The following is a 72,089-nucleotide window of genomic DNA, read 5'->3' on the forward strand; positions in this document are numbered from 1 at the left end:
CATAAGTTGCCTCACTGACCTGGACCCTATATTCTCCTAACTCCCGGGCAGCCACGCTGGCCTCCACCCTCTCCCTTGCATGGTCTAAGCATGCTCTGGCGCAGGGCATTCTTGCTTGATGTCCTCTCTGCTTAGAAAACGCTGTCTCCCTCCATCCACAAAGGTCATTTCCTCTCTACCTCTCCTGACCCCTCATCTAAAATTATAGCTCCCCCCCCCCACCTCCCAGTTACTTTCTATCCTTTTCTGAGCTTTATTTTCCTGCACAGCACTTTTCACCACCTCCCAGGATATCCGGCTACTCTTTTGTGTATTCCATTGCCACTCTAGACTCTAAGCTCTTTGAAGGCAGGGACTTTGTTTTGGCCTCTCCTGTACCCTCAGCACCTGGAACAGTGCCTGGTGCACAGTAGGAGCTCACTAAATATTTGTTGAGTGAATAAATAAGCAAACATGTAGAACAAATGGCAGGCTACAAAAGTATGTGTGGATGACAAGAAGATTGGCTTGGTTAGGTGGAAGTAACAAATGATGCTTGGCCATAAATTAAAATTCAATACATCAGACAATGGGAGATTTCATGGGAGCCTATAGGTATGGTGTCAGCTGGGGTGTCTGAGGGGCAATCTAGGAAGGTGATGAAGGATTCATGAGAAAAATGAGGCAGGTTGGGTCTGAAACACTTCCCCAAGAATTAGTAAGAAGAGCCTCTGGAAGGACAGGGGCGGCCGTCATCCCGTAGCTGGCTGATGTACACTCCATGGAGAGTGGAACAGCACAGGCTTTTTCTGACCCACACAGTTACTTTACTAGCACCTGAAAGTGTGGTGGCAGGTACCTCACCATGTGCAAAAAGTGACCATCTCCCACTCAAGAGCATTCACAAAACTGAGCTGGAGCTTAGCATTAGCCCTCGAGCTGGCATTCTGAACACGGACCTTTTTTTTTAAGAATGAATGACATTTTTTCATTCTAGGTCCACAGTCTCTGCGTGACCCTTCTACTCTTAATAGTTGTCCCTACAAGAATTCCACCTGCCGACACCTGGTTGAAAGGTAGGGCTAAAGCAGATGTTATCACACACCAACTCTGAGCTCAGCAGAGCACCTGACACTTAGTAGGTGCCCAATCCATGTTTGGGGAATTAAATGGAAGGGAGCTATTTCTGCAAACAATGACACTGGTGCCACCTGGTATGGGGATGAAGCCCATTCAGGCACAGGGAATTGAAAAACTGAGTTCCTCTTTCCCACTAGAGGCTAGTCCAGAGCATACTCTAGACTCACACACACTTCTCTGTTTGGGAAAGTTGTCCTTACCTTTCCCCTTCATAAAAAATCTTTCTCTCTCTCTGTTTCCTTATTGTCTCTCTCTCTGTCTCCCTCCCCTATCCCTAACTCTCAAAAAGAGTACTTGTACCTGAATTTCAGTCTTCACAGAGAGAGAGAAATCAGTAACAGCCTCCCTGTGATGAATCTCCTGGAGAGACTCAACAGACTTTTGAGGGGAAAAGAGCTGTAATTTCCCTCCAAGTAATTCGGACTATCAGGCCCTCACCACAGCTTGTTCAGAAAGAGAGCACGGAGCAGGCAGCTCGCTGGGGCTGCTATAATTGTAGAGCCTGATCAAAGACAAGACAGAGGGAAGGAGAGCGAAGCAGGGAATCATGGGGCTTGTGTGAACCCCACCCGCTCAGAAGGGGGCTTCTCCAGAAGAAAGGAAATTGGCAGCATCCACTGTGAAAAGGGCAATGCTTGCTTTCGGTTGGTGGTAAATGACAAGTGATATTTGCACTCTTTTTTAAAAATTATTATTTTCCTAGAGCTTTGGGGCCTGATGCATGAGGGCTAGAGGGCAGATGAACTGTCCCTGTGGGTCTAAAAATGAGATGTAAGCAAGCTTGTGGTTAAAAAAAAAACCTAAAAAACTTATCTTGTTCAAAAGCCAGATTATCCAACAAAACTTGTTTTCTTCACTTGCAGTGATGTTAGTTTGATAAAGCTGTGGACTTTCAGTCAGAGTTTAGAATTTTACAACTTTACAATAAAAAAAAAATAGGTCAACCCTAAATGTCAAAATATAGTCTAAATCGTCTTAGCTGCCCTGAATTTTGTAATTACTGTGGGTGAGTGAAGCATTTTCCATGCCTATATATATATTTAGTTAGTTATATATTAAATATATATATTAGGACGATTAAATATATAACCCAATAACCCTAGGAGGTAGGTATTATTGCTATCTCCTATTTTAAAGATGAGTACACTGAGATTTAGGAAGGTGAAATAATTTCCAGGGTCAAAGGTTGATCTTCTCTGAAGCCCAGATTCTTCTCCCCTCTGCTCTTTGCAATGTGGCAAGCATGCCTATGCATATGAATAACTCCAAATGCTTCTTTAAAATGCAGATTCTGGGGCACCCATCTCAGAGATTCTGATCCAATGCGTTTGTTCGTATTGCTGGGAATCTGCATTTATGACAACATGCAGAGGTTATTCTGAAACAGATGCTACAGTACCTCACTTTGAGAATAGGTGCTCCAGGGGCTATTAAATATTCAGCATCCTCCTAGTCAAGTCCTTTTATTACAAGAGTGAGGCGCTGACCCCCAGAGGTTAAACAACTTCCTGGAGGCCAGTCCACTACCGAGCCAGCTGGCCCAGCATTCTTTCCACCACATTCCAGTGGAGAAAAAATTCAAGTCTCTTAGAGAGCTTTGTTCTCCCCCTAGTCTTTCAGTTCTGCAAGCAGCCAAACTCCCCTAGAGTATCAAACAATATGTTCAAGGCCAGAGCGGAAAAATCACACCACTCATTCTAAAAGGCTCAGTGCTGCGTGCCCACGTACTGCCAAAATTAGAAGCGGTGAAAATCACTTAAATATTACTTTTCTTTAATTGTGAGAATATCAGTGTGTGAAAATTGCCATGTGTAACCTTAAGAGTTGTTACAGCTTTCTAAAAAGCGAGTTTGCCTTTCACAGCCATTCAGCGAGGACTGGTCCCCCTCTTACACACCCCCGTTAAGCCCTCAGCACAGTCTTAGACACACATAAGACCTAAAGGTGGCTCAGAACTGGTTCTTAAGGGTAGATGTAAATGGGAGGCTTATAATTCTATGAGATTATCATGGCTACACTTCCTGTGAAGCTGCCATTCACTGAGGTATTCCTCTGAGATTGGCATTTTCTCTCTGTATTTACCCAGTTTGTGTTGAATGAGCCAACATCCAGATTGGTGGCTTAACGCCAAGGTTTGGTAAACAATTGTTCCCCTGTTTGTGGGCTTATTCATTTATTTCTGGGTGTTCCCTGCCAGGATCTGTCCTATCAAGTCCCTTAGAGGGAGGCCTAAAATACGCTTGCACTCTGCATTTTAGGCAACTCCATTAATTCATCGCTGGTGTCACGGCAAGCTTTCGCACAGGGGTTGCAAAAATCTTGATTATGCAAATGTGTTGTTGTGTTTTTCTTAACAATACGCTGGTGCAACTTGCCTTGACTCATAGTAGTTTTATCACACAACCGCTCAGATCCATGAGGTTTCTAAGTGTGCTTGGTTCTGTTACTGCGGCAACCTGTGCCAGTGGATTCCTCAGCTATAAACTTCACATCTGAGCGACACAATGTGTGCGTGAAGGGGAGGACTGTTTTCCAGAAATACAATGTTTGGGTTGAAGCGTCTGACAAAGGCACGTGAAGAACCAGAACAATATGGGGTTTTTAAATTAGGTCTTTAAATTCAAGATGACACTTGAAATACCACCCTCTTTCTTACAATCTGGTGCTCTTTTTTCTTTTTCCAGAAACGACAAGCGTCCCTGCGCTAAGTCTCAGGATGCAAAACAGCTGAGCGGCACAGGGAAGTTTTGTTCGCTACTCCATAGCCATCCTGTTGAACAGGGCACTCGATCGAAGCAGGGGAGGGTTTTAGCAGTTGAATGAAGCCACTTAACAAAATGTTTCATGGGCCTGGGAGTTGTTAGTTAATGAGATAAACTTCCCTCGTATGGCAGCTCTTTCCTGGGAGTTTTTGGCTCTTCTGGAAGCAGTACAAATTCTTTCAGGCCGTTGAGGTTCCGCAGAATTATTTCATGCCCTTGTGGGAATTACTTTATCATTTTAAATCAGAGATCAGCAAACATTTTCCATAAAAGGCCAGATAATAAATATCTTCAGCTACGTAAGCCATATGGTCTCTGTCACAACTATTCAACCCTGCCATTGTAGCAAAAATTAGAGATAATATGTAAACGAATGGGAGTGTCTCTGTTCCAATAAAACTTTATTTACAGACAATGGAACTAGGATGCCATGTAATTTTCAGGAATTACTAATTAATGTTCTTTTTTTCCTATATTTTTTCAACCATTTAAAATCTATTCTTAGCTCATGTGTCAGATAAAGACAGGCAGTGGGCCATAGTTTTCCCATCCTTGCTTTAAGCCAATTGACTGATAAAATAGAAATACCAACATAGTCATCAGCTTCCCTCATTTACCTAATCCTTAGCAAGCCCTCAAAAATGTCAGCTATTTCTGAAATAATTAGTCAGTTGGGACATGTTTGGGAATGAAGGTCAGCACGTAATTTTTCTATGCGTAGGAAGAACGCTGGTAAACTCAGTGGATTTGGTGGTGGGATCAGAATTGATTTCTCTGACGTCCCACTTCCTAGAAAAGCTTAGGGTCTGAACTAAAATTGTAGAGCTTTCAATGTGAACTCTGAAACCCCTTGGCGGCGTGGTACCAACCGCTGCCCCCGCCAACCCCCGCCGCCCTGATATACTAACCTTCCCAGTGCTGCAGGGAGACACGTCTGCTCTCTGGTTTGCCCGTCATCCCTGGAAGGGTAACTTTCAGAACAGACAGAAGAGGAAAAGCTACCTCCAGAGCTTGGGTGATGGCAAGTAAGGATTTTCTTTTCTTCTTCACTCTGATCCACTAACTTGCAAAGATCCTTTCTCTACCAGGGAAGAGGATGAGAAGCTGGTGTGGCACTCAGGCTCCTAGTTGTAATTTTATGTGATAAAGGTGCTTCCTAGACAGAGGATACCTTGATAAAATGAGGCCAGGGTTTCTTTTCCTCTATGCTTGATTGTCTAATAAACTTCATTTTATTCTTCCCTGTCATTTTCCTCCTCTATTCTTTCTCCTTCCTCCCATTTTTCCTTTCTCCTTTCTGCCTTTTGAAGTCATGATTTGATATTCTGATGAGTTCTGCACCCTTCCCACTCCAAGTGTGACCCTGTGCAAAAAGCGACAGAAGCACTGGGAGCTTTTCAGAAATGTGGGATTTGGGGCCGCACCCTAAACCCACTGAATCATAATCTGCATTTTAACAAGATCTCCAGGGTGTGCACTGTAAAGTGTGAGAGGCCCAAGTCCTTACAATACCCTCATCGCTCCAGAGGGAAAAAAAGCTCAAGACAAACCTCAGGCTTAAATAGATTCCGGAGGGAAGTAAAAACTTGACCTTCCAGAGATTATTCATATCTGAGGAGAAAAATGGAGAGTAGTAGTCAAACTTTAAAGGGAGCAAGTGACAGCCCTGCTTGGGTGAGCCTCGAAGGATTTTTCCCTCTAGCAGTCATCCAGGTGGAAACAGGTTATCCAAGACCAGAATAGGATAGTTAAGGACACAGAGCCTGGAGCCTTAGAATAGCGCCCCAGCTCCAGTGAAGGGAGATGTGGAAATGATACCAGCACACATTCTGTGGCTTAGGCTGCGGGTAACAGAGGCTGCTTCACTGCAGAGAGAGGTCAGAGGACGGTGTAGAGGGCAGAGGCATGCCTTGGCATTCTGGAATAAACAGTCAGTGGTGTGCTCTCTGGGGGAGGGGGAGGGGGAGGGGGAGGAGGGCTGGGGAGAAAGCCTTTGATTTGGAGCATTTACCAGTTTTCATGGTGTACATAGTCCTACCTTGGCTGATTTTAAACTATCAACGTGATATCACTGAAGGTGGAGTTGGGAAGAGACACACAGTAGCACACCATACAGATACAAGAGACGTCAATAAACTCAAACGTAGTAAGTTGTAATAATTAGAAACTGATTAAAATAATTTCCTCTTCTTCAATTAGAAACTGAGTTGTACTTATTACCTTTGTTTTTAATATAACTAATTTAACTGTGAGTTTATATAATTTAATTTTTAGTAATGGCTGTGTTGAACAACTAGGTCCAGATATTCCCGAGAATTGTCTCTCATGAGACAGTACAAGCAGGCTCCAGCACATACCTTTAAAAAGGGCATTTTTCTACCTAGAGGGGTGGGATAGGGAGGGTGGGAGGGAGACGCAAGAGGGAGGAGATATGGGGATCTATGTATATGTATAGCTGATTCACTTTTTTATAAAGCAGAAACTAACATACCATTGTAAAGCAATTATACTCCAATAAAGATGTTAAAAAAAACCGGGCATTTTCCACAACTTTGGACTGTAAATGATAGGATGCCTCAGAAGATAGCTGCACAATACATTTGGGTATCATTCATTCACACTGATGTCCTAGCAAGCCTCTGTTCACAGATGGCCTTCAAAGGAAAAAAAAAAAAAAGATCTGTAGTATTTCACTCTTACAGTTCATCCTACAAACTTCCGTTAAACTTTCTCAAGAACGTTTTGTAGGTGTCCTCTGTATTGAGTTCTAGTTGAGAATTTTTCAGTTTCCAATTGGAACATTTCATGTGACTTATTACACCCATGAGTTAACACAGAGAAGTTCCCAAAACACCATTTTAGCCTGGCTTCAACTCTTCATTCACAAATTTTTAATGCCTGTCGCTCAACAATCATAATGCCTTGGCTTGAGTTTCATCTCATCTTTCCTCTTCTTCAATTTTAGCCAAAGGAAAATTGACAGGCAGCACCCTCACAGCAGTAAGGAGAGTGAAATGAGCTTAAATGGTATAAAGCAAATAATCAGCTTCCTATAACACAGCTGACCATTAATTTCCTTAGCAGGATCCAGAACTTGTACGACATTTCCAAGAATCCTTTCTCGTATTTGCCTGGTGTTACGGATACACGGGACAGAGTGAGGCCACCTGGTGCCTCATTCCAGCTCCCTCATTAACTGCCCCCCCCACCCCCCCCCACCCCCGTCTACGTCACTCAACCTCACTGAGCCTAAGTTTGCAGCCTGTAAAATAAGGGGCTGGTAGATAACGTCTAGATCCCTTTCAACTCTTTTAAAAATAATTTATTCTGGAAAACAAAAATTAATTGGAAATAGGATAAAAAGAAAAAAAAATCCAGGAAGGAACAACTTATTGCTCATTTGGGCAGTCCACCTGGTCTGCCTTTCTTTGATGGATGCCACCATTTTAATTCTCTGAGAGAAATATGCACACCCATCCACCCTCTTTCCTTACAAGGTAACAGCTCATAAAATGCACCTTCCATAAAAATGATTTGCATGACCCATTTCGCGGCTGCTGAGCTGTTTATGATCCTAAAAGTCTGGTTTTCTTCACTGAGTGGGCTTCTGTTTGCGTGCCCGTCCCCTCCAGGGTCTCCCTGCGCCACTGCAGTCTGCTGCCAGCCGGGCCGCCTCCACCGTCCACCTGTCCTCAAGCGCTGCTTCCGCCGGCGGGACTCCTACGGTCGCCTTCCTCGCAACCTCCTTCTACACAGTCCCCACGGGTTCTGTAGCCCCAAAGCCAACAGCTTGAGCGCCCGGCTGAGGCAGCAGGGGTGGGGACGTGCCCCACGATGCCTTGGAAAGGAAAAAAAAAGAGGTCCCCGCAGGATGCTGGCGCCTAGGGTACTTTTAAAACCAGCGTGGCCAGGCAGCAGTCTCCCCTCACTAGGCTCGGGAGAGGGCAACCCAGGTGTCCTTTAAACGCCTCCGATCTTGCAGGTCCCGGTTACAAAAGTCCCATTGCCGCCCAGGTCCTAGGTCCGCGTGATGGGGTTTACTGTGGCGACGGTTCCGGGCCACGGCCCTGGTGTCGAGCGCCTCCTGCCGAGCCTTTAAGTGCGCGAGGCGGGAGAGGCTGGAGTCACTGAGGGCGGCGGGGGGAGGCGCAGCGCGCAGGGCCGAAACGCACGTGCGCAAAGGGCGCGGCGAGGAGCGCTCGAGGGCGCGCAGGAGGCGGCCCGGCCCGAGGAGCGGCGCGCGGCGCGCACCGTGGGCTGCGGACCTTCCTAGGCCGCTGCAGAACAGAGACGTGTGCCCGCGCCTCAGAAGGGCTGGAAAGAGGGATTCAAGGTAAAAACAAAGAGACAAACGGGAACAAAGTGTTTTACCCGGCAGGCCTGGCGATTCCCACGCTTGGAGGCGGCTTGGACGACGGGCAGTGGGTGGGCGGGGAGGAAGCGGCTTTCTTCTGAGGCCGCTTAACTGCTGTCTTAACCAGGTCTCGTGCTGCTACAGGACTAGCTTTTGTGTTTCAAGAGGCCGCGAAGGTGGTCGCACCCCAGGGCAGAGGTAGGAATAACGGGATAAGCGGGGCGTTCGGCACAGAGCTGGTTTGGTGGTGATTCGCAGGGGAAACTGAGAGTTCCTGGGAGCCGCCATATAGGCTTCCGGAAAGTGGGCCCCTTGGGAGTTCCTTAGCGCTGGAAGAGATCTTAGCAGCCGTCTGGCTGAGCCCTCGTGCTGCTCACAAGAGGATCTAGAAGCCCAGAGAGGTGGACAACTTGCCCGAGGCTCCACAGCTCGTTTGGGGGCAGAGCTGGAGATAGAACCAGTTGTCAAGAGTCTCGTCCTAGGACTCTGCCCACTCTCCCTCAAGGTTTCATCTCCCGTAATTCTTCTGGAGAAAAGAATAGGCGCTTTTTTCTAGGGTAGTGTTTGGAGGGATGGGCTGAGGGAGGCGGAAATGCGGTCCATGATTCTTTACATCCTCACCACCGGGGCGAGATTCCACAAACAGAACTAGGAACCCACAAAGGTTCCTTCCGGAGCGGTTACCCAAAGACAGTGTTACCATATAATTTATCATTAAAAGCAGAATACTCTTAAGAATGGAAGGGAGCCCTATTAATAACTTTGCCCAGACAGTCTGATATAAGCCCATACTGCCTGCCGCAAACCAAGACTTAAGGTCACCCCTCCTGAAGCGCATTTTTGGAACTACAGTTTAAAGAGCACACACTTTCTCTCAGCAGGTGATGGGCAAGACATTCTTCAGTATCAGTTACAGCACCTACTGTGTGTGCGTCCATCAAAAACAAACCAGAGGCAGCTAAAGGCTGGGACTCAGGCTTAGTCCCTGGTGCCCTGGGGGATGCCTGTCCCCAGATGCCCACCCATCTCAACATTGTTTTCTGCTTTCCATCCCAACTGCCACTGTCTGCCTTTAGGGCCCCATTACCTATTATTGGGTCTTTCTGCCTCTCCCATCACCACCCTAACCAGGCTATCTTGCTAAGAAAAAAATTCCCTGCAGTGTGCAGAAGTTTACATTTGGTCCTACTGGTCTGTCTAATGTCATCCTCTGCTCCCCAGACGCTCTCATTCGTGGACCCTCAGGTCTGCCAAGCCAAGAACCTGCAGTGCTCAGTTCCTCCAGGCTTCCTCACCCTCTGTGCCTTTCCCCATGCCATTCCCTCTTCCTGGAATGCCTCCCTGGGCCCCATTGCCCGTCTGCCTCGTGAAATCCTACTTCTCCTGTCTGCGCTGAGCCCGAGCACCACTGCCCAAATACTCTGGTGCTCCCTTATCACGTGGTAACTGTTTGTTTAAAGCTGCTTCTCCCTAATAGATTTATGGGCTTCTTGGGAGCAATTTGGTCATCTTTGTTATTATTCATCACTGCTGTGGAGTGACATTAAGAATGCTGTTTTTCCCTCTCCTTTTCCAGAAAATAATGTGATTTTAAAGTACTAATCCATTTTGCTTTTCCTTGTTTGTGCAAAAATCTTTTAAAATTTATTTTACTGGCATGATTACATATAAGACTTCAGTAGAAGAAAATTTTCACTATTTGAGTTTGTTTTCTGGCCATTTATCATTTGTCCCATTTCATGGTTATTACTGAAAATAATTTTGTTGTATAGAGAAGGAGTGCTGAAAAGCAATCCTCTCCAAGTGTCAAATGCACTAGGTCCCTTTGGGCCAAGCATCTCAAGGCCTGGGAGGGGTTTGGGTTTCTTCCTGAATTTCCTTGCTTGGATTTTGGTACAAGGCTCCTCATTAGTCTTCCTGGGTGCTTCCTTCATGACCAGCCTCCACCTGCCCTGCAGCTCCAATCTTCCACATGACCTCCAGAGGGATCGTTCTAAAATAAAATCTGATTATGTCAGTTCTCTGCTGAAATAAAGTCAGTGACCCACTAGGTAGACACACCAACCAATGGTCAAGAATGTGACTACCTAGGTTTGATTTCTGGATTCACCACTTGTTAGTTGTGTGATTTTGGTTAAGTCATTTGACCTCTCTGTGCCCTGGCTTCCTTATCTGTAAAATGAGGGTAATAATAGTTATTTTATAGAGTTGTGAGGATGAAATGAATTGAGTTCACATTAAGTGCTCATACCAAAGCTTGGCACAGAATAAGCACTTGATATTAATTATTACAATCACTATTATTACCATTATTTATGTGAGATAAAATCCTAAGTTCTTAGTGTGCCTTACTAGTGACTCTCGAGCTGACGCCTGTCAAATTCTCCAGTTTCATCTCTCCTTTCCCTCCGATTCTGGTCAGACCTCACCACGTGTTCCGCAACCCCATTCTGTTCCTACCTCTGTGCCTTTGCACCTGTTCTCTTTCCTTCAGACCTTTCCTTCTTTGTCTTCCTGGACCACAGGCAAATATGCCCCCAGGTTTCAATATGACTCAAGACCACTCTTTGTAGTCCCCCTGCCCCTGCCCCCGTGCTGGTGGAGTGGACCTTACACCTTCTCCTATCATATTTCAGAATTTTTCATTGTACTTATTTGTTTCCAATGCTTGCCTCCAATCCTAAGCTATTACTGAGGAAAAGAACTGCTTTTTTTTTTTTTTGCGGTACGCGGGCCTCTCACTGTTGTGGCCTCTCCCGTTGCGGAGCACAGGCTTCGGACGCGCAGGCTCAGCGGCCATGGCTCACGGGCCCAGCCGCTCCGCGGCATGGGGGATCTTCCCGGACCGGGGCACGAACCTGTGTCCCCTGCATCGGCAGGCGGACTCTCAACCACTGTGCCACCAGGGAAGCCCAAGAACTGCTCTTTGTCTTTGTGTCTCCAGTGCTCGCTACAGTGCTTGGTGCAGAGCAGCCATTAACGAATGTTTCTTGGGTGACTGCATGTCCCTCCCAGCTCCTGCAATTCCTTAGCATCTTCCTGTTTCCTAGTAGCATAACTAGACTAATGACACTCAGCAAGGAGGAAATTTAATATTAAAATAACCTGAAAATAGACTCAGAGTTGACTCACGTCTGTACCTCTCTTTCCCTACCCCAAGCATTTGACTTTGGAAATCTGATCTGGGAAAAGTATGATTATTAATTAAACACTCTCAGGCTGTCAGAACAGTACTTTTTGCTACCTTCATAAATGCGTAAGGCTGAGAGTTTACTAGTTCGGCAGTGTCTTTTAAATGAGATGAACATGTTTGCTTGCATGAAATATTTATGTTTCTTAGCGGCACGACTTCAAAATATTCTGAATCAAACTTCTTGAGATCTGCCTGCAGAGTTTCTGTTCACTCTCCCTTAAAGTGGAAAGAGGACATGGTAATAAAATAATGCATAAGAAGGAAAGCATGGGAAACTTTTTTATTTAGAGAAATGCTCTTCTTCTATGTGATTAACTCAAAGTTTCTTGCTTAATATAAAAGGGGAGAGACTAGATTGGAATAGATGATCTCTAAGTATCCTTCACAGTTTTCCCCTAAACTTTGACAAGAAAATTCTTGTTTGTCGTCAGTAAAAGGAGCTAACTTTTAAAGTGCAATTAAAAATATATATTTATATATACATTGTATAGCAATCATACTCCAATAAAGATGTTAAAATATGAATATATATATTTCTGTTTGGTTTTTGGAGGGTTGCTATTTATTATTACATTTATTTGAAGTACACTAGAAAAAAATCAAAATTTCATGAGAAAATTCTTCCTATATGTCTACAGACAAATATATTTATAAAATGCATCTGCCAATAATTTGATTTCAGAAGGTTTCAGCTCCAGGGAGCCTTGACAAATGACTCCCTCCCTCCAAGCTGTTTGGCAAATTTGTTTCCCCAAAGCTTTAGAACACAACATATAATACTGCCAGACCAACCAACCAACAAACAAACAAAACACCTTTCTGTAGTTAAAAGTAATACCTTTTTCGGAATGGTGTTAATTCCCATGCATAGCTGTTACCTTGGAATGCACAGTTTTTCAATTCTGTCTAAAATTTATCAATTTTTATTAAGACAAGGAAGCATAAAATGAAATTGATACAAAATGTGGAAACATTGAATCTGTACTTCTGCTACAACTTCATCTCAAGGAAAAAATAAAACCTTCGACCCACCTCCCCACCCCCTTCCCCCAGTACCATTGCAGACAGACTTCTTATTGGTGTGAAAATATAAATGCACGCATAGGTAGACCAGGAAAACTGTCTATGCCCTATCCCTGTGAGGCATAGATCTAATTAGTTTGTAAATATCTCTCATCTTTGGACTATGTCTATTCTCAAGTCTAGATTATGAAATTGGGTGTTAAAATTTCCAGAATGTGTTGCACGTAAATAAGATGTTTGAAAGACTTCTTAGTTTGCAAAAGAGAAAAACCTTAAATTTCTGCTCTGGAAACTGAAGGCTGTTGCATGTTCTTTTATGCTGGAAGCTTGTGTTTCATTGGCTACAATTTAAGTTTTGGTCACTGACAGAGCTTGAAGGCAGACCATACCTAAATAAGCATAAATGGAAAAGTTCCTTGCTCAGGCCTGGATGAATTGCTTTGTGGGAACAATTGGGAGGTTGTTCAGGGTTGTAGCATTTAAATCTATTCTGACTTGTATTTGACAGATGATCTTTGTGAAAAGCCACGTGTTAGACTGAAAACATTCAAGTTTGCTCTCAGTTCCAATATGGGCATTTTGTTTATTGTTGTTGTTAAATCAGTTCCCTGTTTCAGGATCTCCACTGGGAAATCTTAAATGGCAAAATTAGTCCCTGTGTGTAACTCAGTGCTGTCCTAGGTTCAAAAAACGATGGATCTGGGAAACGAAGTGAACTCGTCAAAATAACTGTCTTACTCTCACTGTAGATATTGGTTTTTAATAGTTCATTTGGAAAGAGGGACAGTATAATCTTTACCTTCAGTGTGAACTGTGAGCCCCTAAAAGGTAAATATCAGACATGGCCTCCTTTTCCTTTGTCATATAAAATATGTGTGTGTGTGTGTGTGTGTGTGTGTGTGTGTGTTTCATATTATATATATTTCGTATAACAAAGGAGAAGGAGGCCCTGTCTGATATGATTGTTATTATATAATAACATAGCATGTAATATGTAAAGACTCTTTTCCTTGGTCAGCTTACCATTCAGGGGCTACATGGGCAGTAACTGAGTCTGTGAAGAAAGAGATGGAGAGAGAAAGAGAAAAGCATGTAGATCCTCTCCCACTTTCTCCTTGCGCTGAGTCATAGTACAGATCTGTTGAGTTTTTATTTGCTTACTTGTTTGTTCAGTTGGTTGGTTTTTCATACTTTCCCGTGTAGTTCTGAGCCACAGAACTAATTAACCATCAACACAATGAACTGATGTTGGTTTAGCTGGAGTGATCACGTTCTGTAAACAGGGTGATAAGCAATGCGAGTCTCCCTACGAACATGTGAGAATCGCTAATTGAATTCTGAGAACCCGAGGGTGACAGGGGCCCACCACCTAGCTATGGTGATTTCTCCTTAGCCTCTGAGGGAGCTTTGGAATGCTTCCAGAAGGTGGTCAGATGTGCTTAGATTTTTAAATTGGTATGATTTTTATTGTGAAAGTCCCAAGAGTTTCATGCCAGTGTCCTGGCCTTTTATTGTTTTCCTAAAGGGAGTGTTTTCTGTTTAGTTCCTAGAGTCATAATTTAGAGCCAGAAGGGACCTCTCTCCTTTAAACTGAAGCTCTGAGAGGTCCGTTATCCACCTTTCTGATATTTCGGGGCCCACCTCTTTCCCCCATTTTCACTACCACGGTCCTAGTTCATGCGTCATCCAATCTCACCTGAACAACTGTAGGCATCGTAACTGGTCGCTCTGTGCTGTCCCATCCTTCCTTCTACTCCTGCCATTTGCACTAACCCCAAAGTGATTTTTCTAAAAATCATACCTGATGCTTTTACACATCCATGTGTAAAAATCCTACAAAAGATTCCTGTTGCCTTCAAAATAAAATGACACGTCTTTACCTGTCGCAAAAGACTTTCCCACCTCAGCACCGACCACTTTCTACCTCAGTCTATTTCTGCTGAACTGGAGTAATTCAAGTTCCTCGGCACACCATGTTGTTTCACACCCTGTCTTTGTGTGTACTTTTTCCTGTGTCTAGAATGACCTTTTCTCCTTCCCCACTGGAAGCTCATTCATCAAGACCCGATCCAGGCATTTTCTCGTTGGTACCATTCGTGACCCCCAACAAGACACACACGTGTATCCGTGTGACAGGGCTGTGCTGAAAAGAGTGGGAGTTGGAGGGTGGAGTCTTGAGGCCCTTTGAAGTTTCAGAGGAGAAGATCACCCCTTGGGCCAAAATAGTAAAATTAGTAGACATTTTAAAAATGGCCAGAAGGGTGTGGACGCAGCTTTGTTGCCTGAGGTGGGTGGCGGTGTAAGTTAAGGGAGTCGGGGACTATCGCTTTTCGGGACCTGCAGTCACTTCGCCTGGTGGCCTTTAGCGTAGGAGTCGCATCGATAGCAGCCATGAGCAGCGGGGTGTACGGGGGAGATGAAGTTGGAGCCCTTGTTTGTTTTTTTTTTTTTTGCAGTACGCGGCCCTCTCACCGTTGTGGCCTCTCCCGCTGCGGAGCACAGGCTCCGGACGCGCAGGCTCAGCGGCCATGGCTCACGGGCCCAGCCGCTCCGCGGCACATAGGATCTTCCTGGACTGGGGCACGAACCCGCGTCCCCTGCATCGGCAGGCGGACTCTCAACCACTGCGCCATCAGGGAAGCCCGGAACCCTTGTGTTTGACATTGGATCCTATACTGTGAAAGCTGGTTATGCTGGTGAGGACTCTCCCAAGATGGATTTCCCTATGGCTATTGGTATGGTGTAGAAAGAGGTGATGGAAGTACATTGATGGAAATAGATGGTGATAAAGGCAAACAAGGCGGTCCCACCTATTACATAGATACAAATGCCCTGCGTGTTCCGAGGGAGAATACAGAGGCCATATTCCACCACTGAAAACTGGGATGGTTGAAGATTGGGGTAGTTTCCAGGCTATTTTGGCTCATACCTCCAAAATGAGTCAAATCAGAAGCCAGCCTGCATCCTGTTCTCATGTCAGAAGCACCGTGGAATACCAGAGCAAAGAGAGAGAAACTGACAGAGTTAATGTTTGAACACTACAACATCCCTGCGTTCTTCCTTTGCAAAACCGCTATTTTGACAGCATTTGCTAATGGTCATTCTACTGGGCTTATCTTAGACAGTGGAGCCACTCATACCACTGCAGTTCCAGTTCACGATGGCCATGTCCTTCAGCAAAGCATCGTAAAATCCCCTGTTGCTGGAGACTGTATTACTATGCAGTGCAGAGAACTCTTCCAAGAAATGAATATAGAACTGATTGCTCCATATATTGATTGCATCAAAAGAAGCTGTTTGTGAAGGATCTCCAGCAAACTGGAACAGAAGAGAGAAGTGGCCACAGGTTACAAGGTCTTGGCATAATTACATGTGTAACTGTGTTATCCAGGATTTTCAAGGCTCAGTACTTCAAGTATCAGATTCAACTTACGATGAAAAAGTAGCCGCACAGATGCCAACTGTTCATTATGAATTCCCCAATGACTACAACAGTGATTTTGGAGCAGAACGGTTAAAGATTCCTGAAGGATTATTTGACTCTTCCAGTGTAAAGGGGTTATCAGAAAATACAATGCTGGGCGTCAGTCATGTTGTCGCTGCAAGTGTTGGAATGTGCGATATTGATATCAGACCAGGTCTCTGTGCCAGCGTTATAGTGGCGGGAGGAAACACGCTAATACAGAGCTTTACTGACAGGTTGAATAGAGAACTGTCTCAGAAAACACCCCCAGGTATGCGGTTGAAACTGATTGCAAATAATACAACAGTGGAACAGAGGTTTAGTTCATGGATCAGTGGCTCCATTCTAGCTTCTTTGGGCACATTTCAGCAGATGTGGATTTCCAAACAAGAATATGAAGAAGGAGGGAAGCAGCGTGTAGAAAGGAAATGCCCTTGAGAAGAGTTCCCAAACCTCTACCTTCTATGTCACCTTATGTTTCATAGCTTTAGTAGACTCAGGAAGAGAACAACCATCTTTTGTAGAATGTTTATACATTTTTGCATATGTCAGTTTCCACTTAAATTTTTTTTTTTTTTTTTTCTGTATGTGGGCCTCTTACTGTTGTGGCCCTTCCCATTGCGGAGCACAGGCTCCGGACGCGCAGGCTCAGCGGCCATGGCTCATGGGCCCAGCCTCTCCGAGGCATATGGGATCTTCCCGGACCAGGGCACGAACCCATGTCCCCTGCATCGGCAGGCGGACTCTCAACCACTGCACCACCAGGGAAGCCCTCCACTTAAATTTTTTAAGGCTTTAACTGGCTCTATAGATTAAAATAAGTTTGTGCTTTCCTTGAAATGCACTTATTCTTATTACAAGCATTTTATAATTTTGTATAAATGTCTATTTTCTCGAAATATTTTGCTTTCAGTAAAATGCTTTCCAACTCCGTTTAGTATATTACCACTGGGTTGGTAGAATTGCTTTTTATTGACTAGTAAAACTTACTGCCTGTATTTTTTACCTTAAGCTTTTAAAATTAAATAAAAATTACTAGCCAAAAAAAAAATAGCTAGAAGACAGTAGTCTGTAGAAGATGCTTATGTTCTTGCCTCTTCTAGGGATACTATAGAGGATTCCTCTGGTAAGTGTGTCTTAGATGGAGAAGAAGTTGGCTGATAACATCTACTAGAGGCCTTGACTTCCATTGAATGAGGAGTGGGAGAGAAAAGTTTTTCTGAACATATTAATTTACCTCCTTTCAAAATAAATGACAGTTCTTTAAATCAAATTAATTTAGCTTCATGAAAGACTCCTTATATTTTCCTTCTTTTACTGTGGAATTATGAAAAATTTGACATGCACCAGCATTTTGGAGTTGGTGGTTTACTAAATCACCTATCAGCCCCTTTTATGCCATGTTTCAGCCTATCTACAAGCAGTGAAACTGCTGTGGTATGAAGAAATAGACATCCTTAAAAGGAGAAGGTGGGATTGTAAGTCAGTGCAGGATTTATAGAAGGCCCTCTGGAAACACATATTAATATAAAGTATGTATATCCTCTGACTCAGCAGGTCCACATCTAGGAATTTATTCTCATGGAAGGATTGGGTGAGTTCACACTGATGTATATGCACAGATATTATACCAGTTCTGTTTATTATATTGAGAGGTTAGAAACCTAGATGTCCTTCAGTAGGTGGTTTAGTTACATAATGGACTGCAATGCAATTGTCAAATAAACAACTACTCTCACCATTAAATAGAATGAGATAGACCTATATGTATTGACATAGGGAAATGTCTCTGATATATAATAGTTACTAGAAAACAAAGGTTACAGAAATACAATATATCACTTAATATATAATCTGATTTCTTTTGTTTTTTAAACAGCTTTATTGAAATGTAAACCACATATATTGATACAATTCATCCATTAAAATGCACAATTGACAACCATCACCACAAGCTAATTTTGGGACACTTTTGTCCCCCTAAAACGAACCACTATCCATTGGCAGCCAACAGGCATTTCCTGAGAAACCACTAAATCCGCCTTCTGTTTCTATTAATCTGCCTCTTCTGAACATGTCATGTAAGTGGAATGATCTTTGTTACTGGCTTCTTTCACTTAGTATAATGTTGTCAGGTGTCACCTGTATTGTAGCATGTATCTACTGATACACGTAAGTCTATAAAAAGCTTCATTGCTTTTTATTGCCAAATAATATTCCTTGGTATGGATAGGCCACATTTAATTTATCTAGTCATCAGTTGCTGGACATTTGGGTTGTTTCCACTTTTTAGATATTTGAATAATAACTATGAAGATTTGTGCAGGATTTGTGTGCAAGATTTTGTATGAACAGACGTTTTCATTTTGCTTGGGCATATACTTAGGGGTGGAATTTCTGGGTCATCTGGTAACTCTATGTTAAGAGGAAATTTTTGAGGAACTCTCAAATCATTTCCCCAAGTGGCTGCACCATTTTACATTCCCACGGCAATGTGCAAGGGTTCCAATTTTTCCACATCCTTGACAACACTTCTTATGATGTGTCTTTTTCATGATAGTCATCTTAGTGTGTGTGAAGTGATATCTCTTTATGGTTTTGATTTACATCTCCCTAATGACCAATGATATTGAACATCTTTTCATATGCTTACTGGCCAATTCCAATTTATTTTTAAAGATTATAGTTATATAATCAAACATATTTGGGAAGTTATATACTAAGATGTCAATAATGCTTCTGTCTAGGGACTGGTCCTTCTTATTTTCTACTGTGTTTCTATATCAGTCAGGGTTTTACCAAAGAATCAGAACCAGTAGGATGGATGAACAGATAGATAAATAGATGTGTTATAAGGAATTGGCTTATGCAATTATAAGGGCTGGCAAAGCAAGTCCAAAACCCATACAATAGAATAGGTGGTCCAGAAAGCTAGGCTGGAGCTGAAGCTGCGTCTACAGAATTCCTTCTCCCTCAGAGAAACCTCGGTTCCACTCTTAAGGCCTTCAACTGATTGGATGAGGCCCACCCAGATTATTTGAGGATCATTTCCTTTGCTTAAAGTCAACTAATTTTAGATGTTAACCACATCTACCAAATACCATAACAGCAAAGCCTAGATTAGTGTCTGATTGAAACAAAAACAATAATGGTAGTTTCATTTTTAAAAAGGCTTTTACGAAATTGAGTTATTTGTAGTGAGGTGGATGGACCTAGAGTCTGTCATACAGAGTGAAGTAAGTCAGAAAGAGAAAAGTACCGTATGCTGACACATATATATGGAATCTAGGGGGAAAAAATGGTTCTGAAGAACCTATGGGCAGGACAGGAATAAAGACACAGATGTAGAGAATGGACTTGAGGACGTGGGGAGGGGGAGGGGTAAGCTGGGACCAAGTGAGAGAGTGGCACTGACATATATACACTACCAGATGTAAAATAGATAGCTAGTGGGAAGCAGCCGCATAGCACAGGGAGATCAGCTCGGTGTTTTGTGACCACCTAGAGGGGTGGGATAAGGAGAGTGGGAGGGAGACGCAAGAGGGAGGGGATATGGGGATATATGTATAGCTGATTCACTTTGTTATACAGCAGAAACTGACACACCATTGTAAAGTGGTTATACTCCAATAAAGATGTTAAAAAATAAATAAATAAAAAGGCTTTATACATAGCAGTGTCTTTACTTTTCACATTTGATGATTAAACTTGTTCATCTTGGTGCCCTCCAGAATACTCAGCATGATAGCTTGTACCTGGTAGATTCCTATTAGTCACTGTGTTAGATTCCTACTGCCACTATAACAAATTAATGTAAGTTTAGTGGCTTCAAACAACACAATTTTATTCCCTCACAGTTCTGGAGGTCAGAAGTCCAAAATTGGTTCCACTGGGCGAAAGTCAAGATGTTTGCAGGGCTGGTTCCTTTCAAAGGCTCTGAGGAGAGAATCTTTTTCCTCGATTTTTCCAGCTTCTAGAGCTGCATTCCTGCGTTCCTCGGCTGGTGGCCCTTCCTGCATCTTCATTGCTGGTACTGCAGCACCTCCAACTGTGTCCGTGCTTCTGACATCGCATCACCATCTCCTTCTCTGTGATCAAATCTTCCTCTGCCTCCCTCTTCTAAGGACACTTGTGATTACATTCAGAGCCCACCTAGATAACCTGGGATACTCCTGCTATCACAAGGTCCTTAATTGAATCACACCTGCAAAGAAAGTCCCTTTTGCCACATAAGGTCACATTGACAGGGTGCTGGGTACTACTCAGCTATTCACAAAGCAGACTGTGTGGCATTTTCATCTTTTAAGAAATCTTGACTCTTACAGAGCCGTTTCCTTTTCACAGGCTGATGTCGGTGTGGCTTATTCCGGGGAGAATTTCAGACCCCAGATTGAAACTATGCTCCCCAAGGATAATGTGGGCAGCCCTGGAAGCCTGGACAAGCAGGCCCAGTGGGGAAGCTTACCTGGAACCATTCCAGAAAGTTCCCCATTTCCTAGTGAAAGAAACAGAAGAATAAATTCAGGTAACAGCCCCTGTTCATGTTGATCTATATAAAATACTGTTTCTCTGAATATGTTTTATAACGTGTGTTTGGTGACTTATCACAGCTTTGTGAACCAGACAGTGCTTCAAATGTCAAGGTCGCATCTCCAAGACATAGCCTTAGGCCTTCATTAGGTAAGTAATACTAACCGTTAATCTTCTTGTTGATGACATAATTAAAACTATCTTTTTTTAAACTAAGAGCCTTTATTGGTGGTTGGGATAAGGCCTTGGGAATACGAGTTGCACAGGCTTTAGTTAAATTCCTCAAAACTTGCACTATGTTAACCTCTTTCCAAGGCAAAGTTCTACATTTGAAAAATTAAGTAAAATCTGCATCAAACTTTTTCTCTTGTCTCTCCCCATTCAGAGTTATAAGCAAATGTACAATAAAAATATCTTTCAAAAACATAAAAGATGTGATGTTGACCTGGTGTGTTCTTTAGAAACTATCTGTGGTTTTTCCTGTGGTATGTTTTCACTTTACTTGAGTTACCCTTCTGTTGTTAAGAGCTCTTGTTTCTGTTTCATCAGCCTTTGAAACAAATTGAACTTAACAGACTTCAAGGAAGACTTATTTGGGGTAGGGGGAGGCTTTCCTTCCTCATTGCTGTAGTTTCTTCCCTAGGGACCAGTTAGAGTTGGAAAATAGATTGGATAGTAAGTGAGATTCTTTTTCCTGGACTTTTGTGGCAACTCGGGTTATGACAAATTTCCTTTTTTAATACGCTTTTTATTTATTTCTTAAATTGAAGTATAGTTGATTTACAATATTATGTTCGTTTTTAGGAGTACAGCATAGGGATTCAGTATTTTTACAGCTTATACTCCATTATAAGTAATTACAAGGTAATGGCTGTAATTCCCTGGGCTATAAAATGTCCTTGTTGTTTATCTATTTTATACATAGTAGTTTGTATCTCTTCATCACCTACCCCTATCTTGCCCTTCCCCTCTTCACTCTCCCCTTCGGTAACCACTAGTGGGTTTTCTATACCTGTGAGTCTGTTTCTGTTTTGCATATGCATTCGTTTGTGTTAGTTTTTAGATTCCACATAGATGTGGTATTATACAGTATATTTCTTTCTCTGACTTATTTCACGAAGCATAATATTCTCTAGGTCCATCGCAAATTTCACATTTGCCCTCGTCTTGTGCTTCTGATAGGGTGTAGCATGACCTCTGAGGATGAAGGAGGAGATGGGGGATGCAGGGCAGGGATGGCCTCTTTCTCTACCTCTGTGTTGGGCCAGCACATGTATTTTTTCTCTCTGATGACTCTCTTGATGAGAACCCCTCCTAGACTGCAACACGAATACTCAATATCCATGTGTTAACAGACTAGGGATTGTTAGGAGGACAGGGGTGCCCTCGGACAGGCAGTCCTGCCATTTGTACACCGTTGAAAGCAGTGTGGGGAGGGAGGGCCCCAGGTAAGCAGGATGGTGCTAAGAGAGACCAGCGGGGGAGGGACTGAACCACCAAAGCAGGTGTTTTCAAAATGTAGTGTAAATTTGTTTTCAGGAAAGCTCTTCCCACAGGATGAATAAGAACCGGTACCCTGAGCTTTCGACTTGTTCTCTGCCCAGTTTCCTCTCTGTCTCCTCTGTGCATCCCTGCTCTTCACAGCTACAGAGTATATTTGTTAAAAATTTCAAGGTTCACACATTGTAAATCAGCTATACTTCAATAAAAATTTTTTAAAATTTCAAGTTTCACACTAACATTTCCCAAGTATTTCCTTTTAGTAAAAAAACAAAACAAACTTAACACTTCTGTGGAAGTCCCTGGTGGTCCAGTGGTTAGGACTCTGAACTCTCACGGCCGAGGGCCCGGGTTCAGTCCTTGGTCGGGGAACTGAGATCCCACAAGCTGCATGGCACGGCCAAAAACAAAAACAAAACAAAACAAACAAACAAAAAGAACTTCTGATTTTGAGAAGTTTCAGATAAGAAAAGTTGTCCAAAACAAAGAATGCCTGTATTCTTTCACCCAGATTCCCCCAAAGTTAATGTTGTACCACGTTTGTGTTATCAATGTCCCCTCTCTTCCCTCCCTCCCTCTTCCCTCTCCCCCGCTTCTCCCATATACATCTATATTTTTTCTGAGAGTAAGTCACAGACATAATGATACTTTACTCTTAAATATATCAGTGTGCATTACCTAAAAACAAGAACATTCTTTGCAAAATTGCAGTACAAGGATCCAAATCAGACAATTACCACTGATGCAGTGCTGTTTACTCACCTATTCAAATTTTGTCAGTTGTCTCACAAATGTCCTTCGGAAATAAATTTCTGGTTCAAGATGTAATGCAGAATCACACGTTTAATGTAGTTGTCGTGTGACTTCAGTTTCCTTTAATCCGGAACAATTCCTTGGCCTTTTTTTGTCTTCTAAACCCTTGATATATTTGGAGATATAAGCCACTTACTTTGTAGAACATTCTTCCGTTTGGGTTTGTCTGATATTTCCTCATGATTAGGTTCAGAATATGCATTTTTAGCGAGAATACCAAAAATGATATTGTATCCTGCTTATTAGTACATCAAATCAGGAGGTACGTGATACCTAGTTTTGACTTTTACTGTGTTTTTTTTTTTTTTTTTTTTGCCATTCTGAAGGTTTTTTTGTTTTTGTTTTTGTTTTGTTTTTTTTTGGCGGTACGCGGGCCTCTCACTGCTGTGGCCTCTCCCATTGCGGAGCACAGGCTCCGGACGCGCAGGCCCAGCGGCCACGGCTCACGGGCCCAGCCGCTCCGCGGCACGCGGGATCCTCCCAAACCGGGGCACGAACCCGCATCCCCTGCATCGGCAGGCGGACTCCCAACCACTGCACCACCAGGGAAGCCCCTGAAGGGTTTTTTTTAATGTAGTAAAAGTTATCAATCTTTCTTTCATTGAACCTGGATTTTGAGACATAGCTAGAAAGCCTTTCCCTACACCAAGATTAAAGACAAATCCACCCATGTTTTCTTGCATAATTTCACTTTTTACACTTAGGCTTATGAAATTTCTAATGGCATGAACTGATGCTACTGTAAATATTAACTACGTAAGAAATAAAACTGGATGTTCAGTATGATGTCAAATTTATAAAGATTAAATTTCATATGTTAACTGGCAACCTCTGAAAGGTAAGAGTATGGACATTTTAATTTTCCTCTTTACTCTTTTTTATATATTCCAAGTTTACTCTGATAACTACGTATTTCTTTTATAATCAGAAAGAAGCACAATGTTATTTTTAAACATTCCCCCAATAGTCTTCAGTGTCCCAAGAAATCATGAATATTAGCTGAAATGACTGACGTAGTCCAGGGATTTCTGGGTAAGTGAGCTACTGTAAATGTCAAGCCAAGTACTTTGGTAGACTCAGAAAAGAATGGTTAGAAATGGTTAAAATAATTCTGTTATGGTAGTGACAGATGTCAACGATGACATTCTTTTTAAGAACATCCTGAGAAAGAAGTGGACCATGACCAGAGGGAGCCATTTATTGATACATAACCTATTTGGGAAGGAGTACAGTGAGGTGGTGAAGAGCGTGGATGCTAATGTCAAATAGACTTGGATTCAAATCCTAGTTAATTCACTTACTACTTGTGTCACCTTGAGCAAGTTAATTAGCCTCTCTCATATAGTTTATGTATAAAATAGAGATACTGGGCTTCCCTGGTGGCGCAGTGGTTGAGAGTCCGCCTGCCGATGCAGGGGACACGGGTTTGTGCCCCAGTCCGGGAAGATCCCACGTGCCGCAGAGCGGCTGGGCCCGTGAGCCATGGCCGCTGAGCCTGCGCGTCTGGAGCCTGTGCTCCGCAACAGGAGAGGCCACAGCGGTGAGAGGCCCACGTACCGCAAAAAAAAAAAAAAAAAAGAGATACTAACACCTCTGTCACAGAATTTATGTTTGAATTAGATCTTACAAAGAACATAAAGTACTTAATATGGTGCCAGGCACATGAGTGCTCAATAAATGCTCATTATTATTATTATTTTGACCCTTGCAGATAAGCCCAGCTTCTAACAAATAATTCATTCTAATTCCTTGAAGAGGATTCACCTCTTCTTGATTTTTTTCTGTTCTTTTAGTTTCTAGTTTACCTCCTTGAAACCCATGCTTTATTTACTACTCTGTACCAAAATCTGTACAGAGTACTTTAAAATGAGAACTGACTCTATTTCAAACATGTGTATGAGTGGAAGACATAGCACTGGAAAGGTGATAAGACTATAGGAAATTCGTTGGGGTTAACTGCAGCAGGCAATTAGAGAAGTCTCTGATACTAGGAAGGTTAATATTCTGAAGTGAGAGACATCTGGTTTGTGTGTGTGTGTGCGCATGTGTGTGTTTTTCCTGTCTTCCCATTACAAATTCATGAAAACTGTCTTTGTTAACCAGTGGGTTTAGAAATTTTCATAAAAAGATTCCATCCACTGGATGAAATGGACTTCTTAAAATAGAAGAGAGCTCATTTCTGAGGACCCCTCATTGCACCTTTATTTTATGAGGTTGTAAAAACAGATGCTTGCTCGCTTATTTATATAATTGGGTGATGTGTAATGGGAGCGGTCTCTCTCATTAGTGCTCCCCTATAAACTATTTCAGCGCCATTTTTAGAATAAAAATTTAGCTACCAGTCGACTCCAATTCTGATTTGGTTCAAAGACTCTTTTCAAAAAGGCATGCTTTTACTTATGTAGATTTAGCAGATGGCGTAATTGTAAACTCAGGGTTGCAGAACTAGAAGTCTCTTGGCAACATCACGCTGTTTATCCTTTGTATACAAAGCATAGAAACCAAACTGCAACTCAGAGTCACTGAAAGACTATCTCATTCGTGGCTATGGTTTAGCTTCATAATTATTGCACAGAACCTGTATAATCGTACCCAAGTGTGTAAGTGTCGTTACAACAAAAAAGTAGTACATAGCGGCACAAAGACTTTTTGTTATGTTAATATTCGACCTGCTAAGTAAACAGTATACTATGTTGATGTGTATCCTCTGTAAGAACATTAAGGATTTGAAGTTCAAAGGATTATAAAGATTTGTAGTAGAAACAGATATTTAGGTACAAGTGTTGAGACTAAGAGTTAATTAGCATGATTTATAAGGCATGTATTTAGCATTTGATTGATAAAATCTTCGTGCTTAAATTTCTTTTTTCTTTTCTGCTTTTTTCTTTTCCTTTGGAAGACCTAGTGATCAGTGGATTAATCCATAAACCCCAACCCTTAGAGAATCGAGAGCAAAAAAAGTCATCAGACATCCTAGAGGAGTTAATTGTTAAGGAATAATACAAAGCCCCAGCAAAATATTTAGAAATGGAGAATCATATGATGTCACGGCAAGTAATTTTGTAATTAACAGTAGCTTATAGTTAAAATAGCAACAGAATATGACTGATGACGAGTTATTTTTTCCACCAATATGCATCTTAGTGTCACAGTACAGATTACGGCATTTATCTAAGCCAGTTTTTTCTCCCATAAACTCCTTCACCCCTCTGCACACCATCCTTCTCTACGGATTCAGGAATTGCCTGATTGTTAATGATTAATGAATCCAATGAAACATATCTTGGGTTTTACCAAATTTGAGACATGATAAGCCCCATTGAATAAAATGCCTTCATTCTTTCAGCAGTTTTTATTAAACATTGCCTGTGTACTAGGCATGTGAATATAAAACTGAACCTTGACTTATCCAATAAGAAAATAGGCCTAAATGTCAAAGCTAAAATAGATACATGTATACATTTATATATACACCCTGAGGTCAACCATGAGGTAATAAATACAATGATAAAAATTGTTATACCCTTAATTTTCTTTGTTGATTCATCTTGACTGATCTATCATTGTTTTTCTGTAGTGTGAGCATTATTTGTAGCCTGATGTTAACTTGTCGTGGCCAAAGTCTTGAGTTCTTGACTTTTTAATAACTTCTTTGTAAACCTATGAAGAAGATGGCAGATTTGCTGTTGTTCTGTTAGTTCTCATTGGTTTGGGTTTCTTTTTAAGCCACTGCCAGCAGTACCAGTAATCCTAAAGGATAGACAGAGGAAGGAAGATAAGAAGAAGAAATAACACAGAAAAGAGGCATAAGGGAAAATGAATAGGAAAGAAAAGAAAGAAACAGAAGTGATGGAAATTGAGACCAGAAATTATATCAAAGGCACCTTAGTGGTGGCCAGTCCCCTGTGTTGTAGGGAAAACAGTCAATAGGGAATAAAAAGATTCATTAGTGAAATCAAGTTTGCACCTAGACCAAGTCACTTAGTGTTTCAATAAAGGTAATTTCCTTCTCTGTGTGTGGGACCTGCTGAGAACTCATAAATAAAAGCCAAAGTGGCATTTTCTTTTGAAGAAGGAAAAATAAGTACTTGGCAAGAAAGTACTTGGCAAGGAAAGAAGTTTGTTAAGCCTTATGAATGATATTATCAGGCTGCCAATAATAAGAGGGACTGAGGGGAAGGTAAAAATGGACCACATAATGGAAAAACTGATGCCAACATAATGACAATTTACATTTGCACAAGGCTAGCTATCAGGATGCAAGGCATTTTCGAGTACCTTATCTTACTTCAAAGTACTAAAAAATGATGCATCTTTAATATGGAAAGGACAAGGAGAGATTTTTTTTCTTGCTGTAGGTGAATCGCTGGGGGTCAGAAAATAAAAGTTGGGTCAAAAAGAAAAGACAGGAACTTCCCTGGTGGCGCAGTGGTTAAGAATCCACCTGCCAGTGCAGGGGACACGGGTTCAATCCCTGTTCTGGGAAGATCCCACATGCCTTGGAGCAACTAAGCCCGTGCGCCACAACTAGTGAGCCTGCACTTTAGAGCCCGTGAGCCACAACTGCTGAGCCTGCGCATCTAGAGCCTGTGCTCCACAACAAGAGAAGCCACTGCAATAAGAAGCCTGCGCACCGCAACAAAGAGTAGCCCCCACTCGCTGCAACAAGAGAAAGCCCGCATGCAGCAATGAAGACCCTATGCAACCAAATAAATTAAATAAATAAATAAATAAATTTATTAAAAAAAAAAAAAGAAAAGACAGGAGTCTCAAGCCTCTTAGATAGCCTCATCCACCAGAGGGTAGAGAGCAGAAGCAAAAAGAACTACAATCCTACAGCCTGTGGAATAAAAACCACATCCACAGAAAGATAGACAAGATGAAAAGGCAGAGGGGTATGTACCAGATGAAGGAACAAGATACAACCCCAGAAAAACAACTAAATGAAGTCGAGATAGGCAGCCTTCCAGAAAAAGAATTCAGAATAATGATAGTGAAGATGATCCAAGACCTCGGAAAAAGAATGCAGGCAAAGATCAAGAAGATGCAAGAAATGTTTAACAAAGACCTAGAAGAATTAAAGAACAAACAAACAGAGATGAATAATACGATAACTGAAATGAAAACTACACTAGAAGGAATCAATAGCAGAATAACTGAGGCAGAAGAACAGATAAGTGACCTGGAAGACAGAATGGTGGAATTCACTGCTGCAGAACAGAATAAAGAAAAAAAGAATGAAAAGAAATGAAGACAGCCTAAGAGACCTCTGGGACAACATTAAACGCAACAACATTCACATTATAGGGGTCCCAGAAGGAGAAGAGAGAGAGAAAGGACCGAGAAAATATTTGAAGAGATTATAGTAAAAAGCTTCCCTTACATGGGAAAGGAAATAGCCACCCAAGTCCAGGAAGCGCAGAGAGTCCCATACAGGATAAACCCAAGGAGAAACATGCCGAGACACATAGTAATCAACTTGGCAAAAATTAAAGACAAAGAAAAATTATTGAAAGCTGCAAGGAAAAAATGACAAATAACATACAAGGGAACTCCCATAAGGTTAACAGTTGATTTCTCAGCACAAACTCTGCAAGCCAGAAGGGAGTGGCATGACATATTTAAGGCGATGAAAGGGAAGAACCTACAACCAAGATCACTCTACCCGGCAAGGATCTCATTCACATTCATGAAGAAATCAAAAGCTTTACAGACAAGCAAAAGTTAAGAGAATTCAGCACCAACAAACCAGCCCTACAACAAATGCTAAAGGAATTTCTCTAAGTGGGAAACACAAGAGAAGAAAAGGACCTACAAAAACAAACCCAAAACAATTAAGAAAATGGTCATAGGAACATACATATTGATAATTACCTTAAACGTGAATGGATTAAATGCTCCAACCAAAACACACAGGCTCACTGAGTGGATACAAAAACAAGACCCATCTGTATGCTGTCTACAAGAGACCCACTTCAGACCTAGGACACATACAGACTGAAAGTGAGGGGTTGGAAAAAGATATTCCATGCAAATGGAAATCAAAAGAAAGCTGGAGTAGCAATACTCATATCAGATAAAGTAGACTTTAAAATAAAGAATGTTACAAGAGACAAGGAAGGACACTACATAATGATCAAGGGATCAATCCAAGAAGAAGATATGACAATTATAAATATATATGCACCCAATGTAGGAGCACCTCAATACATAAGGCAACTGCTAACAGCTTTTAAAGAGGAAATCGACAGTAACACAGTAATAGTGGGGGACTTTAACATCTCACTTACACTAATGGACAGATCACCCAAACAGAAAATTAATAAGGAAGCACAAGCTTTAAATGACACAATAGAGCAGATAGATTTAATAGATGTTTATAGGACATTCCATCCAAAAACAGCAGATTACACTTTCTTCTCAAGTGCGCACAGAACATTCTCCAGGATAGATCACATCTTGGGTCACAAATCAAGCCTCAGTAAATTTAAGAAAATTGAAATCATATCAAGCATCTTTTCTGACCACAATGCTATGAGATTAGAAATCAATTACAGGGAAAAAAACGTAAAATACACAAACACATGGAGGCTAAAGAATACGTTACTAAATAACCAAGAGATCACTGAAGAAATCAAAGAGGAAATCAAAAAATACCTAGAGACAAATGACCATGAAAACATGACAATCCAAAACCTGTGGGATGCAGCAAAAGCAGTTCTAAGAGGGAAGTTTATAGCTATAAAAGCCTACCTCAAGAAACAAGAAAAATCTCAAATAAACAATCTAACCTTACACCTAAAGGAACTAGAGAAAGAACAACAAACAAAACCCAAAGTTAGCAGAAGGAAAGAAATCATAAAGATCAGAGCAGAAATAAATGAAATAGAAACAAAGAAAACAATAGCAAAGATCAGTAAAAAAGCTGGTTCTTCAAGAAGATAAAAAAAAATTGATAAACCATTAGCCAGACTCATCAAGAAAAAGAGGGAGAGGACTCAAATCAATAAAATTAGAAATGAAAAAGGAGAAGTTACAACAGACACCACAGAAATACAAAGCATCCTAAGAGACTACTACAAGCAACTCTCTGCCAATAAAATGGACAACCTGGAAGAAATGGACAAATTCTTAGAAAGATATAACCTTCCAAGACTGAACCAAGAAGAAATAGAAAATATGAACAGACCAATCACAAGTAATGAAATTGAAACTGTGATTAAAAATCTTACAACAAACAGAAGTCCAGGACCAGATGGCTTCACAGGTGAATTCTACCAAACATTTAGAGAAGAGCTAACACCCATCCTTCGCAAACTCTTCCAAAAAAATTGCAGGGGCAGGAACTCTCCCAAACTCATTCTATGAGGCCGCCATCACCCTGATACCAAAACCAGACAAAGATACTACAAAAAAAGAAAATTACAGACCAATATCACTGATGAATATAGATGCAAAAATCCTCAACAAAACACTAGCAAACGGAATCCAACAACACATTAAAAGGATTATACACCATGATCAAGTGGGATTTATCCCAGGAATGCAAGGATTCTTCAGTACATGCATATCAATCAATGTGATACACCATATTAACAAATTGAAGAATAAAAACCATATGATCATCTCAATAGATACAGAAAAAGCTTTGGACAAAATTCAACACCTGTTTATGATAAAAACTCTCTGGAAAGTGGGAATGGAGGGAACCTACCACAACATAATAAAGGCCATATACGACAAACCCACAGCAAACATCATTCTCAATGGTGAAAAACTGAAAGCATTTCCTCTAAGATCAGGAACACGACAAGGATGTCCACTCTCACCACTATTATTCAACATAGTTTTGGAAGTCCTAGCCACAGCAATCAGAGAAGAAAAAGAAATAAAAGGAATACAAATTGGAACAGAAGGAGTAAAACTGTTACTGTTTGCAGATGACAAGATAGTATATATAGAGAATCCTAAAGATGCCACCAGAAAACTACTAGAGCTAATCAATGAATTTGGTAAAGTTGCAGGATACAAAATCAATGCACAGAAATCTCTTGCATTCCTATACACTAACGATGAAAAACCTGAAAGAGAAATTAAGGAAACACTCCCATTTACGATTGCAACAAGAAGAATAAAGTACCTAGCAATAAACCTACCTAGAGAGGTAAAAGACCTGTAGTCAGAAAACTGTAAGACACTGATGAAAGTAATTAAAGATGATACAAATGGATGGAGAGATATACCATGTTCTTGGATTAGAAGAATCAATATTGTGAAAGTGACTATACTACCCAAAGCAATCTACAGATTCAATGCAATCCCTATCAAATTACCAATGGCATTTTTTACAGAACCAGAACAAAAAATCTTAAAATTTGTATGGAGACATAAAAGACCCCAAATAGCCAAAGCAGCCTTGAGGGAAAAAAACGGAACTGGAGGAATCAGCCTCCCTGACTTCAGACTATACTACAAAGCTACAGTAATCAAGACAATATGGTACTGGCACAAAAACAGCAATATAGATCAATGGAACAGGATAGAAAGCCTAGAGATAAACACACGCACCTATGGTCAACTAATCTATGACAAAGGAGGCAAGGATATACAATGGAGAAAAGACAGTCTCTTCAATAAGTGGTGCTGGGAAAACTGGACTACATGTAAAAGAATGAAATTAGAACACTCCCTAACACCATACACAAAAATAAACTCAAAATAGATTAGAGACCTAAATGTAAGACTGGACACTATAAACCTCTTAGAGGAAAACATAGGAAGAACACTCTTTGACCTAAATCACAGCAAGATCTTTTTTGATCCACCTCCTAGAGTAATGGAAATAAAAACAAAAATAAACAAATGGAACCTAATGATACTTAAAAGCTTTTGCAAAGCAAAGGAAACTACGAACAAGACAAAAAGACAACCCTCAGAATGGGAGAAGATATATGCAAACAAATCAACGGACAAAGGATTAATCTCCAAAATATATAAACAGCTCATGCAGCTCAATATTAAAAAAACTACCCAATCCAAAAATGGGCAGAAGACCTAAATAGACATTTCTCCAAAGAAGACATATAGATAGCCAAGAAGCACATGAAAAGCTGCTCAACATCACTAATTATTAGAGAAATGCAAATCAAAACCACAATGAGGTATCACCTCACACCAGTTAGAATGGGCACCATCAGAAAATCTACAAACAACAAATGCTGGAGAGGGTGTGGAGAAAAGGGAACCCTCTTGCACTGTTGGTGGGAATGTAAATTGATACAGCCACTATGGAGAACAGTATGGAGGTTCCTTAAAAAACTAAAAATAGAATTACCATATGACCCAGGAACCCCACTGCTGGGCATATACCCAGAGAAAACCATAATTCAAAAAGACACGTGGGGCTTCCCTGGTGGCGCAGTGATTGAGAGTCCGCCCGCCGATGCAGGGGACACGGGTTCGTGGCCTGGTCCAGGAAGATCCCACATGTCGCGGAGTGGCTGGACCCATGAGCCATGGCCACTGAGCCTGTGCATCCAGAGCCTGTGCTCCGCAATGGGAGAGGCCACAACAGTGAGAGGCCCGCATACCGCAAAAAAAAAAAAAAGACACATGTGCCCCAATATTCATTGCAGCACTATTTAGAATAGCCAGGTCATGGAAGCAACCTAAATGCCCATCAACAGACAAATGGATAAAGAAGATGTGATACATATATACAATGGAATATTACTCAGCCATAAAAAGGAATGAAGTTGAGTTATTTGTAGAGACTTGGATGAATCTAGAGACTGTCATACAGAGTGAAGTAAGTCAGAAAGAGAAAAACAAATATCATATATTAACGCATATATGTGGAACCTAGAAAAATGGTACAGATGAACTGGTTTGCAGAGCAGAAATTGAGACATGGATGTAGAGAACAAATGTATCGACACCAACGGGGGAAAGCGGCGGGAGGTGGGGGTGTGTGATGAATTGGGAGATTGGGATTGACATGTATACACTGATGTGTATAAAATGGATGACTAATAAGAATCTGCTGTATAAAATAATAAAATAAAATTCAAAAATTCAAAAAAAAAAAAAGACAGGAGAGCCATCTGGAGGAGGATAGATTGTGGGAACATACAGTAGCTAAGCAAGCCTTCTGAAGAGAGATGCTATGGACTCTTGATGCTCACATCAGTGGGAGTAACATTAAAACATTTTTCAGTGATTTCAGTGCCGGAGATGAATGACTTCAGACTCGGACCTTGCGAGGGCACCAGCAAGGTTAATTAATATAAGCTACCTTGTGAAGGAAACGTATCTATTAAGAAATGAAAACTACAGGCTTGACTTTCAGTAACATCATTAAGAGAGCCAAAGATGAAGACTGTGATCCTATTTGTATTACGTAGAAATAGAATGGTTGTCAGGGGCGTTGGTGGAGTGTTCTCAGAAGGATTTAAATGTGACAGGACTGCAAAGGTAGGCAAGAATAACACAGTTGGGCTTCCCTGGTGGCGCTGTGGTTGAGAGTCCGCCTGCCGATGCAGGGGACGCGGGTTCGTGCCCCAGTCCGGGAAGATCCCACATGCTGCGGAGCGGCTGGGCCCGTGAGCCATGGCCGCCGAGCCTGCGCGTCCGGAGCCTGTGCTCCGCACCGGGAGAGGCCACAGCAGTGAGAGGCCCGCGTACGGCAAAAAAAAAAAAGAAAAAAAAGAATAACACAGTTATTATTATTTTTTTTTTGCTTTGGAATTGGGCCAAGATGGCCAACAAAAGCCAGACTTGCAACAGGCAGGAGCTGTAACGCACAGCTGTGCATCTTATTGCCTAGTGCAGTCCTTAATCTGTACATTTGCATCACCCAGGAAACTTTCAAAACTCCTGGGACCAGTGGCTTGGGGTGGGCCCAGAATGAGGTGCTTTTGAAAGCTCCCAGGTGATTCAGTGGGCAGCCCAGGCTGAGAACCGTTGCCATGAAGTTTCAATAAAAATATACACCAAGCCCTCAAATCCATTATCAAGCTGGGAAGGGTTAAAGCTTTCGAAACTGAAATCCCCATTCACTGTGAAAGAGAGTCCTAAAATATTCCTGAAAATAGAACATGTGTTCACTATAGGACTAAGATGATACCCAGGAAGCGTATGGAAATGAAGAGGTATAATTGCTCAGTGTCACAGGTAAAGTCTCTTTCAATCCAGCTGTAGCTGAGAACATGTGTGTCAGACACCAGATGTCTTGGATATTCGGGGGAAAGTTCTGAGGCCAATACAAAAAGATGAGAATGAATATTGAAGAACTGAAAATGATAATATTTTGAGACAGTTAATACTTTTAACTAAGAAACAAAGAGACAAAGGAAACAAAAAGGGGATAGTCCAAAAAAAGGATGTTAATGTCAGCAGATACTACAATATGATGAATCCAATCAGACATGTGAACACCATTTCTTCATTCATTTAAAAAAAACTTTAAGTGAAATATTATGAGAAAAAAACAGAACAATAGAAGTGAGAATACTTAAAAACAAGGCTCCTTGTGTAGACCAATATTATATATAAATACAAGGGAATTTAGACATAGATCTGTCCCTGTCTTAGCCAGGTTGTTATCTTTAATTCAGTTATCATTTAGAGTGAAATATAATAAAGGATGCTGAAAAGGGGACTCCCCTATGAGCTAGTCTCTTCTTAGAAGTCTACAGCAGTATCTGTATCCACAGGGCCCCCTGTCGTCTTTTTTCTTAATTTTTTTCATCATCTGCTTTTTAGCCAGTACTACAGGCATTCCATAGCCCCTCTGGGTAACCTGCCTGCAAGCACATTCGCGCTAATCGATGTTACGCTCACTCAGAAAGAATTATAATGATATGTAAGTAATACGATGTTAAGAAGCTAAATTATCAGACTAAGTGAATCTTCCAGTATATTTTAAAACATTCTACTGAGACTCCAGTGGCTGTATTATAAATGTATATTAGTTTTATATACACATGTAAATACATGTATGGATTGGTACAGATCTCTTAAAAGAGATGGGAGTGGCTCTCATTTATCCACATAGGTATTAACCACTTCAGGTGTTTTTCATCCAAACTCATTTCTCCCGTTCTGGGTTTCCCTACACAAGACTCTCAATCCTCTATTGATCCCTTCTGTCTCTAGTCTAAGTTGATTCCCTTTTCCAGGCAACCTCTGTCCTTGATAACCTTCAGTGCAGTTTGGGAGTGTGTTGACAATGGATCAGAGTCAGTAACATTATTTGCTGAACCTCATGGGGAGTCTTTTAAGGAGGAGGAAGTTGACCAGGGTAAAGACAAAAGAATGGCAGTTAACGCTCAGAGCGACCATCTTAGGAGGTCTTGACAGTGGCAGAGCAGGAGTGACCGATCTGTTGTGAGAAACTTTGGCTTATTCTATGCACAAGACTCCTATTAAGAGAACATAGCCAGGGTAGGTTTATCTGTCGGTCAATAATTAACTAGGAAAGCTCTGAGGAAGACACAGCAGATGCAAGAAGTAATGTATACAAGCAGGTTGGCTAGAAACGAGATCCCCTTCTTATCACAGCATCTTTGGTTCCATCCCCTGCTGGTGTTCTTAAAGAGAATAATTGAACTAGTAACTTCTATAGGTTTTAAAGTTAATTTTTTTTTTAGAGTTTCTATGGGTAGTACCTCTCTACGTATAATGTGATCATATAATGCTATCATTTTTTAAGTGCCAACGATTGATAACTCCTGACTTTATAAAATCCAGTGGTAAAGAATACAGATAGCTTTCCTCAGGTCTTTCAGTGCTTTTCTTTAAAGTGTCAAACTCAAGAAAGGACAAGGGCTGCACAGGTAGGATTAACTTCCACAAGGGAAAGGAAGTACATGATTTCTTATGCATCATTTTGGGATAAAGCCACAGGAAGAGGTCAGCCAAACCAGAAAGCCCAAGCTCTCTTGAAACTGTTGATCTCATGATTTAAATCAAGGCTCAGACTCCTGTGTAAGCCTGAGGGAGACTTGCTTTATTGGATCTTAGATGACTATTCCATTCTCTGTTAGCCGTCTGTGAGTGAACTTCCCCCCAAAACTGTTTCATCCTAATTTCACAGTATCTCTAGTTGAGCCTCCAAGGGACAGCAAGGGACAGCAAGCATGTCCCTTCTTTTTAGCAGATGGCTTTTGTCAGCAGGGAGCCTAAAAGCCAATTGTCATAAAAGATGACACAAGGATGGGGGAGGGGAACTTGCTTTGACAAACATCTCCCAGTTTTCCTGTAGTGAAAAGTTTCTCATCACATAAAAGTGTCTGAAGGCTGCAGCTGAACCAGAACTTTAATAAATGTTTATCCTTTAGAAGGATTCTTGCCAAGGATCATAGGTTTTAAAGCTGGAAGGAACCCTAGCCGTCCTCAGCAAGTTGCAGAGGAGCGTTATATGGTATAGTTTTGAGAAAAGTGAGTCCAAAGAGAAGTGCTTTGTGTCAGGTCACACAGTGCGTATTAGCAGTAGACCCGGGGTTAAACAGAGCCCAGGCCTCCTGCCTGCTGGCCCCTGGGATTCTGAGTCTCATTTCTCCCCTTCGTTACAAAAACTGTATTTGGTTGTGATTCTGTGTGCTGTCATTGAAAAAGGTCACTGCTTTCACTGAATAAGTAATTACCATTTATTGAGTGGCTACTGTATACTTTCCTCTTTATTTTTTTCATTTCAAACAAGCTTTTATTTTCAATGTGAACAATACTGTTATCTCTAAAAGGTAAGAGTAAAGTCAGATGTCAGTTAATATCATTTTGGGGTGTTGAACTTTGAAACAAAATTGGTATTTTGGGCTAATGAACACTAGAATATCCATGAAGCGCAAATGTGTCTTTCTTTTGCCGTCCATTTCTTTTATGCCTTCCAGCTGTGTTCTCCAGCGCTGCCCTCTGCTGAGACCGTGTCCATTTTAAGTCCTTCTTCTGGTTTTTCATTCCCATCCTCGTCATCAGCGTTTTCATACTGATATTCACTCTCTTCTTTAGAACCATACAGACTTTGGGATCATAAGTTGGCGGAAAAAGTATCCCAATTTAAAATCAGCAGCAGAATCTAGTACCCTGCCCTCAGGAGGATCGTCCCCCTCTTCCTCTTGGGCCACATAATTCTCATCCTCTCCCTCATCTCTCCTTCTCCTTGTCCAACTCTCTCCTCCTCTTCTTTTGTCTCTTCCCGCTCTCCTACCAGCTGTACATCCCAGTACTCCTTGACTATGGGCTGGGCGCCCTCCTGCCCACCCTCCTTTGCCCGAAGAGTTCGCACTACCACCTGGAAATCCCTAGGGGCTGCGTCTCGGCCGACCCTGGTACGCCATTCGGCAGGCACCACTCCCCCCCGACTGATCCAGGGTCGTGGCCCATCCCACTACCTGCTCTGTTCTGACCACTGGTGGCTGGGCCTCGCTTCTGTGTGCCAGACGTGGCAGGAGAGATGCACCAGTCAGTGCCTCAACCAGAGAAGTGATCTGCCTGCTAGACCAAGTTGGCAAAGATTTTCCTCTTTTTTTCTAAAAAAAATCCTGTGAAATAAAACCTATTTTATAAATGAGGAAGGGAAGGCTTACGGAGTTTAAGAATTCATGCAAAGCGACACCATGACCAAGCCAGGATTCAAACCCAGGGCTGTATGTGTCTGGATCTGGTACCCTTTCCTGCTATGCTGACCTGTCTGTCTTTGTGTGATTTACTTTCTCAGTAACTACAGCATTGCAATCTGAAGAGACCGTCTTTTCGATATGACAATGGATATCAATAGCTCCTTTGTCTTTAAAAGTCTTTAGAGAAATTATCTAGAATAATACAGGAGTACCTAGTTGGAGATACTGTGGGTTCGGTTCCAGGCCACTGCAATAAAGCAAATATCACGATAAATCAAGTCACACGAATTTTTTGGTTTCCCAGCGCATGTAGAAGTTATGTTTACACTATAGTGTAGCCTGTTAAGTGTCCAATAGTATTATGTCTAATAAAACAATGTTCAGATCTTAATTTAAACATACTTAGATTGCTAAAAAATGCTAACCATCATCTGAGCCTTCATCGAGTCATTATCGCTTTGCAATAGTAGCCTCAAAGATCACTGGTCACCATAACAAATATAATAATAGTGAAAAAATATGAAATACTGCAAGAATTACCAAAATGTGACACAGAGACGTAAAGTGAGCAAACACTGTTGGAAAAATGGCGCCTACCTGCGACTTGGTCGACGCAGGGTTGCCACAGATCTTTAATTTGTAAAACAAAGAAAACCAAAATATCTGTGAAGCACAATAAAATGAGGTCTGCCTGTTTTGGTTCATTTTATAATGAAGGCTTGGTGTTCATTAAGACAGTTTAATAACTCTTTATATATACTTTATATACTGACCTGGAAAGATGTCCATATTAAATTAAATGAAGAAAGTAAATTGCAAAACAGTGTATATGGTATAATCCCATTGATTGGTTGAACATGACAGGTGCACTGTTAATATATGTGTATATAGATATATGTGCACAGAGAATGTCTGGAAGGACACACACCAAACTCTTTAAAATGGTTCGTGCTGATGAGTGGCTTTGGGGGCCAGCTGGTTAAACAGAGAATTAGGGGACTATTTCTGTATCATTTTAATTTTTTTATAACCAAGGTATATTATTTTTAAAAACCAGTTTTAAAAAATTAAACTTTATAAACCCTTTACAACAGTTTAACCTTTTTTAATAACTAGAAATTATAATCAAAGTCATTATCACTGCTCTAAACATATAAACGGTAGTCAATCAGGAAATAGTATGGGATTTTTTCTATTGTCATGAAAACATTTGTAAAGTACTGACAGCAAAGACCAGTGTTAATTCTCTCTTTCACCAGACCAAAAGTCCTAAAACTAATCTCGACCCCAAATGAAAGTCATTTGTAGCTTATGGAATATTATAAAATCATGGGGTTTAACTTTTTACCTTGAACTACAAATGCATCATTCATTTGCCACCTTTCCCCATCTTTTATTTGTTCTCCAGGTTTTTTTTTTTTACTTCTCAAGAGCCCTCCTCCATCACTGCATGTTTCTTTCATGTTTTTTGATAATAGCCTGTTTTTTCCTAGACATCTAATAGATATTTTTTCTTTAGGAATTAGTTCTGTTGTTACCAGGCATAAAGTCTTTAGGGATGAGTTCAGCTGTTACCAGTTTTCACGTAATTATTTTTACAAATCTATCCAAAAATCTGTTTAGATTTTTAGGACTAAAACCTTAAACAATGTTTATTCTCTCTCTCTCATCTTTCTCCTCTGCTAATAAATCCATTTGTTTCTGCATTTTAAAAAGTGTCTTTCTGCACGTAAGCATGACTGAGAAGCTGCTGAGAAAGCCACCAGCCAGGCTGAAAAAACTTAAAATCAAAAAGGAAATAAAAGATTTCCTGATGAAGGACATAGAAGAGAAGATGCAGGCAGTGGAGGAGTGCAGGAAGGTAGCCCAGGTCTCGCGTGAGGGGCACTGCCTCTGAAACGCGCGCATCCTCTCCAGTCGCCAGCTTAAAGACCGATTACGTGGATTGTATTAATTCTTTTAGTGATCTCTATGCTTCCTATGCTGTATGTTTAGTTTAAGTTCTCTTTGTGTGGTGAAGAAATGCAGCACTATCTTGAAGTTGGTTGAATTACAGTTTCATCCCTGTAGCCTAAGGAAGCAATATCCACTTCTGAGAAATAAGTATGGTGTTTTTTTCCTATTAAAAAAAAGAGAAACTTCAGTTGGGGCCAGGGGTGGCAGGAGGTCCCAGGTGGAGGATGGGAGATGAGAGGAGGCCGTGCAGACCCTCAGACAACTTCTACAACATTTACACACACATGGTGCCCATAAACCCTCTGTCTGCCCTTCTGCCGGAACCAGCCTTCACAGCTCTGGTCTGACAGCCTTTACTTCGGTGTCTCTACTTGGCCTCTCAGAGAGCAAGGACAGACCACAGCCCTGTGAGGGAATGTCTGGAGGGTGTCTGGAGGGTGTCTGGAGGGTGTCTGGAGGGTGTCTGGAGGGTATGGGGTGGGGGCTGGCGGCTGGCTCTGTCTTCTTCAACAGTAATTCCTCAACCTCTGCTTGTCGAATGATTGCATAATGAAATAGGGAAGCCAGGAATGTTCATTACAGGCAGTAGTTATGAGAACTTGGAGAAAGTCACTCGGACTTGTTTTCACTCTTTAATACTGCTTTTCAGACTAAAGAAGAAGAAATAAGAAAAAGGCTGCGGAGTGACCGACTTCTGCCCCCAGCCCATCATTCAGATTCAGCTGAAGCAGGTGGGAAGGAGGCTCCGTTTGCAGAAGGACTTAAAACTGTGAGTTGTGCCGCGTTTGAACCCTCTGACCTGCCAGAAGGAAAGCTGTTGAAATGATAGAATGATAGAAATTACAGGTACGAAGGTATCGGGGTCGTGGAGTCAGACATGTCTTACAACCAAGCAGATGACGTATTCTAATGAGCCGTTTTATGTGAATTTCGTGAAAAGGCTTCCTTTCCCCCAGGTGGGACTTTCTTAGTAGGTCTCATGTTTTCTTTGACTGTCTGACCCACTGGGATGTGCCTTGGGTTTAGGAATGACTGTGAGAGCTGCCTGGGCTGGAGCTTAGCTGAGTAAACCAAATGACTATGTTAGCTTAAAAAAAAGAAGAGGAAGATTTGACTAGCTTTGGTTTTATAAAGTTGTCATTCTCCTTCAGTGTGGCTTCCAACATGTGAAAATGTCTTTCATTTATGAGCACCTTTCAGCTTCCATTAATGTATTCGTGCCAAATGAAATCCTTCTTTTTGGTTCCTGCCTCTTGGCTGTGTCTGCCCTCTGAGGGTCCTTTTAAGACAAATTGTATGGATTTGTGTTAAGTATTTTAATGATCTGTATGCTTCTTATGCTCTATGTTTAGGTGTGTTTTTTTTCTAATTCTCTTTGTGTTGTGTTGTGATTAAAGCAATATCCTGAAGTTGGTTGAATTAGAGCTTCATCCATATAGCCTAAGGAAGCAAAATCCCCTTCTCAGAATTAAATGAAGTATGGAGTTTTCTTCATATGAAAAATGAAAAAGTTATCAGGTCTTATGAGTCTACATTCTGTGAAGATCTCTTGCATCCCTTTTCATACTTTCCCCTGTCATTACCTGTTCAGACCACCCGACCATTTTTCAGTTATATGACTACAACAGTCTTCTTAGTATTTATCCAACGGTCTTCTTTTTTATTTTTTGATATTTATTTCTTTATTTGGCTGCGCCGGGTCTTAGTTGTGGCATGCGGGATCTTCATTGTGGCATGTGGAATCTAGTTCCCTGACCAGGGATTGAACCCTAGGCCCCCTGCATTGGGAATGCAGAGTCTTAACTGCTGGACCACCAGGGAAGTCCCTATTCAATGGTCTTCTGCTGAAACCCTTTGTTGGCTCCCTTTTATGGTCAAGGTAAAGTCCAGCCGCCTTCTTCTGGCTGGTAAGACTCTCAGCTTTCATAACTCGCTCCTGCTGACCTTCTAGCTCAGCACATTCCCTAGCCTCTGCGTCTTTGCACATGCTGTTCCCTCCTTCCCCTCTCCCCGTCTCACTGCTTTACTTGCCTGATGCCTTCTTGTTTCTCACGTCTCCACTCAGACAGCACTTCCTCTGAAGCCCCTGGTCTGGGTTGGTGGCCGTCTCTCATAGTTGCCTTTTGGCAGCCCGGATTACTCAGTGTCGCACTTGCCACCCTCTTTTGGAATTACCGGGTGCGTGTCCATCTTTACCGCTAGATGTGTCAGTTCTAACAGGATGGAGGATGGGTCCGTCTTGATCACGGTTGCAGTTTTGTACCTTGGAAAGTGAATGGCACATGATACATGGTGTGTAGATGTTTCTTCTGTGGATAAATCAGTATACCCATATATCCTCCAGAAGCTGGAGGACAGCCCCAGGAGATGGCTTGTTTCCCTGGGAACCCATGGCAGTGCTGATTTGAGCAGAAGACCACTGGGCACCTCCTGTTTGTACATTCCCTTTGGGATGTTGCAAATGGACACCTCATCTTCCTATAGCTTGTAGGACTGAGAACTCCTGCAGCAGTGAGATATGATGATGGTGGTGGTGGAGGGGGCTTCTTTCCTAACTCATTCCAGAACCAAAACCTTTAAGAACCAGTCTGCTTCTTACAGCGGTACCTTGGAAAGTCCTTTAGGCTCCCTGGACCTCTTTTACCTTACAGTAAGTCCACTGCATACGAACCTTCTAGTTGAGAGCTTTCAAAGATGTGACCATGCGTTCCATCAGTGTCAGGCGTGAGTGACATTGCAGCTTGCCCTCCGTCTCCTGTTGCCGACGATCCTTCAGCTCTACCGTCTCCCACCTCCTCTCCCTCCTCCAGCCGGTAACTCTTCTTGCCTGTTCACTCAGTGCCAGCCCCTGTACGCCAGCTGTTGTACTGTACTTCTCAAGGTACTGTACTGTAAGATTAAAAATGTTTTCTTTACTTTTTGTTTGTTTTTTATGGATTACTTGTGTGAAAAGTATTATAAACCTAGTACAGTACAGTACTATTTAGCCGATTGTGTTAGTTGGGTACCTAGGCTAACTTTGTTGGACTTAACGAACAAATTGGACTTACCAATGCGCTCTCGGAACAGAACTCATTCATATGTAGGGGACATACTGTATATGTTAATTTGGGATTGCCATTTTCCCGGAGTTATACCAAATGAAATAATGTTTAAAAGTACTGTGCAAACTAGAATATGCCGCAATATTTATAGCATATTATTTATATAAAATCCTACGTGGGCAACATGATGTTTTTCGTCTGTCCGTTGCTTTTTCTATGGAGATGATCTCGTGGTGGCATGTGCCAATCTTATGAAATATTAGATCGGCTGATGATTTACTAGTACAAAATGATTGTATTGGGACACTTAGGAAAAGTTGGACTATCATTCAGATCTCTGCAAATAATAAAATTTAAATGACCCAAAGTACATTCAGTTCAAATTTTAGTAATTCTTGTAAGTTAAATCAATCCTCAAACTTGCTAAATACCCAAATAACACTTTCTCTTGAAATCTCATGCTCTTGCCTATGCTATTTATAGTGGCTTGGAAGACATGTTTATTGAGTTAAAATATATACAATATAGATGTGAGCATTATCACTGATACCCTGGCTTGAAAACCTCTCTCTCTATATATATAGAGTGAAACATGCCAAGTAGTAACACACCCTAAAGATAAGCCATATATTTTCTTAGCAAGACCATCCATTTTAACAGAATGGAGGGACGATGCGTTACCTGGATTCTGGGAACTGCCCTAAAACTCTAGGCGTGTTACTACTCGTAAAACCTTCTCAGGGTTTAGGGGTGAAGAGGAGGCTCAGAGACTGTAGGCACTTCCCACGTTCCCAGAGCCACTAACATCAACTGGGCAGGAGGCTTGTTTTTGAATCCGCTCTGCCTCTAATGAGCCATTAACCCCATCTCTGCAAAATTTAAAAAACGAACAAACAAAACAAAACAAAACCAACAACTTCAAATGTAAATGTGACTTTTTTCCATGATCAACTTTCTTTCTTTTTTAAAGATGATTCACACTGAACGTTAAAGGATTGAGATTTCTAAAATATTTCCTCTGGGAATAATGTTAATTTTATCTATTGAAATAACATAATTGGTTTTCTCATTCTTAAAGTTTTGAACATCACCAGCGTACTTCAATTAAAACCAAACCACAACCTTCAGGAAAGTTATGAGTCAGAAGAAGGGATAAGATAGACATCTTTGTAAGCATTTTAATTGAGGGCGGCTGAAAATATGCCTGTATTGATCTCCTTGTGAAAGATGGCCTTGCTGTGTCTAATAAAAGGTACTTTGGAATCTAGTAAAAATCCCCCAGTTTTTCTGGGGGAAAAAACTTACAGATAACATATTTATTTAAAATAATATTTAAAAGATGTATTTAAAAATATTTCACATATATTTAAAAGATACACAATGTAAGATTCTTATGTTAACAAAAGAAATTTTACAATCACAAGGACAAAAATAGAATTTATTATAGGGTGTTGGTATAGTGGCTACCAGTAATTTATGACTGTGCCTATTTCTGTCTTTGTTATTTCATTATCAGTAAATAGCTCGTATTTGAAGGAGTAATTATACAGTAAATGCTGCATTCTAAAGATATATAATGCTACGGTGTGTCAGCAGATAGATCACTTTTGCACCCCTATAACCTGTGTATACAGCGCCTTCCTATAGAATGGTGGAATTTTTGTCTTAGGAGATCGATAAAGGGCATTATTCTAAAATAAACAGTGGGAGATGACCCTTACGGTCTCTCTGTGTCACTTGTATTTGCTTCTTAAAAATAATAGCCACCTCGTTGTTTTTATTTTTCTAAAGCCCGTAAGTAATATGTTATAGGAAATATGCACTGAAAAACATACGAAACAAAAAACACCAAGAATCCAACATTTTCCCCTCCTACCAAGAAAACTACTGGGAACATTTTGCAGGTACTGTAGCTTTTTCCTCCCATAAATGGACTAATACAACATAAACTGTTTTGTAACTTGCTTTTTTCACTCAGAAGTACAATATCTTTTCATGTAAATAAATCTGCTCCCACAGTATCATTCTCTTCTTTTTGTTTTTGTTTTTGTTTTTTGCGGTACGCGGGCCTCTCACCGCCGCGGCCCCTCCCGCCGCGGAGCACAGGCCCCGGATGCGCAGGCCCAGCGGCCACGGCCCACGGGCCCAGGTGCCCCGCGGCATGCGGGATCCTCCCGGACCGGGGCACGAACCCACGTCTCCTGCATCGGCAGGCGGACTCCCAGCCACTGCGCCACCAGGGAAGCCCCCCAGTGTCATTCTTGATGTAACATTGTTTAGTTTCCCTGTTATGTGTTTAGGGATTCTCATCCTTAAAGCCAGTGATAACACATTTCTGTTTCTGTTTTTTATGAGTTGGTGAGTAAAATAATTTGAACACTCCCCGTTTAACAACAGTCTTGAACCCCCCGGGAAGTCAGACAGCTGCCATGCTTGCTTGTCCAGGACCCCGCTTTCCATTGCCCTTATTCTTGGTCCCTGTCCCTCAGAGGACAAATGACCAGTCTTGCAAATTCACCTCCAGACTATTCTCCTGTTCAGGAAACTGTATTCACCTCATCACAGTTTGTATTCAGCACACTGAGATCTCAAGTATGCTTCAAAAGCCCACAGGATAAAATTATTTTTTTAACATCTTTATTGGAGTGTAATTGCTTTACAGTGGTGTATTAGTTTCTGCTTTATAACAAAGTGAATCAGTTATATCTGAGTTAGTTTTTCATTGATCAGGAATAAAGGCTACCTACATTTGCAACGTGTTATTGACAGAAAAGTGTTTGCAGTTAAGGATCCGTAACCTTTTCTCTTGTCATTTAGAAACAAGAAATTACTGTCAGAAAAATTAAGCGATCAGCTATTTTGAGCACCAAATGCAGCCATTCTAAACATCAGGATCATGAAAGCAGTGATTCAGTTCCTAGTCATTTCTAGTAATTGAAACATACATTTCCTCTCTGTGTAATACTGTTCAATTCCTGAACCAACCATATCGCTTAAAAAGGTGTATGACAAATAAAAGGTATATGACACTTCATGCTTTTTCCTCTTAAGGAGGAACTAGCAGTGTTCACTTGTTAAAGGAGAGAAAGACTGTACAGAGGATTTTAGCCCTTAACCAGCCCTGTGGGATTGGCCTGTGCCGGTGGGTCTCAGCGTGTGGCCCCCCCTGTGGCAGCATCAGCATCACTTGGCAACATGTAATAAATGCAGGTTCTCAGCCCCACCCCAGACCTTCTGTATCAAATCACGGAGCTGAGCAATCTGAATTTAACAAGCCCTCCAGGTGATGCCCACTCGGGTTTGCCCTGTGTGTTCTTTCACTCCATAAGCCTGTCCAGCCATGCCCACAGTAAGCTGCCCATTTATGACTAGTAGGCCACTTTCCAGCAAGTTCAAGTACCCATGCACCCAAGGGTCAAGTTGAATATTTACCGAGAGTCAGTTATGTCTCTTCTAAAACGTATTAACACCATTTGTACTGATGTATGGTCAGGCCATTCAAGATGGCTGTACTCTTGCTCGCTGTACATCCTCTGCTTGACCAGTCTCTGCTTCACTCATGACTATCCATTTCTCTTAATTATAAGGCTTAATCAGCTGCCTACCTGCTTGCCCCCTGCCCTACTCGCTGGTTTCCGTGGTAACTGATGAGTCAACCTGATGTCAATTCCCCATATAAATGGTAGCCTCCTTCTCTTGCGAGTACTGAAGATTGCAGCTGTGTCCTGCCTGCTGTCTGCTGTGCATGGCAGGATGTCAGTCCAGGACCTTTTGCTTCAGATGCGTAAGATCCCCTATCCGATAGCCGTTGATGTCTCTGTCACTGTCTGCGGGCTCTTTCTTTCTTTGGTCTAGAGGCTGGGCAACTACAAGGCTTGCAAGCCTGTGGGGTGCAGCCCAACAACTGGCTGTTACATTTAATTTTGAAATGCTTTTTGAAAAAATGTGCTCTATAAAGGAATAGACAAGACTGTAAAAAAAAAAATCTTGGAAGCTTCTAGACTCACATGGTTTCATAAAATGTACAAATTTCACCCTCCAATTCAAGGAAACTAAACCTGCAGTTGTAGATAATGCATTACGAATGTGGTTTTTGTAAGAATCCTGACCATGCCTTGGTGTTACATCACAGTACATTCAGGTGAAAGTATATATAAATGTTTTAAGTTCAAACAAAATATTTAGGGTATATATGCACTGTTTTTTAAGACTCCCTGTCTAACTGACTATTTTTATTAACTAATAACCTTCCACACGATTCATCTATTGTATTTTTAAGAAATTTTCTAACACAATCTTTAGTATATTGACCCCAAAATGTTTAACATTTTAATTTTTTTTTTTTTTTTTTTTTTTTGCGGTACATGGGCCTCTCACTGTTGTGGCCTCTCCCGTCGCGGAGCACAGGCTCCGGACGCACAGGCTCAGCGGCCATGGCTCACGGGCCCAGCCGCTCTGCGGCATGTGGGATCTTCCCGGACCGGGGCACGAACCCGCGTCCCCTGCATCGGCAGGCGGACTCTCAACCACTGCCCCACCAGGGAAGCCCTAACATTTTAAATTTAAAATGAGTTTTTCTCTCACATGCCATTCAAAATTGCATTTTTTTAAAACCACTTAAGGGGTTTACAGTTTTTAAAAAGTTGGAAGATGCTACTATTTATTTAACCAATGCCTGTTTGTTGGAGGTTTTGGTTATTTTCAGTTTATCAGTAAGTTATTGTAAACAGTTCTACAGTCATCACCAAAATGCCAGCTTATTAGTCTTAAATTTCACCTCATAAATTCTATAAAATGGACATTTCCATTTTGGATCTTGTGTCTAGCATTGCAGAGAAGTTGATGATGCAGAGAATTGCTATTTCCACAGGAATATGGTGACAATGAGCGATTGCCAGATTCGCCCAGAATACTTGGAACCATTTATTTAATTCTTCAGGGAGGGACTGTTTATCCCTTTGTCCTTCCAGAATTGTTGAAATCTGTGCAGCTTGAATGTGGGAAACCCACACCAGAAAAAAACAAGTAATTACCAGCTGCAGCCGAGGTGGAGAAATTCATCTGGACCTTCGTCCTCAGCCCAAGGTGAACAGCTGCTGGCCCGCCAGTCAGGTGCTAGAACTCGCTGTAATATGGAAGTTGTAGGTTAAATGTGGTCCAGTCATTGGCAATTTTGTGTCACTCAGTCTAGTAAAAGCCTGCTCTTTCATATGATCAAGGAGCATTTCAGGGCCTGCCTAGACAGCACTTCCCCAGGCCAGTGTGAGGACAGCCTCAGTGGGGGACTCAGGACCCTAACAGTGACCACACCCCCCAACTTCCCAACCACCAGGCGGCTTGAGTCCTCCCAGGGGTGGCGACTTCATGAAGTGTTTCTCCCCATCTCCCACATTGCTTCAACAAGATCAGTGAATATTCTTCCATTTGTTTTTCTCCTTCCTTTGGTCTTTTTAAAAATTTGTTTTATTGAAGTGTAGTTGATTTACAATGTTGTGTTAATTTCTGCTGTACAACAAAGTGATTCAGTTATACATATATATGCATTGTTTTTTAGACTTTCCCATAATGGTTTATCACAGGATATTGAATATAGTTCCCTGTGCTATGCAGTAGGACCTTGTTGTTTATCCATGCTATATATGATAGTTTGCATCTGCTAATCCCAAATCCTTCCCATGGTCTTAAATTGAAAGTTTTGGAATGATTTTAGTCACTACACTGTCACTCCAATTCCCAGTTTTTCTGAGATTACATGCATACACAAACATACACACACACACACACACACACACACACGGTCTCAAAATGGTTACGGTGTTTTTCTCCTCTGACCCATTGATGGGGTGAATATACAGCATCTTTGCCAATACTGAACAACACTGTCACTCCCAGAATTAAACCCTCAACCAAGTCATTTTATCAGTTAGGATGCTTTCACGTAAAAATAATTAAGAGCTCAACTTGCACCAATATAAACAATAAAGGAATAAAGAAATGTACTGATGTATATAATCAGAAATAAAAGGCAAGGCGAGCCCATGGTATGTGGATCCAGTGCTCAGCAGTCATCCTGGATCCAGGTTTTCCGGCTCCATTCTTCTACCCACATCATTAGCTTCCTTCTAAGGCAGGTATTCCTCGTGGTCATGGGATGGTTTTAAGTAGCAGCTGGGGCTACATGCTCCCTTACCTTCGGCAGAAGAGACTCATTTCAGGAAGCGCTCCCATAAAAGCAAGGGGGAAGTTTCCTAAAGAACCCTGAAAGCATCCCTTTGCATTCCATATGCCTAGATCATGTCCATGCCAATTCCTGAGCCAGCCGCTGTCAAGGGAACGGGAGTTACCTTTGGGACAATCAAATCCCCCCCCCCTTGGAGTTGGGGACAGAATTGTTTTCTTGGAGGCAAGTTGGAAAGGGGTGGATACCTGAATAAAATTGGTTCCATTCAGAAAAGAGGAGGGCAAATGGGTGGGTGCTGTACAATGTAAACCACAGTTCTGAGGTGTTATTATTTTAATATGATGCTGGACTCATTTTGCTAATATCATATGTTGAATTTTTCATACTGTTGTGTAGTTTTCTGCGTTATGGCTATTTCACATAAGAAAGCTATTTTAAGATTCTCTACCAAAAACCTACAATCGTGCAGCGCATCTTCCTCCCAAGCTGCTGTCTGACTGTCTCCTGCTATTCATCACTAAGGGATTTGAATAACTTGCTTTCATCTTGGCTGCATTTGAGAAAGCTACGTTAGCGAACTTTAGACCATCCTTTCAATTCACCAGTATCTAGTTTATTCATGCTCTGGTCTTTGAGCAGTTTATTTTCAATACCAAGTCATTCTATTAGATATTCTTTTTTTAAATTAAACTTTTATTTTTCAGTCGTAAGAAATAACATAGAGAGATCCATGTGCCCTTTACCTAGGGGTAACATCTTGCAAAACTGTAGTACAATATCACAGCTAGGATATTAATTAACGTCAATTCGATCAAGATCTGGGATATTTCCATCACCACAAGGACGCTTCATGGTGCCCTTTTAAAATTGTTTTAAAATTTTTAAATTGTGGGTTTAAAAACCACATAACATGAACCATCTTAACACTTTTAAGTGTACAGTTTGGTAATAAGTATATTCATCTTGTACAACTTTTTTCTTAACTAAAGTATAGTTGATTTACGATACTATATTAGTCTCAGGTGTATAACACAGTGATTCAATATTTTTATAGATTGTGCTCCATTCAAAGTTTTTACAAAATAATGGCTGTATTTCCCTGTGCTGTACACACACATATGTAAAATAGATGTGCTTGTTGCTTATCTATTTTATACATAGTAGTTTGTATCTCTTAATCCCAGACCCCTATTTTGCCCCTCCCCCATTCCTTCTCCCCACTGGTAACCAAGAGTCTGTTCTCTATGTCTGTGAGTCTGTTTAAACTATCTTTACTCTTGATTGTTTCTTCTTACTCCAGTCCTTGGTGAATAGTAAGCATCTACTCTGCCTGGCTCTGTCATAGATACAGTGGTAGGATAGGCATGTCACTAGTAATGTGTAAGACGGGAGACCTGATGACAGAAAACTTTAACCTTTGGGAGAGGGGATAACACATGTACACATGAGAAATTTCAAAAATGGATAATGTATTTCCCAAAAGACAAATCATAGAATAATTAGACAATTCTTCTGTCTCATTTCCACTTCTTTTTTTATCCCTTTGTGTGCCTATTTTTTTAGTCTTCTCCAAATTCTACTTCCCTCTTTATATAACCTCCTTTGTTCTCTATTTTTTCCCCTAGATAGTTCAGAAACCAAGCTTTGTGAAATTGATTACCTCTGGTGAAATTGCAAAGTGATTATCTAATTAATCAGAGTACACTAAGAACTTTTTTTTCCCACCTGCTGTGAAATTCTCTTAATCACAAGGACTTTCCTTAAAGAGTTCATCCTTCTGTAGTTATTGATATTTGCTTTGATCTATGTCCAGCAGGTGGCACTAAAGGATAGTTAATAGAAAATATGCATCTCCACCGTAGACTAAACATCTGTTGGAGTATACAGCATTTTGAGTCCTACTTGACTGCATAATAATCAAAACTTTGGATGGTCTGTCCCTTGAATATTTTAGCTCCTGGGTCACTGTTACACTCTCCAACACTCCTCTTGTCATAATTCTTGGTGATTTCAATATCCTCCTGGAAGATCCTTCCCACATCCTTCACTTCTTGGTTCAGTTCCTTGACTTTCTTATATCCCTGATCTCTTCCCATTGGAGAGCTCAGAACATTTTGCTTTGGACTTTTTCTCTTTTCTATCTATATACATACTGTTGACCTGAAACAAACAGACTGACATATTTCTCCTGCAAGGATGGGTTAATTTGGTATCAGCAGAGAATTGAAATTTGGGGTCTGCAACCATGGTGAGCCACATGCAAGTCCCTGCAGAGGAAGAGAGGAACACTTTTATAAAAGGAAAAGAAAGTTGGGAGGGCTGTAGAAAACAAAGAGTCCATAGCTTTTCACTGGTTGAGTCCTTGCCAGGAAAGGAGTCTTTCTTCTTCCTGCTGCGTTAAGCATGGCTCAGGGTGTGAGAGCTCCCCCTTCTGGTTTCCCAACTCTAATTGCAATTTCTGGTTATTAATTATTTTTACAATACTCATCTTTGGTGATCTCATCCTGTCTGATGGCTTTAAATACCATCTACATGCACATGACCACCAAATTTATATCTTCAACCTGGACATCTTCCTTAAGTCCAGGCTCCACTTGGATGTCTCATCAGCACCTCAACATGTTCCAGATAGAGCTCTCTGCTGCTCTCAAAGCCTTTCCCATCTGCCCCCCCCCAAACAAACCCTGACATCATTTTTTACTTCTCTCTTTCTCTCACGTTTTCTGTCTAGTCCTTCAGCAGATCCTGTCAGCTCTTCTCTAAAAATATATCCAGAGTCTGGCCACTTCTCACCACCTATGCACTAAATCCTTGTCTAATCAGCAGCCACCTCTCAGCTAGATTGTTGTCACAGCCCTCTGATTCATCTCCCTGCTTCTGCTCTGTCTCCCTTCAGTCAGTTCCAGAGACGGCAGCCAGATTGACTCTGTTAAAACATAGAAGAGATCCTATCACTTTTCTACTCAACGATACAAAGACTTCTGACCTCACCCCAAGTAAAAGCCAAAATAATAGTGGTCTACAAAGCCATGTAAGACCAGACCCCACCCCCCAACTCCCGCCACCCTGTTCTCTTGGATCTCATCTTCTAACACTCTCCCTCACTCACTCTGCTCCAGTCACACTAGTCCCTCCATGTTCCTCAGGCGTGTCAGGCGTGACACCACCCAGAGCCTTTGTGCCTCTTGTTCCCTCTGCCTGGAAGTTTCCTCCCCCAGACAGCTGATTGGTCACTCTTCCACCTCTCCAGGTGGGATAGCCAGTGAGCTCTTCCCTGGATGAAAACCAGTCCTACAACTCCCATAATTCTCTAGCCTGCTCCCCGCTTTATTCTTCTGGAGTGGTTCACACACGCGCATGCACGCACAGGCATGCCCACGCACGCACACACGCACACGTTTGGTTTTTTTTTTTTAACCCATCTCTTCCCCAGCTAGAGCGTAGGATCCATGCGGGAAGAGACTTGTATCTGTTTTGTTACTGCTGTATCTTCAGGGCCAACAAGGGTGCCTGGCACATGATTGGCCCTCAGTAAAAACTTGCTGAATGAGTGAATAAATAAATGATTACATTGAATTAGTGGTTAAATCCCAATATTTCTCAGCACACCAATGTCACCTAGCCCTCATGACGTAGAGTACTTTGCCCTTCTGAAGTACAAGCATGGGCAGATCTCCAAGCCCTTGGTCAAGGTTTTATTGAAAAGGAAGTTTGAAACTCAGAACAAAGGAAGTCACATGCTTTTGTAAATCATTTACTGACAAATAGTCTGCCAACAATCCTCTTTCCTTGATCCAGCTTTTATCTGAATGTATGACTCCTAATGGCATAAATTCTACAAGGCTGAACACAATGACATGTGTTGTAAAATACCAGCCAGTGAGAGAAAAGCATCCTCACCCTTAGAATCATCTATAAATTTAGGATTTTGTCAGCCTAGCCAATGTTTTAGAACCCTGAGAATGGATGACTGTAGTTTATTTTTGTGAACCATGATAAGTTTCTCCTGTAGCCACTTATGTGTCTTTAAGCCCTAAGATACTTGCATTAATCTGAATAAAAAGGAAGGACTTTGGGTCTCTATCCTCCAAATTACATGTCCTATATTTCAAATGTGATGGGTGTTATTAAGCCATTTCTCTTTTTTGTCAGGTGAAGTAATTTTATTTGCAGTTTATTTGCTCAGAAGAGAGAGACCACACCCAAACTCTTTTGTACCAAATTTTAAATGCTAAGACCTTTTTTGGAGGGTAGGGTAAGGAATGGAGAATGTAGCATTAATTCCTGTGTAGAAAGGATAGTGTTCTAAGTATATTCTTTATGAAATCTGTATATTTTCCACACTGTCCAGCCTTAAACAGTTTCCACATCTAGCTGACTGATAGCTTAACCCCCATTAAACAGTGATTCTGTTTTTTTACTTTAAGTACTTTTATGCTTTAAGGAAAAAGCCAACCAACTCTTTGCCTATAGTGCCCTTGACTATCCACTCTTCCGTGCAACAAGTGTTAATCTAGCATGTCTTTTGTGCTAGGTCTTAGGGATATAGAGAATAAGCAATAAAGAGAATAAAATTTAGCTTTATTGAAGAGGCTCACGAAGCATTAGCAAGGTATGCAAACAGATAATCGAGATATTCAAACAGAGAATCAAAATGCAAGGCACTGTATTCCACATCAGAGCACAGAGGAGCAGAGAGAGGAATGATATTTCTGAAGGATCCTGTGATGGTTTCATGGAGAAAGTGACATTTAACCAGAATCTTGACTGATGAGTGGGAGTTGACCCAATATAGAAAGAGGAGAATCTCTCCAGGGAGAGACTTGTATCTGCAAAGACTGCGAGTATGAAGGAACACGGCATTGTGGTAGCACAGGGAAGTGTTTGGTGTACCTGAGCCAGAGATGTGGACAGGAGGGAGAGGTGGAGAGGTCACTGGGAAAGCTGAAGTGTCTGTGGACGCTGCTTAGTGGTTGGGCTTTCTGCTGTAAACATGCAAGGCTTTTAGGCAAAGGACAAACCCATCAGTCTGTTTTAGGATGCTCATTCCAGTGCAGCGCTCCTCGAAGTGTGGCCGTGGACCAGCAGCAGTGGCCTCTCCTGGGAACTTGGTGGAACTGCAAATTCTCAGCTCCAATCCCAGACTTCAGAATCAGAAATTCTGGTCATGGGGCTTGGGAATCTGTGTTGTATCAAGGTGCCCAGCTGATTCCGATGCACACTTAAGTTTTAAGAACCACTGTTTTGGTAACAACAGGGAAGATGCAGTGGGGTAAATACAGATTGAAGCTCGATAGGCTGTTCCACATAGCTCAGTCCTGAAAAAAAGCCAGAGGCATGAGTGTGGGCAGGACAGGATGCATTAGAGAGAACTTTCTGAAACCTTACACTTGGCAGGAGATAAGCAAAGGATATCTGGAGCACCAGTTGTCAAATCTCACCAACATTTTCTGGGTGGCTTTTAAAAACTTTATCTTCTGGGTCCCACTCTTTTATCTCTTTTTAAATTTTACTTTTTAAATTTTATTATCTTTGGCTGTGTTGGGTCTTCATTGCTGCACGCAGGCTTTCTCTAGTTGTGGTGAGAGGGGCCTGCTCTTCGTGGCGATGTGCGGGCTTCTCATTGCGGCGGCTTTCTTGTTGCGGAGCATGGGCTCTAGGTGCGTGGGCTTCAGTAGTTGCAGCATGCGAGCTCAGCAGTTGCGGCGTGTGGGCTCAGTAGTTGTGATGCACGGGCTCTAGAGTGCAGGCTCGGTAGTTGTGGCTCATCAGCTTAGTTGCTCTACGGCATGTGGGATCTTCCCGGCCCAGGGATCAAACCCCTGTCACCTGCACTGACGGGCAGATTCTTAACCACTGAGCCACCAGGGAAGTCCTGGGTCCCACTCTTGACTCATGAAACAGAATTGGCATCCTATTTGGGGGTCCTCTTCTGCTGTTCCTATGTCTTCTTTGCATTTTGTGGTGTTTGTTCATGGAATCTTCCTTCTTGCTAAAGTTGTTCAACTACTTGCACTTTGGGGGAGTTTCTATAAGTACCACCTGCTTTCTTTAGGGAGGAAGATGGCCTTACAGCATCAGAGCTGAGAAGTGCTGTCACCATGAAGAGACCCAGGAATCTCAATTCCTGCCACTCATGAAGTCCCCTGGACAATTTATTTTAAAATGCTGCCGCTCAGGCTCAATTTCAAGCTTAAATAAATTAGAGTTCCTGGGAGTGATGTATTTCTAAAATGCTCCCTAGGTGATTCTAATGTGCAGCCAGCAATAAGAACTATAATGTAGTCCAACAGCTTCATTTTAGGAAAAAAGAGGAAAAGAAAGATCCTAGGGTCAAAGAGGAGCAGACCATGTAACCTGGGTCAGATAAGGTATAATCAAGTGTATTAAAATGCTTAAAAGGTGAAGGAGGTTGAGTACCATAAAATATCTTTATGATTAGTAGTGAGGATGATAACTGTTGGACTTCCAGACACAGATGGCAGAACAAAGCCAACTCATGGGCTCTCTTCTCTCCCCAAGAGTTGAAGCAACAAAAAAAATATTGAAAACACACAAAAGCCAAGGAAACAATAAAAACTTACCAGCCTCAATTAAATAAGAAAAAAGGCAAAACTTCACATCATACATTTTGAAAAAGAGGCATCAACAGAAGAACCAAGTGATCCTGGAGTGGTACAGTCTGCTGTGGCTTCTGCTTTTTCCTCCCCAGAAGCACTATATCAAGCCAACGAAATCTTGAATCTTCTCACTAACACCTTCCTATTTGCAGAGAAGAGGACCAAGGGCATGGATTGGCATCCCGGGGAGAAACTGTAGAAAAATCTTCAAGATTAGAAGCCCTTTTTTCTCCCTTGGGGCCCTTGAAAGATGCTGGAAAGACTACAAGGTCTTCCCATCCTCCAAGACATTGGGTTGAGTTGGAGTGATGAGCCAAGCCTCACAGAAGTTGGGTGTATCCCTTGCTGGGTTGACTGAACTCCGTTACACTTGACAAAATCTCCAAGCACTTTCAGAGCTCATGCCTCCTAGGCTCAGACTTCAGCCCCAGCTTGGCTCCACCCCCACAGTCCTCCTACCAGCAGGCTACACAAAAGTGGCCTAAGGGCAATACCTTTCCTTCAAACTGGAAAGGCACAATAACCTGGCCTCAAAATAAGGCGGGGAACACATCAAGTAGAATCCATTCCACCAAATGAGAGCAATTAGACAACTGAGCAGAGCTATTTAAAGCATGAGTAACTTCTGTCTGCTCTACAGGTGTTCTGTGGCTGAAAACAAAACTAAACTAAAAGAAAATTAAAAGTGAAAAAAAGAGCATGCAACAAATGGGCAAAGAACCCAGTCTGGAAGAAAACATAAACCAAGAAGTAGAAGTAGATTTCCCATGAGTACATCATGCTACAGAAGACTTTATTTTTAAAATACTTTTTTTTTTAATTGAAGAAGATTCTAATACTCTTCAAGGAATTGGTTTTAGAAAAGTGGTGAGGTAGAAATTGGATCCCAAAGAGTAAAGGACTAAGTACAGGGTAAGTAGACCTTTATTATAATAATGAGGAAAAAAAGGAAAAAGAGAAGTTTGAGGGTTTATCTGAGAAAAGACAGGGAATTATGATTATGTTTGTATGTTTATTTTTAGATGGAATCACTGAGCATATTTGTAGGTTAAAGGAAACAAACAATAAAAAAATAGAGGCCTATCAGTCTTAAAAGAGAAGAAAATTCTGACACACGATGAAACATGGATGTATTTACCTTAAGGACGTTTTATCTAAGGGAAATAAGGCAGCCACAAAAAGACAAATACTGTATGATTCCACTTAGACGAGGTAACCAAAGTAGTCAAACTCATAGAATAGGAAAGGAGAATGGTGATTGCCAGGGGCTGAGGGGAGGGGAAATGAAGAGTGCTTGTTCAATGGGTATAGAATTTCAGTTTTGCAGGATGATAAAATTCTGGAGATCAACAGTGGGAATATACTTAACACTGCTGTACACTTAAAAATAATTATGATGGGAAAGTTTATGTTTCTTTTACCACAATGATAGATAGATAGATAGAGAGTCTTAAGGTCCAAATAACCCCCATTTATCACCTCACTCGTAGGGTTGCTGCTTATCTGGTTAGAAGGATTTCCATCCTCTCTGCTGGAAAGGAATCATGATTTAACAAAGAGGAGATAAAAAGTCAAAAGATGAACAAAGACTGAGATTTAGTGATGTCATTTGAGCCCCTGGGTCACGTAATACCTGAAACAGTAACCCTTTGGCATTTTCAGTTAGGAGAGACAATCAAACTCCTTTTTTTCTTCCTTCAAGAAAAAAAAAAAGATGAAACTAACACAGCACTGTAAATCAACTATATTCCAATAAAATTTTTTTTAAAAAAACAGGGAAAAGGCATACTATAGGATCCAGCCTGACTTTTATTTTATCCTTCAGACCACAAGGTTGTAAATCCTTTCTTAAATAATAGGTTAATAAAAGAGTACATGTGCTCTACCACAACTGAATCTGCATTTAGCTCAGTGTGTTCACTAATTGCTGTGGACTGGCTGTGGCGCATTTTGCTGCACAATCTAAGAGTGCTGACTGGTTTCATTAGTAGAAAAGATGAACTGTGGCCTATGCGTCAGGCAACTGCTTTGCTTCCTTGTACGTAACTGATTCTGCTCCAAAGCGCCAAAATCCATATAAGTTCTGAAAACCTCACATGGATTTGCGAGATGATTCTCATTCATTTTGAAGCGGTTCCCCTTCTTGTTCATCCTCTTTCCGACTTGGTTATTTTTGTCACTGCCCGAGTTGGAGACCCCGGTCTGCTGGTGATGCACCGTGCCCCTAAACTGCTTTTCAAGGTGGTTGGCCAGTCCCTTTAAGAACACCCAGAAATCTCAACCTGAAGGGGAGGGGCCCCAGGAATAGTTCATCTAAAAGGTGAACGGAATGGGCTCCTTGTTCCTCCTCTCTCCAGTACAAAAAGAACATTTCCATGGGATTTGATTAGCTCCCCTTTTATTGATCTCTGGCTCATCTAAGAAAGTGCAAGAGAGAGAGTTTTAAAAGACTCTGTACCCATAGGAAGCTCTCATGAAAAGAACCAACAGCTATTTCAAATGATAGTTTAGATCAAAGACCTGAAGCCAAAATTGTGCCACCATAGGCCAATCAATAGAGACAGCAAATGCTTGGTGTGTCAGAATAGCAGTCCTTCCTGGAGAAGAATTTTTTGGAATTAAAGATGTCCCAGGTGGGCTTCCCTGGTGGCGCAGTGGTTGAGAGTCCGCCTGCCAATGCAGGGGAAACAAGTTTGTGCCCCGGTCCGGGAAGATCCCACATGCCGCGGAGCGGCTGGGCCCGTGAGCCATGGCCACTGAGCCTGTGCATCCGGAGCCTGTGCTCCACAACGGGAGAGGCCGCAACAATGAGAGGCCCGCGTACCGCAAACAAACAAACAAACAAACAAACAAAAAACACAAAGATGTCCCAGGTGACTTCTTTAAAAAATCCCATTGAAATCATAGTTTACAAACAGCCTTATATCATGATTTACTTAGCAGTGTAGAGCATAAAGATTTTGATGAGAAACATTTTTATTTCTATCAATGTTTATAATGGCTGCATAATATTCCTCCCTGCGGGTATAAAATTTATCTTTTTTAAACTTTCTTTTGTTGTTTAATACTTTGGATATTTCTGATCTTGCACTGTTGGGGCTAACCATGATGAACATTTTTGTCCATCTAGAGTTTCCCATATTATGAACTGTTTCCTTAGATTCTCAGGGGAATTATGTGGTCAAGCGGTGAACATGTTTATCAGCCTTGATCCGTGCTGCTCAATTGTTTTCCAAAATGGATTTAGTCAGTTGAAGATTAGTTTCACCCTCTCCCTGTTAACACTGAATATCATTAAAATAATTTTCATTGTAATTAAGGGGGAAGAAATGTCCATTTGTACCCATATAATTACTACTGAAATTAAACTTTCCATATATTTATTAATTTATTTCCCTTTTGTGAATTGTTTTTGTGATAGTTTGTAAACCAATGACAGGTTGATTTCTGGAACTTTCTAATGTCCTCAAACTCTTTCTTTCGCTCATTTCAACTACCTCTGACTGGCAGGCCAGAAAAATGCCCGTAATGCTCTATTTTCACACTAGGTAACTCGGTGGGTAACGCTAGGTAACCAGTTAATTGCCATGTGGTTCCAGGCAAATCCCCAGCCGCCTCTGCGTTACCCTCTTCCTTCTTGCAGCCCTCTGCTCCCTCAGAGGAGTGAGAATGCCGCTTCTGAACTTGGGAGAATTTATTCCTGAAAGCACTGGTTGCCAACATTGACGGCACATTAGAATCGTCTGGGGAGCATTTAAAATTCCCAGCTCTCAGCACATTCTACACACCAATTAAATCAGAGTCTCTGGGGGTGGGACCTGACATCACTGTTTTTGGAAAGCTCCCCTGAGGATTCCAAAGTACAGCCGAGGTTGGGAACCACTGTTTTGAATCTGCAGCCACAGGAGCACTGCGCCAGGCACTCAGGCCGCAAAGGCCCATGTGCAGTGAGCCCTGCTCTCAGGGAGCTCGCAGCTGGGCGGTCTGGGGGGCAAAGCACATTCTGAATGTTTTCATAAGGGAGTGATTTTATATATATGTATATGTATGTATATCTATACACACACACGTGTATACATGTGTTTGCACATACACACGTATATATACCCATGTGTGCCACTTAACTAACTATAACCTATAATTTGATCAACCAGTGGCATCATTTCCAAAGGCTGACCTTAAAGCACGATCAGATTCCGACTTGCCTAAGAAATGGTTGGTTACGTTCACTATGCTGCATTTACTGAGGTAAAAAATATATATGTACATGTTAGAAAAATCATTTACAAACTAGAGATTAAAGAGGGTTTTCACGTTATTTCTCTTAACAAGAAATTTCAACTCACTACACTATCGCCCCCTGAGGTTTCTGCAGCAATACTTCCCTCCACTAGGTGGTACTCTGGACAAATTCATAAGCTGTTGCCTTTGCCACCGTTGGGGGTCCCGTTAGAGAAATTCAATCTTTCTGTGGCAGAAATGGCTATTCATTCATGGTCTGGATCTGCAGCAATCAGAAATGGTTTTCTTACCTTTTTCTAATTGAGAAATGAAGTTAGGCCTGCTTGAACAGTATTTATAACGATCAATCCAAATATTGTCTTTAGAAGTTTTAAAATCTACCTTATTATGTTATTGAATTCTACTGCATCTCCACCTAATTATCAAGATAATTATAGACTTTAAAAATGGCTTCATCTTACAGACACTCAGTCCCTTCTTTTTCTGTTAAAGCCAATAATGAAATACAGCCCCCATCATCTATATATAAAGATCCAAACACACATTAGACCTCAGAGAATTGAATTTATTTTTATGTGTTAAAGCATCTGAATGTTATTTGAGACAGGATTAAAAGAAAAGCACTTCTGACTCTTCTCAACAGAAATAGGACTGTCCTTGGCCCTGGGCCTGGGTGGTTGAGCCCTTGGCTAGACTAATATACAATATTCAGCAGAAGGCACGTCAGGGTGGAGTTGCCGCTCGTGGTGCTTGTGCAAATTCTCAGGAAGCTCGACCAGAATTTCCAAAGGCAGCTGGTCACTGCCATTCCTTCAGCTACTCTGGAAAGGGCAGGATTCTTGACTGTCCAGGAAGCCCAAATGCCACAGTGTATCCTGCGTTCATCCACATCTAAGTGCAGGTCCTGCCCCATAGATTCCTTCTGCCGTTTTTGTTGATATGGATAGACCATTGGAATGAGGCTGGGTGCTTCTTCATAAAACTAAGTTTGATATCAAGAGCCAGAGAAGGACAGAGACATGTTTGCTTCCTTCTTGCACTAGGTTTCCTCAGTGTGAGGAAACCTCAGAAAACTGGATATTGACAGCAGGGAAAACGACAGTAGTATTTCATCCTTCCACTGGTATGGCCTAGAGTTTGGCTGGTCTCTGAGCCTGCCTCGGCAAACATGATGCACTTGACGTTCGTAGCAGCTTCTTGGATGAGGATATTGGTGCCTGAGTGTTTACGTGGTGCTCTTTCTGACTGCTAGTTAATTCTCTTTCCCGTCATTCCCAGGGCCCAAGTCAGCTGTGGATAGGGTTAGCCGGCCTCTCACACCACAAAGCAGAGCCCCACCATCTGTGCTGGTGCTTTCACACGAATGCTGCTTCCTCCTTCTAAGAAATGTTCTCCAAGAACATGGGGTACTTGGAATGAACACAAAAGTAATCATGGAAGGTGAGAGGATGCAGGACTGGAACACCTAAGTCATAGCTTTTAAAAGAGCAATCTTCTGCTCAAGGCCGACTTCTCACCTCAGTGGGGAGCTGGACACACATGACAGGCAGACCGTCCACGTCAAATGGGTGCTTGTCCTACGTGAGGCCAGCCAACCAGCCATGACCCGCAGTTCATGTGAAAACAGCAGAGAGGGAAGGGACAGTGTGAGTTAAGCGGTGCCGCTGGAAGCCAGGCGAACGTGGTATTGGTCAGGCTCATCCTCAACATGCCCCTGGATGCTAGGGGGAGCGGAGGGGACCGAGAGAGGCTCGGATGACCCAGCAAAGGGAAGGAGGTCAGAGTATGGTTGCGACCAAATACAACTCTCACCAAGTCATCGTGTGCCAAGCACTTTACATCAACCATCTCCTTTAATACCCCAAACAACCCTGGGTGATAGTATTGTGTTGGCCAAAAGGTTCATTTGTTTTCTTCCATAAGATGGCTCTAGTAGCTCTTAGTTGTCTTTAACTTCATTCAAAACCATTTTGTTAGATTGTATGTGACGGCTGTCATATCAGCGTGCATTTAAAAAAAGACTTATCAAAATTGGTGAATTTTTGTGTAGCCATGTCAATATTGAAGATGGAAGAAAAAAAGCAACATTTTCAGCATATTATGCTTTAGTATTTCAAGAAAGGTAAAAACTCAACCAAAGTGCAAACAGAGATTTGTGCTCTCTTTTTGGAGAAGTGTATGGAGAAGGTGCTGTAACTGATTGAACATGTCAAAAGTGGTTTGTGAAGTTTCATGCTAGAGATTTCTCACTGGACGATGCTCCATGGTCGGGTAGACCAGTTGAAGTTGATAGCCATCAAATCGAGACATTAATTGAGAACAATCAACGTTATACCACGAGGGAGATAGCCAACATACTCAGAATATCCAGGTCAAGCATTGAAAATCATTTGCACCAGCTTGGTTATGTTAATAGCTTTGATGTTTGGGTTCCACATAAGTTAAGCGAAAAAAACCCTGTTGACCATATTTCCTCATGCAATTCTCTACTTAATGAAAACGTTCCATTTTTAAAACAAATTGTGCCTGGAGATGAGAAGTGGATACTGTACAACAAGGTGGAATGGAAGAGATCGTGGGACAAGCGAAATGAAACACCACCAGCCACACCAAAGGCCGGTCTTCATCCAGAGAAGGTGATGTTGTGTATATGGTGGGATTGGAAGGGAGTCCTCTATTATGAGCTCCTTCTGGAAAACCAGACGATTAATTCCAATAAATACTGTTCCCAATTAGACCAATTGAAAGAAGCACTTGAAGAAAAACGTTGAGAATTAGTCAACAGAAAATGCATATCTTCCATCAGGATAACGCAAGACCGCGTGTTTCTTTGATGACCAGGCAAAAACTGTTATGGCTTGGCTGGGAAGTTCTGATTCATGCATCGTATTCACCAGACATTGTTCCTTCAGATTTCTATTTATTTCAGTCTTTACAAAATTCTCTTAATAGAAAAGATTTCAATTTCCTGGAAGACTGTACAAGGCACCTGGAACAGTTCTTTGCTCAAAAAGATAAAAAGTTTTGGGAAGATGGAATTATGAAGTTGCCTGAAAAATGGCAGAAGGTAGTGGAACAAAAAGGTGAATACGTTGTTCAATTAAGTTCTTGGTGAAAATGAAAAATGTGTCTTTTAGTTTTACTTAAAAACCGAGGGTGCTTTTTGGACAGCCCAATATCATCCCGGTTTTACAAATGAGAACATAAAAACTTTAAAATGTTGAGTATGCTATAGTCAGTGCCACACAGGATGTGGCCGGGTCTCAACCTGAATCCAGGCCAGTCTGCCTCCAAGTCTCACCCTTTGTGAGAGCAAGGTTTTCTGCTTGGTCTTCCAGACTTTGTCCACATCCTTCAAAGGGGGCAAATAAATATCTCCAGTGAAGTACTAGCTACCCCTAGGACCCGGGAATGGGGAGTAGGCGGGATAAAGGAAGAATGCTGCTCTGTGAAGTGACGATTGAATGCAACAAGGCTGAACCTAATGGTGGAACCCGGGCTGCTTTTCTGCTGCAATCGATACTTGGCTTTTTAAAGGATGGTGACACATACTACCAGTGCTCATTCCTATTTTAAAATCTGGGCACATAGCCCAGAGCTGCTTTTATCAGCTTTTCCCCCAAAACCTCAGCTTTAATTCCTCAACAAATGAAATGTATATTTAAAACAGTTTTTTCTCGCTAGAAACAGTGCTGTAGTGCTTATTAAGTCTATCGATTATTCACAACACTAAATATTTTTTACACAATAGCATTTAATACAGGATTTTAAACAGAATGTCCGACCCATTGTAATAAATGGCAGACTTTTTTGCCGAGATGAATCGATGTTTCCACTCATTCCAGAAAGGTTCTGTTGAAGGAAACAAACACCATATTCAAAGCATTCATTTTTCAAAAAGTGACGACATGTACACAGCAAAATCATCAAGATTTGCATTACACAAAAGAGATGATTTAGGCCCAAGCACTCAATATAGTTTGATAAGCTGTCCAAAGGAAACAACTTTTCCAGATATCTGAGGGCTCTTGCATCCAGGAGTGACGTGCTTGCCCAAGTTGAACCAATCACTGCCCTTCCCTGGCATTTTATTTAACCTTGGGACCAAGAAGAAAGTGGGTTGGTCCTGTTCTAGTTGTGGGAGTAGCGAGATGTAAAATGTGGACCAGTGTGTAGTGATAATGAAGTCGACAGGTAGAGAAAAGCATAGACAAAGCGCAGATCCTTGTGATATTTCGGTCTCTCATCATAGTTTCTCAAGCAGGGCTGCATCTTCATCCTCGCCCCTCTGGCTCTTTGGGTGTCAGTTTCCTTTGATGATATAAGAAACTCCCATATCTCATCAAATCTCTCTTTGTACATAAGCTCATTTGAGTTGATCTTTTATCACATTCAAAGAAAAAAACAACTCTTGACTAACATGCCATCAAACTGAAACTATATGAACTATTTGTCTCAAGAAATTTCAGGACTATGTCAGAATTTTAACTTCTTGATATAAGGAAGCCAACTTCTTTGATAGAGTTGCCAAATGGTCCCTACCTTAAAAGGACTCAGTAAGAGCTGAGCAAGATGAGAGCAGGCACAGGGTAGTCCTGTTGTGCATCAGACATTTACATAAAAGGAAAGCATTCAGCACATCTGCATAAGAGCACACAGACTGGCTGGTGGAAAATGCTAATAGGAATCCAGCGCTCCACCCTGGGCTTGTGCTCTGTCCCAAAAGAAGCTGAGCTGAAGAATCCGTGAAACACAAGCCTTTGAATGTAGAGACGAAATTTTCAAAATGGTGCTCTATAGAGAGGTTGAGGGGATCCAATCACATTCAAGTCTTGTCAATAATTAACAATTACACTTAGGCAATTGGAGAATGCCATTTATATGAGTGAATGCCACTAGTCATTTATTTCCTGGACAGAAACCTCAAACACCAGCCTATCATGTTCAGAACACTATGGCCCTATCCCTGTGAAGCCTACCCAGGCGCCTTAGACTCAGGTCCTCTGTAGGGAGGAGTAAGCAGGCAGAGGAGAAAGGCAGGAGAGAAGGTTCTCCAGATACACAGGAGGTCTAAGGAATGGAAGAGAGCTCGACCCTCCAGGTGGGCATCTGCAGGTACCATCTCCTGCTCCCTTGGGCCTGATTTTCCAAAAGGAGAAGCCACGTCTCACCTGGCAAAGAGAAGAGGAAAAAGGACCAGTTCTAGAGTACGCACTTAAATTTTGCAGCTTGTACATGTCCTACCCAGCACGACCTATGAGGCCCCCTCCTCTCTCTCCCACTCTTGCAATGCCTATATAGTGGTTGAAGAGTGTCCCACCCCAAATTCATGTCCAGCCAGAACCTCAGAATGTGACCTCATTTGGAAATAGGATCTTTGCAGATGTAATTAGTTGAAAAGCTTGAGATGAAATCCTCCAGGATTTGGGGGGGGCCCTAAATCCAATGACTACTGTTCTTATAAGAACAGAGGACACAGGGAGATACAGATAGAGAAGAGGCTGTGTAAAGAGGCAGGCAGAGAGGCAGAGATGAAGTGATGCTGCCACAAGCCAAGGAATGCTAAGAACTGTCAGAAACTAGGAAGAGGTAAGGAAGGAGTCTTGCCTGGGGCCTTCAGAGGGAGCATGGCTCTGCTGATACCTTGATTTTGGACTTCTAGCCTCCAGAACTGTCAAAGAATAAATGTCTATTATTTTAAGACACCGAATTTCTGGCAGTTTGTCACAGCAGCCACAGGACACTCATACAGTCTCAAAGCCCTTTGGCATCCCTCCCCATGCCACACAGACCTCCCTTCTACACACCATCTTCCCACCCCCTACTACGTCTCATCTCTACCTTCCACTTTCCCATCCCACTATCAAAGGCCCCACGTCTTTTTTTTTCTCATGTATCTGTTAATCCCAAATTCCTAATTTATCCCTACCCACTCCCCTTCCCCCTTTGGTAACCATAAATTTGTTTTCTATGTCTGTGAGTCTGTTTCTGTTTTGTAAATCAGTTCATTTGTATCATTTTTTTTAGATTCCACATAGAAGCGATATCCTTTGATATTTGTCTTTGTCTGACTTAGTCTCTAGGTCCACCCATGTTGCTGCAAATAGCATTATTTCATTCTTTTTTTTATAGCTGAGTAGTATTCCACTGTGTGTATATACCACATCTTCTTTTTCCATGCATCTGTGGATGGACACTTAGGTTGCTTCCATGTCTTGGCTATTGTAAATAGTGCTGCTGTGAACATTGGGGTGCATGTATCTTTTTGAATTAGAGTTTTCATCTTTTCTGGATATGTGCCCAGGAGTGGGATTCCTGGATCATATGGTAACTCTATTTTTAGTTTTTTAAGGAACCTCCATACTGTTCTCCATAGTGGCTGCACCAATTTACATTCCCACCAACAGTGTAGAAGGGTTCCCTTTTCTCCACACCCTCTCCAGCATTTATTATTACAGACTTTTTGAGGATGGCCATCCTGACTGGTTTGAGGTGATACCTCATTGTAATTTTGATTTGCATTTCATTAATAATTAGCGACATTGAGCATCTTTTCATGTGCCTGTATGTCTTCTTTGGAGAAAAGCCCCCGCTTCTGAAATGTGGCTCATGTCAGTTAAAGATTCAAAGAAAATCTATTTGGTTGAATCAGTTCTCATCAGAATAGATAATGCCATCATTTGCTCAAAACATTTCCATTTTTAGAGAGGATTCTTAGAAATCTTTAATTGGTAGAATTTACTATTTGGGGGGAATGAATATTTAAGAATTAGAAACACTTCTCTTTTAAAGAAGAAGACATGTTCACCCCTGAGATTCTCTTGGTTCTGAACTCAGGTGGTATTTTTTTTTTTTTTTTTTTTTGCGGTACGCGGGCCTCTCACTGTTGTGGCCTCTCCCGTCGCGGAGCACAGGCTCCAGACACGCAGGCTCAGCGGCCATGGCTCACGGGCCCAGCCGCTCCGCGGCATGTGGGATCTTCCTGGACCGGGGCACGAACCCGTGTCCCCTGCATCGGCAGGCGGACTTTCAACCACTGCGCCACCAGGGAAGCCCTCAGGTGGTATCTTGAACAAGAACTGGGAAGTCAAGCAGCCAGCTTCAAACCCAGATCTGTCTTTATCTGCTCTGCCTCATTTGTTCTCCTGGGAGTTGAACTGTTGCTCTCCCGAGAGCTTGGCCCCAGGCTTCTCCTCCCTTAGCTGTCTCCTATCAGCTGGGGAAGCCACAGCTGCACTCATGCCCACCTAAGGGTAGGGGTTAATTTTGGAAGTGGGGTGAGCTCTGGGGACTGGAGAGTTAGCTGACGTCTCCCACATCATCTATCCACGGCCCTGCCTGCCTGGCTCGGCCTCTCTGGTGCGTAACTCGCATGCGCGGTTGTGGAGCCTACGTTTCCCAGTTCACACTGACGCAGAGGGAAAACGAGGCCTGCTGACAATAATGCAAAATATTTCTCTGGCTCTGCAGTCCCCTCCTCCCCAGGGCTTCCTGCTTCCCTCTCCCACCTTGAACCTCCATCCAGGTGGAGTGAGAAGTGAGGGGATTGTACCACCAGCCCCACCAGCCAGGCGTGTCCTCTGGTCAACACCCTCCAAAGCCCCGCTCCGTGGCTGCTTCTGAAAGGGAGGCTCTCCTCCCAGGCATTAAGCAGAGGCCGTTACGTGGATGGTTATTTGGGGTTATTATTATACCTTTATTTCTTGAGGACTTGGACATAAGCTATATGTCTGTGCCCCTTTTTCCCCCTTTACTCCTTCCCGTTGGTTGAAAAATACACTTGGTGGCTGAACTGGAACAGCCAACAGAGACCAGAAGGTGACCTTGGAAAATGAGGTCATGGATTGCTGATCGTTAAGCCGGAAGGACCCTGAGTTCCCGAGGCTGTAGGGCACTATACAGCATCATGGACGGATGGCTTCCAGATTCTTATATGAAAGAGAAATACATTTCTATCTCCTTTGAACCACTGCTGTTTGGGGGTTTGTACCTCATAACTGAGCCAAATCCTACTCACACCCTTTAGCTTTATTTGTACTTAATGTTCTCAGTTAAGGGTGCTTAGTTGCAAGTGACAGAATAGCTAGAATTTGAGCAAGAAGCCACTGAATTGTCCCCCGTTACAAGAAGCCTTGAGGGAGGGAGCTTCAGAGTTTGCTCGGTGGTTCAAGAACACCAGGATTTTAGGGCAGCAGCTCATGGCCTGCTACACCTGGTCACAGGCTGGCTGCAGCAGCTCATTTTCACACGATAGCACCCAGAGCAGGAAGGAACTCTCTCCTTTATTAGGTAGAAAATCTTTCCCATAAACCCACAAGCGGATATTCCCTTATCCCTCTCTGCTCACCCCTAGTCCTGCCACTACCAAGGGCACATGGGATTGTTCCGTGGGGTGGGGGACATTGCCATTCAAACAAAATCACTCTTCCGTTAGCAACAAAGAATGGAGAATGGCTATTGGGGAGGCCACCAATGATGTCTCCCCTACTAATTAAAAAGTGCACATTGAGGGATAAAGATGTTTTGGTCCTCGGTTTGATTCCTTTCTACAGTCGTGTTGACATCATTCTGAAATGCCAAAACAAATTCCATTCACTTGGGGCTTTGCGATTTTAGAACAGACTATCCCATGACTTAAGGCTAAAGAACTGTGCATGAACAATATTTAACTAACCTTACAATTAGAAAAGATTATGATTTAATCCTTTATGCTTTCAGCCCAAATCAACCTCAGCAAGAAATGAGAGCTATTTATTTTAAGAAATACCATGGAGAACAGTATGGAGGTTCCTCAAAAACCTAAAAATAGAACTACCATACGACCCAGCAATCCCACTACTGGGCATATACCCTGAGAAACCCATAATTCAAAAAGAGTCATGTACCACAATGTTCATTGCAGCTCTATTTACAATAGCCAGGACATGGAAGCAACCTAAGTGTCCACTGACAGATGAATGGATAAAGAAGATGGGGCACATATATATAATGGAATATTACTCAGCTGTAAAAATAAATGAAATTGAGTTATTTGTAGTGAGGTGGATGGACCTAGAGACTGTCATACAGTGTGAAGGAAGTCAGAAAGAAAAAACTACCATATGCTAAGACATATATACGGAATCTAAAAAAAAAAAAAAGGTTCTGAAGAACATAGGGGCAGGACAGGAATAAAGATGCAGATGTAGAGAATAGACTTGAGGACCTGGGGAGGGGGAAGGGTAAGCTGAGATAAAGTGAGAGAGTGGCATGGACATATATACACTACCAAATGTAAAATAGATAGCTAGTGGGAAGCAGCCGCATAGCACAGGGAGATCAGCTCTGTGCTTTGTGATCATCTAGAGGGGTGGGATAGGGAGGGTGGGAGGGAGACGCAAGAGGGAGGAGATATGGGAATATATGTATATGTATAGCTGATTCACTTCCTTATACAGCAGAAACTAACACACCATTGTAAAGCAATTATACTCCGATAAAGATGTTAAAAAAAAAAAAAAGAAAGAAATACCAACCTCAGGGGCTCCTGAGCCATTCCCTCTCTTTCTGAATTGTTGGTTGTCCTCTGGAATACGGCTGGTGTCTGCCCTTTCTCCAGGGAGCTCTCCTCCCTCTCCCTCCCTCCTCTCCCCCTCCCCCTTCTCCCTTGCCCTCCTTGTGCTTCTTCCCCCTCCTTCCAGACTTGCCCTAGGCCTTCTCTCTTTTTTTGGGGGGGGGCTTCTCTTTTGTTATTGTTCTTTTTCTCTTTATTTCTTTTGTCTTTCTTGCTCCTCCCTGCCTTTCAACTGCTCTCAATATTGAAGTCTTCCCAGTAGAATCTGTTGTTTCCTTAGATTTGTTTCATGTTCATTATCCTTACGTTAAAAAGCAGGTGAGTTAAATGTTTGGGCATGGTCCTTGAAGAAATCCCTCACAAAATGAAACTAAATGAACACAAAACAAAACAAAAAACCAACCTTCCCCATTTCTATCACATGATTAATTAGATTTAGTATTTGTTCATATGAGGGAAAGAACTAGCAAAAAAGCAGTATCCTGTTGGGCTCTCTTCTTTGATTTGATCTAATTCATTCAGCCCTGGCGGACAGTGCAAAGCCATATGGGCTGTGGTGAAGCCCAGCAAATATTCATGTAGCTGGATCCTTCCAGGTACTTGGCTACCGACACAGAGACCTGGCTTGGACCCAGCACTGAGCAGAAGAGTCCTGCATGGGGGTGGTATGGACTGAATTGTGTCTCCCAAAATTCATATGTTGAAGCCCTAAACCCCAAATGTGAGGGTATTTTGAGATGGGGCTTTTAGAAAGTAATGAATGTTAAATGTGTTCATAAGGGTTGGGCCTTAATACAGTAGACCTGAGGCCTTGTAGGAAGAGGAAGAGACCTCTCTCCTCTCTATTTCTCTCTCTCTCTCTCTCTCTCTCTCTCTCTCTCTCTCCATTTCTCTCCCCACCTCCTGTACCGCATGAGGACACATCAGGAAGGTGGCTGTCCACAAGTTGAACCAGCCAGTACCTTGATCTTAGACTTCCCAGCCTATGGAACTGTGACAAAATTAATTTTTGTTGTTTAAGCCATCAGGCTACAGTATTTTGTTATGGCAACCTGAGCTGACTGATACAGGGGGCATAGTGTCAGAGCCAAGATTACGACAACATGGAACCGTTTCTTCATCCGCCTTCCTCTCTGTCTGTAGCTGAAGATCCACCTCCCAAGGAGGCTCTGCTTGTTCATCCATGAATCAATAAACTCTGGCTTCTCAGGGGTGTGGTGAGGAGGGAATGAAACTTTCCTGAAACTAATTCTATTTCTTTCACATCTGTGGTCAGTTCTCTATTATTTCTGGGGTGATTTCTTTCTTTTTTTGAATTCCATCCATAAAATGTTTTGCATTATCTCCAAAAGATAAGGAGTTTTCAAAAATAACCATAATGATCACATCCCGTTAAATTACCAGTAATTCCTCAATACCATCAACTATCTAGTACCCAATATTCACATTTCCATTTGTTTCATAAATGTGTGCATTTTTATTTTTACAAATAATTTATTTGAGTCAAAGTCCAAGAAAGGGCCATCAACGGCAGTTAATTCTATGTCATTTAAGTCTCTTATAATCTATTGGGTCCACATTCATTATTTTATTTCCTTGAATTTGTTGTTGTTTGTTATTGTCATTGTGGGGAAAGCCAGACGATTTATCCTATAGGGTTCCCCTGTTTGGATTTGCTTGTCTTATCTTCATGGTATTTTAAAATGTTCCTCTTTCTTTTGCGATTTCCTGTAAATGGCTAGTTGGATCTATAGGCTTGGCAAGATTCAGGACGAATTCTTTTAAGACTGCTTTATAAGGGTGCTGTGATCTTCCATGTGAATGAAAATAATATTTAGTTGTTTCTGTGATGTTGGCAGGCACTGATGATTAATACATAGATCCATTAATTCATTAAGGGATGAAAATGATAATATTCTGTTGATCCTTATCTATTTATTAGCTGGAATAATTCTATAAAGAGAAACTTTCCCTCATCTACTGTTTAGTTATCCAGTACAGTTTAGATAACAACATCAGGATAAATCCTAATTATTTCCCTTTGTTTATTGGCTTCAAATTAATGTGTTGGTTCACCAGCATTCTCCAAAGGGGACCAATTGGTAATTAATCTGAGTTGATTTTTTTGGTTTGTTTTTCTGTACCATTGTGAACTTGTGGATTTCAACATATTTTATGTTTTCAATCCATTGCAATTATTGTCCTTAATAATGTTAAAATTACTCAGTCTTTAGCTAGGGAGAGCCTCTTAGGTCAGCCCCAAGTCCTTTTGACATGCCTTATAGTAAGATGTCTTTGCCGTCATCCTTTCTTCCTTGATTTCTGATCCGAACACATATTCCAGGTTTTTCTTGTATGTTTCCTGACCCAGACCTAGAAGAAGTCATCTCTCCAGAGAAATCTTTCCTTATAGTGGGAAATGGTATTGTAAGATCACAGTCGGGCCACTCAGGATATACATTGCTATGAAGTTGATCGTTATTTTTTTGGCTATTTCTGTAGACAGAACTAGGAATTTTTTTTTGAAAAAGATTTTATTTTTAATTTTTAAAAGACAAAATACATCATGAGAACATATTGATACTTGCAATTCAAATTCAGGAGTAAAGGGTTTATTTAACCTTTTCTATCGTAGATATGTCCTTTTTCCTGCACCGATAAAACTGGTTGTCAATGACACTGGAAATGATACAATTAGAATATCACACCATTTTTCATTTGTTTTATCCCACAATATACTCACAACGGTCTTAGAGAAATAATGCCACCACTCACTGACAATATGAATGCTGAAACTTGTGTTTAGATTTTTCCCCATTATGTTTATCCTAAAGGTATAACCCACTGGGGGTGTACAGTTAAATTATTGTGTTTAAAATCTCTTGGAATAGCTCTTTTTTTTTTTTTTTTTTTTGGCTAAATGGCATGTGGGATCTTAGTTCCCTGACCAGGGATCAAACCTGTGCCCCCTGCACTGAAAGCATGGAGTCTTAACCACTGGACTTCCAGGGAAGTCCTGGAATACAGTAGTTCTCTTCTGTCTGGTCATCTTTCAGAATGTAGATCTGAGAGGTCTGAGGAGGAACAAGGCAGAGGAGAGGTAAAGGACCAGCAGGGA

At 41.7% G+C, this 72,089-nt stretch overlaps 1 protein-coding gene and 1 pseudogene across 2 annotated transcripts; both read left to right on the forward strand.

Moving 5' to 3' along the window:
• Positions 1-4,899: 4,899 nt before the first annotated feature.
• On the forward strand, positions 4,900-40,241 carry STMND1 (stathmin domain containing 1; the record flags this gene model as incomplete). The annotated part of the gene is given in 11 exon segments (XM_082664793.1): positions 4,900-4,906; positions 7,514-7,606; positions 7,982-8,151; positions 8,155-8,214; positions 20,259-20,439; positions 25,657-25,746; positions 25,749-25,811; positions 39,109-39,236; positions 39,981-40,124; positions 40,130-40,161; positions 40,163-40,241. Coding segments are annotated over 11 exon segments (1,047 nt in total).
• Positions 14,709-16,352, forward strand: LOC309827839 (actin-like protein 6A; annotated as a pseudogene). The gene is made up of 2 exons: positions 14,709-14,872; positions 15,093-16,352. The product of its transcript is annotated as an actin-like protein 6A (transcript).
• Positions 40,242-72,089: the final 31,848 nt, after the last annotated feature.

This window comes from Grampus griseus, assembly GCF_964374135.1.
Source record: "Grampus griseus genome assembly, chromosome: 10".
NCBI classification, from domain to species: Eukaryota; Metazoa; Chordata; class Mammalia; order Artiodactyla; family Delphinidae; genus Grampus; species Grampus griseus.